This window comes from Dendrobates tinctorius, unplaced genomic scaffold, assembly GCF_039654945.1.
Source record: "Dendrobates tinctorius isolate UK_male_01 unplaced genomic scaffold, ASM3965494v1 ptg000019l, whole genome shotgun sequence".
NCBI classification, from domain to species: Eukaryota; Metazoa; Chordata; class Amphibia; order Anura; family Dendrobatidae; genus Dendrobates; species Dendrobates tinctorius.
Window position 1 is genome coordinate 56,551,432 of NW_027361687.1, and position 72,089 is coordinate 56,623,520.

Sequence of the window (72,089 nt, forward strand, 5' to 3'; positions counted from 1 at the left end):
TGCTATAACGTCACAAGTTATAGCGATATTGCTAGAGATATCGCTTAGTGTGACAGGCCCTTTAGTGATAGATTCTTGGATAACTCCTTCTGTAGCCATAAAAACACAGAGCAACCCAGAGGCAGTCAGCGCACAAGTTTGTTGTGAAACCCAAAAGGAAAAATTATATTTAGCCAAATGCCCTCAAATTTGTTAAAATCCTTTATTGCTTTTTACTCCTATATGTGCTTTCCTTGTGGAAAATCAAACGGCCAGATCACAGTCGCCATGTGTTACAGGACAAAAAACATACTGTAACAGATAATACTTGCAAAACTTTACCAAAAAATCCAAAATAAAATAATATTGATCCATTTTTTATACACATGCCCAAAATTTATTTCACCCTACCAACTTGGAAGAGAAAAAAAAACCATAAAGACAACAGTCAGATACCCGAGACATTAGTTGAATCATATGTTTATTCAATTCTTTCTATTTGATACCTATGCAGATCTTTGAAAAAGTTCTCTAGTCATTGACATTTATAGCATATTGAATTGAAATACCGTGCTCCATAGATGTGGGTCCCAATTATCTTGAGAATGGGGTACTAGTGAGTTCTTAGGAATGTACAGTAGAGGTGGCTAAGGTTGAGCCTCTGTTTAAATTCATGGAGAGGACCTGCATTTTTAATCCATGAATGCACCAGATGCAACTTCCCATTTAAGATGATGTGAACATTTTGCAGGTCAGAAGTGTCAACACTAGTAGGGTAGCTGGAAAGTGATGGGTAAAAGGTAAATGAAAGACTTACTTCTGGCAGAAAGGAGACAACATCTTAAGTGCTTGATAGGATTATCTTATCTTATGGTAACCATATACATCAACAGAAATTATGTAAAATATTGTTTGAAAATTTCAAATGTCTCTTTGGGAGTGGCAGCATGGCAAAAAAACCATAGTATGAAATTATGAAGTTGCATGTAAATATTACAGAAAAAAACTCCTATAATACTGCATAAAACTATAAAAGCATGCGGAAGCCCGCATTCACCACCACCTGTTGAGGATACACTTGACCTACACATTACTAGCCTAGAAAAAACATTAGCCACAAATGTAGCACAAATGTAATCTAATATTCATTTCAAAGGCAGCTGCTGAAATGAAGCACAGAGTTACTTACTTTACACTAGACCCTGGTGTGCCCTGTCAATCCTATTCACGTTTCGCTTTGCTTTATTAGAAAGTATGAGGGTCTGCCTAACTTCAATTGCAGCTTCTAAGTCTTAGGAGTTAATTAGAAAAATAGATAAAAACTGGAATAAAAATGTGATAAAACATACTAAAGGAAATTTTTATATTCTTAGCTTTTATTTAAAACATTAAACTAATGACAGCTTTTAGGATTTTTGTTTTTATTTTGAACATGCGTATATATGGTTTTACTCACAGCAGACCGGGATAGTAACAGAATAGCTTCCATAGATTTGGAGCGGAAGCTAGGTTTACAGAATCTGATTTATATGGCATATGGTGGATAGTAATAATTAAGCTCAGTTATCATAGGACAGACTCTCTTGAGTATACAGTAAATCATTTCCTTGGGGATTACCAATTGTCCAAGTATATTATTTGTTGGTAATTGTAAAAAATAAAATAATTTGGTCCCTAGATAGATACTGTTACGTGTTACAGAACCACTCAGCACCCAGAATATGTTGTGCAGTTATATGTATGTATAATAGGTTCCATGTGAGATGCATGTCCCTAATGCATCAGCCCACAGGCTGTGCCCCTGGGCAGAGGGGACACGATATTCTCCTTTTGTCCGCCCTCCCCCCACCTTTGTAATTCCCACAGTAAACATCGGCAGGCTCCGGCCACCTGCGGCTTTTGTAATGTATGTCTGGCCTGCCGCTTTTCTATTGGCCGGCCCTCTGTATCTGTGTGATATATTCTGTGTCCTGTGAGTAATGTGTTGTCAGACTGAAAATACATGGAGAAGCAGTGATCTTTTATATGCGCCCATGTAACCAAGGAATTCCAGCCAGCGTCATTCATTCAGACTCCAGCCAACGCAGAGCGGACCTCCGAAAACACGGGGTGGTACTGAAAGAGGTACCCCAGCTTGGTAGACCCCGTTACAGATACATAGATAGATTTTATGCAACACAGGAAAGCTAAAGAAGATGGCGGGTGCAGGGCCTCACAGGTATTACCAAACCTTTAATAGATCCAATGAAGAAAAAGGCAGCACTCTAAAAATCCTAAAAGAATTCCTGTGATTTATTGATACCAAGTCAAAATGGCAATGTTTCATTCCAAGTGTGGAACTTACTCAAGTCGTGCAATATTCATCAAGTGAATAATACATAGGAGCATGAATTACAATTACAATAATCAAAATAGTCTGTGAAGAAGGGAAAAACCAGCGCACCTGAAAGGGACGCTGGTGTCTGTTAACTCTGCTGTGTAAGCTCCTGTGACAATCCGGTATTAAGAAAGGGAACGGGTGCTGCCAGCGTACAGTACAATGTAGTGTCCAAAACAAAAAAAAGAAAAAAATGCAGCACTCACCGTTCCATTTGACTTTTTTGGCTGGAATTGAGATCGGACACCATGTCGCGTTTGGAAAGCCCGTGATGTACCAAAACAGTGGAAACCCCCCACAAATAACACCATTTTGGAAACTAGACCCCCCCAAGGAACTTATCTAGATGTGTGGTGAGATCTTTGAACCCCCAAGGGATTCATAGAAGTTTATAACGTACAGCCGTACAATTAAAAAAATCATATTTTTTCCACAAAAATGATCTTTTCACCCTCAATTTTTATTTTTCCAAGGATAACAGGACCCCAAAAGTTATTGTGCAATATTTGTCCTGAGTACCCTGATACCCCATATGTGGGGGTAAACCACTATTTGGGCGCATGGCAGAGCTCCGAAGGGAAGCAGCCCAATTTGACTTTTTTGACTGGAATTGGGATTGGACGCCATGCCGCGTTTGGAAAGCCCCTGATGTGCCTAAACAGTGGAAACTCCCCACAAATGACACCAATTTGGAGACTAGACCCCCCAAGGAACTTATTTAGATGTGTGTTGAGCACTTTGAACCCCCAAGGGCTTCACAGAAGTTTATAATGCCCGGGCGTGAAAATAAAAAAATCATATTTTTTCCACAAACATGATCATTTAGTCCCCAATTTTTTTATTTTCCCAATAATAGCAGGAGAAGTTGGACGCCAAAAGTTGTTGTCCAATTTGTCCTGAGTACGCTGATACCCTATATGTTGGAGAAAACTACTGTATGGGAACACGTCAGGGCTCGGAATGGAAGTAGTGACGTTTTGGAATGCAGACTTGGATGGAATGGTCTGCGGGTGTCATGTTGCCTTTGGAGAACCCCTAATGTACCTAAACAGTGGAAACCCCCCACAAGTGACCCCATTTTGGAAACTATACCCCCTAAGGAACTTATCTAGATGTGTGGTGAGCACTTTGAACTCCCCAGTGCTTCACAGAAGTTTACAACGCCTGTGCGTGAAAATAAAAAAATCATATTTCTTCCACAAACATGGTCTTTAGTCCCCAATTTTTTTATTTTCCCAAGGGTAAGAGGAGAAATTGGACCCCAAAAGTTGTTGTCCAATTTGTCTTGAGTATGCTGATACCCCATATGTGGGAGAAAACTACTGTATGGGCACACGTCAGGGCTCGGAAAGGGAATAGTGACGTTTTGGAGTGCAGACTTGGATGAAATGGTCTGCGGGTGTCATGTCGCGTTTGGAGAGCCTCTGATGTGCCTAAACTGTTGAAACTCCCAACCAGTGACCCCATTTTGGAAACTAGACCCCCCACGGAACTTATCTAGATGTGTGGTGAGCACTTTGAACCCCTAAGTGTTTCACAGACGTTTATAACGCCCGGGCGTGAATATACAAAAATCATATTTTTTTCCACAAAAATGATATGTGATAATGGGGGGTTTGATTTACTATTTATGGCGGGTTTTTATTTTTGGCAGCTGTCACACGCTAAAAGACGCTTTTTAATTGTAAAAATAGTTTTTGCATCACCACATTTTGAGAGCTATAATTTTTCCGTATTTTGACCCACTGAGTCATGTTAGGTCTTATTTTTTGCGGGACGAGTTGATGTTTTTATTGGTATCATTTTCAGTCACGTGACTTTTTTGATCGCTTTTTATTCCGATTTTTTGGATGCAGAATGAACAAAAACCAGCATTTCGAGAATTTCTTTTGGGAGGTGCGTTTACACCGTTCGGCGTGTGGTAAAATTGATAAGGCGGTTTTATTCTTCGGGTCAGTACGGTTAAAGCGATACCTCATTTATGTCATTTTTTTATGTTTTGGCGCTTTTATGCAATGAAAACAATTTTATATAAAAAATAATTATTTTTGCATCGCTTTATTCTGTGAGCTATAACTTTTTGATAACTTTTTGACTCTTTGATAATCAGCTGACACCTGGCCGCGATCAGCGTCGTTCACTTCGTGAGCGCCGCTGATTGCTATGACGTACTATCCCGTCCCTGGGAATTAAGTCCCAGGGCACATGGACGGGATAGTACGTCATATGGCAGAAAGGGGTAGAGACGAATCCTTATGGTATAGAAGCAAAATTTACAGCAAAGAGACATTGAAAAAACATCCATATCAATGTTCATTGATAGTTGTTAAAAAGGTCTACTTGATAAAAGTCCATTGAATGTTGAGGTGAACCTTATTATTCAAAACTAATCTGTAGAGATAAAGGCAATATAGTGAAAACAGTGAAAAAATACATAGATAAAATGGAAGTTATTTTACTATACAGCCAGTTTAAAGGGAATAATTCCAAATGGAGCTCATATAATTACCATATTTTTCAGATTATAAGATGCTCCGTATTATAAGACGTACCTCAAATTTTGAGGCGAAAAATAGGAAAAAAACTTTTTTTCTTATAATCCATCTGTCTTATTGCTTACCATGGGTGGTGGCTGCGGTGAAGCAGGGTCCCCAGGGTTGCTGCTGCAGGAGGCAGGAGTGGAGCGTAGCTGCAGGCCGCAGGCTGGGATGAAGGGGTGTTCTGATGTGCGGTGCGCAACTGCGGGTGCCCGGTGCTGCCTCTGCGCTGAGTCCGGTGCTGCTGCTGCCCTGTGTCTGGTGCTGCCAATGCCCTGTGTCCTTGCTGTCGCTGCCCTGCCCTGTGTCCGGTGGTGCTTCGGTTGAACTGCCGGGGGCTCTGGCCTTTCATAAAATGTCGGCAGAGCCCCCCGCAGCACCGCCGGACACAGGGCAGTGGCAGAACCGGACACAGGGCAGCGGCAGCTTCGGGCACAGGGCAGCGGCAGCACTGGGCACAGGGCAGTGGCAGGACCGGACACAGGGCAGTGGCAGAACCGGACACAGGGCAGAGGCAGAACCGGACACAGGGCAGCGGCAGCATCAGGCACAGAGCAGCGGCAGCACCGGGCACAGGGCAGCGGCAGCATTATAAGACGCACCCCCATTTTTACCTCCAAATTTGGGGGAAAACGTGTGTCTTATAATCCGAAAAATACGGTATATTTAAATTCCACTATGCAATTTAAAATCAATGTTAAGACCACTCGACTTTAATGAATTCAATCTTTCAAACCAAAACCAAAGACCTCTCTCTTTATGTCCAATTTCAGTAAAGTGCTTTGAAACAAGTAAATCCATTTTCTTTTTCTTAATCATATACCGATGGTGGTTGATCCTTTATTTAGCCCTTTACTACATTGGATTTTCCAGGTTCTTCTTTATTTAAGCAGTGAAAAAAAAAAAATCAAAGTTTGTAAAAAAAAAAAAAAAAGTTGCCAATTTTCAGGATCTGGGGCAGGGTAAGGGCTTATTTTATTGCACGCTGAGCTGACGTGGCTTTTAACATGTTAACAGCCGCGAGTGCATAGCAATTCCACCTGCGGCTGTTAGGGGCACATGTCTGCAGATGAACTCCGAAGACGTGCAGGAAAAGTTGCAGGCTCATCGCTGAAGCCAGTATCAAACAGGGGAAGGCAACCTATGACGTACCTATATGTCAAAGGTCGTAAAGGGGTTAAAGTTCCAGGTGGCTTCACCCACATAAAATTATTTACATGGACATTGCAAAATGTAGATAACATACTCACTATCACAGGTCATGTAAATTTTAATGTCATTATGCTTTTGAGAGATAGGAAGCTCAAAAAATTCTACTATCAGGATAAGATTACAATTTATACATCACAAGCATGGTAAACTACCAGTACGTTTCCATCCGGTCAAAGTATTAATGATTAATTAAGATATTTATAACAATACTGCACTTTAGACACAATCTAGCACATTGATATTGAATTATTAAGAATCTCTATGTATTTATGTATGAAATATTTGTGAATTGCGTATTATACAGGGTGGGCCATTTATATGGATACACCTAAATAAAATGGGAATGGTTGGTGATATCAACTTCCTGTTTGTGGCACATTAGTATATGGGAGGGAGGAAAACTTTTCAAGATGGGTGGTGACCATGGCGGCCATTTTGAAGATGGCCATTTTGGATCCAACTTTATTTTTTCCAATGGGAAGAGGGTCATGTGACACATCAAACTTATTGAGAATTTCACAAAAAAAACAATGGTGTGCTTGGTTTTAATGTAACTTTATTCTTTCATTAGTTATTTACAAGTTTCTCTTTGTTTACAGCCATTGACATGTCGCAGAGGTTAACACGTGAGGAGCGGATAGAAATTGTGTTGATGTCTGGTGAACGCAGTACCTGGGTCATTGCAGCAGATTTCAATGCAAGATACCCTACTCAAGAAAACTGTCACCATTCCCATTTTATTTAGGTGTATCCATAAATATGGCCCACCCTGTTTTTATGGTGTTTAATATGAAATTGTTGTTATTTGATTATTGTAATTGTAATGCCCCTTTTTATTATTCACTTCTTGAGTATTGCACTGCTGGAGGAAGTTCCACACTTGGAACAAAACGTTGCCATTATGACTTGGTGTAAATAAATCACAGCAATTCTTTTTGGATTTTTGTGTTGCTGCCTTTTTCTTCATTAGATGCATAATAGATAGATAGATAGATAGCTGGATGGACAGATAGATAGATAGATCGATAGATGATAGATAATAGAAGAAAAAATGGAACAGTACCGCATAAATGAATTCAGGGTGCAGGGCCCTCCAAACAAATATCCATTTGTAAAAATAAGAAAAATGGAGGCTGCACTTCAATAAATGATGAAAAAACTGGATTTCATTACCCCATTTGGAGATAGATAGATAGATAGATAGATAATTGATAGATAGCTATACAAAAAACCTGACCAGCACCTCCTAAGTGTGAATAGGTGCAAGCTGCAGTGACTGCAAGACATATATGAAAAAGGCACAGCAGCACGCTGTGAATGCCAAGACGTATGATGTCTAAGAACCTTCGCTTTTGTAAGTACATCTTGCTGAGGGACAGAGTGTTTGGAAGTAATTATTTCCATTGTCATCATATGTCTTGGCATTCACAGGGTGCTGCTGTGCCTTTTTCATACATGTTTTACAGTCACAGCAGCTTGCACCTATTCACACTTAGGAGGTGCTGGTCAGGATTTTTGTATAGCTATTTTTAGGGGGGGTGACTCCCTCTGTTCTGACACTTGCACTCCTCCCGTTAACCTGCAGTTGTTCTCAACCAGTTCTACTTGCCCATTCAAATTGTAGGCTTGCAGCCCAGGAGAGACATGTTTGTCCATTATAGTAGGTTTTTTTTAACCAGGGTGCTGCTGTGCCTTTTTCATAGATAGATAGATAGATAGATAGATAGATAGATAGAAGAGCTTCTCACTAAATAAGAATATCATTAAAAAGTTAATTGTTTCAGTTCTTCAATGCAAAAAATTAAACTCCTATATTATAGTCATTACAAACAGAGTGATCTATTTCAAGTTTTAATTTCTGTTTATATTGATGATTATGGCTTACAGTCATTATCTCAGTAAATCAGAATAATTAACCAAAAAAACCTGCAAAGGCTTCCTACTTGTCTAAAAAGGTCCCTTAGTCTGTTTCAGTAGGCTCCTCAATCACATTACTGCCCTGACTGGCGTATGGGGCCTGATGATCACAGGGGGCCCACACCGGGCCCCATCTCATCTGCTCACCGGGCCCTAGCAGCAGGATTTTGCCGGTGCAGAAACTGAACCTGCATCCAAGACACAGATTCAGTAAAACTCTATTGCCGTGCACACCTGGGTCGCCCTCCCAAGTCTGTGGGGTACTCGGTACCGGGCCAGTCTCTCAGAGGAGAATGTCACAGCAGCGGTGACCAGGTCCGTGGCCCTGGGCGCCATGTAAAAGGGAGTTGAGAGATGGGAAAAAAGTTTATTAGTGAATAATTCATGTCGCCACCTGTGGTGTTCGGCAAAGAAGGTGTTAAGCCGACGCTGCAAACAGATCCTCTGGGACAGATGGTGTGGTGCAGCAATGATGTTGTAGCCCTCCACAGGCAGGGCTGTAGTCCCAGGGCAGTGTAGAAAGGTGTTTAGGAAGAGGGCACAGAGATGTAGCAGTGCTGAAGATGTTGCAGGAAGGAGGCAAGGACACAACAGGGTGCAGTTTCTTTACCTTTACTTTGCTTGGCAAATGCAGTCCAGGGTCCAGAATACAGATGGCACAGGAGCTAATTAGCCTGGAAGCAACTCAGTAATCTCTCTAAGCAGATAGGTTGTGTAGTCTCCTTCCTAGCGCTTACTTGAGGTACATGCAGTACTGTGTTACACTGAAATTCCTCCTTGTTCTCTCTCAGTTCCACCTCGTATGGCAGACAGCTGTAGCCTTCTATCTCTTCTCTTGGCTCACTCGTTGCTGTTGTGCCTCCAAGTCATAGGTGGGAATAGAGCATTTACAGCTTCCTATTCCTCTGGTTTCTGTTGCAGGACCTTCAGTATCCATACAACCGTGGAGACCAGATTCCAGATCATGCGCTCCAGCTGGGAATGAGCTCTTAACTCTGCTCAGTCCCCCAGCTTCTCGCTCCACGTCTACACACTTCGGCCTCCTCACACTAACTGCCTAATTTCCCTTCCTGGCCCTCAGAGAGCACTCCTCCCCCAATTCAGGTTCAGAGCTCCCTCTGCTGGCCCGGAGTGGGAACTGTGTTGCATGTTATGGTTAACTGATAGAGAGACCCTTCATTGCTTCCAAGCCTGACATCACCCTCCCTGGAGGAAGGCAATGCCACTGTGGCGACCATACCCCAAGGGGCGCCACACATCCACACTGCAATAGTTAAAAGCCGCCAGCCAATCGGAGGCTGGCAGCTGACATCAACTCACACATCGCCAGCGTATGACGTCATTGTCATTCACCAGTGAGTCCACACTGAAATGCCTGGGGTGGTCGTCAGCACTGGACCGTGGCCAGGTAAGGAGAAAGTGTTTTTTTTTATTTTTATTGAAAGCAGCAAGCCTGGGGCTGAAAGGGAGACACGGGGGCAGGATGTAAAGACATAGGTTAGGTTGAAGACATGGGGCAGGATGGGAAACAAGGGGGCAGGATGGGAGACACAGGGGCATTATGTAAACACATGGAGCAGAATGAAGACAAGGACCAGAATGGAGACATGGGGCAGGATGGAGACAAGGGGCAAGATGGGAGACATGTGGGCAGGATGTAAACACATGGGACAGAATGGAGACATAAGGCAGAATGGAGACATAGAATCATAGAATCGTAGAGTTGGAAGGGACCTCCTGGGCCATCTGGTCCAACCCCCTGCTCAAAGCAGGATTCGCTAAATCATCCCAGTCAGATGTCTGTCCAGCCTCTGTTTGAAGACTTCCATTGAAGGAGAACTCACCACTTCTCGTGGCAGCCTGTTCCACTCATTGATCACTCTAACTGTCAAAAAGTTTTTTCTAATATCTAATCTGTGTCTCTTCCCATTCAGTTTCATCCCATTGCTTCTAGTCTTTCCTTTTGCAAATGAGAATAAAGTTGATCCTTCTACAATGTGACAGCCCTTTAGATATTTGTAGACAGCTATTAAGTCTCCTCTCAGTCTTCTCTTTTGCAAACTAAACATTCCCAAATCCTGCAACCTTTCCTCATAAGACAGGGTTTGCAGACCGGTCACCATTCTGGTCGCTCTTTTCTGAACTTGCTCCAGTTTGTTGATGTCTTTTTTAAAATGTGGTGCCCAAAACTGGACACAATATTCCAGATGAGGTCTGACCAAAGAGGAGTAGAGGGAAATAATGACTTCACGTGATCTAGACTGTATGCTTCTGTTAATACATCCTAGAATTGCATTTGCCTTTTTTGCTGCTGCATCACACTGTTGACTCATATTCAGTCTGTGATCTATTAGTATACCCAAGTCTTTTTCACATGTGCTGTCACTTAGCCCTATTCCTCCCATTCTATATATGCTTTTTTCATTTTTATTGCCCAGATGTAGTACTTTGCATTTCTCCCTGTTAAAAACCATTCTGTTAGTTGCTGCCCACTTCTCCAGTTTATTTAAATCTTTTTGAATCCTCTCTCTCTCTTCTCTAGTATTAGCTATCCCTCCTAGCTTTGTGTCATCAGCAAATTTAATCAGTTTACCCTCAATTCCTTCATCTAAATCGTTGATAAAGATGTTGAACAAAACAGGGCCCAGGACAGAGCCCTGTGGTACCCCACTTGAGACATTCTTCCAACTGGATGTGCAGCCATTTACGACCACTCTTTGGGTCCGATCACTAAGCCAGTTATGAATCCACCTAACAGTTGCCTTGTCCATTCCATACTTAGTCATTTTTTCAATAAGGATTGTATGAGAGACGTTGTCAAATGCTTTGCTGAAGTCAAGATATACTATATCTACAGCATTTCCTTGATCCACCCAATCAGTGATACCGTCATAGAAGGAAATTAAGTTAGTCTGACATGACTTATTAGTTAGAAACCCATGCTGACTCTGTTTAATCACTTCATTCTTATCCAGGTATTGACATACATGTTGTTTAATAATTTGTTCAAAGATCTTTCCTGGTATAGAAGTCAGACTCACCGGCCTATAGTTGCCTGGGTCCACCTTCTTCCCCTTTTTGAAGATAGGAACAACATTTGCTCTTCTCCAGTCTTCTGGCACTTCTCCTGTTCTCCAAGAATTTCCAAAGATTATGGAGAGGGGTTCAAAAATTTCTTCTGCTATCTCCTTCAGTACTCTGGGGTGTAATTCATCTGGACCTGGAGACTTGAATTCATTTAGGTTAGCTAAGTGTTTCCTCACTATCTTTCTGTTTATAGATATCCTGGATTCTTCTATTCCCTTAATAGGACAGTGAATAACAGTTGATGTTGCATTTCCTTTCTGAGAGAAAACAGATGCAAAATAGGAATTTAAAAGTTCAGCCTTCTCAACATCCTGTCTTACCATTTCATCATTTTCATCCTGTAAAAATCCTATAGCATCTTTGACTTTTCTTTTACTTTTGACATATCCCCAAAATCCTTTATTATTGCTTTTGACATCTCTTGCAAGCCTCAGTTCATTTTCAGCTTTAGCTAATCTGATTTGTGCCCTGCAGGTTCTGCAGACAGCATTATATTCTTCTTTAGATATGCCTCCCTCTTTCCATTTTATAAACATTTTTTTCTTCCTTTTTAGCATGTGCTTAAGTTCTGTGTTCATCCATCCTGGTTTCCTTAAATGCTTCCTATTCTTCCCTCTTTTCGGAATTGTTAACAACTGTGCTTTGAGAATTTCATTTTTCAAGATTTCCCATCCTTCCTGGACATTTTTGTCTTTAAGGATATCCAGCCATTGGATCCCTCCAATTCTCTTTCTGAATCCCTTAAAATCTGCCTTTCTGAAATCTAACCTTGACGTCTGAGTCTTCACAGGTCTTCCACCTCTAGTAATCCAAAATTCTAAAATAGCATGGCCGCTACCTCCTAGGGTCCCAGCCACTTTTACCTCCTCAACCATTTCCTCCCTGTTTATAAGGATTAGATCCAAGGTAGCAGTTCCCCTTGTCTTCTCCCTTACCTTTTGGAAGATAAAGTTGTCAGCAAGAGAGGATAAGAATTTCCTTGACCTGTTAGTTTTGCCTGAGAGAGATTCCCAACAAATGTCTGGATAGTTGAAATCTCCCATGACAACTATGTCATATTTTTTGGAGAACTTGGCCATCTGATGCATAAAGAGTTCATCTATATATTCGGCTTGCACAGGCGGCCTGTAGTAAATGCCTACAATGGTGTCCTTTCCATTGTTCTGTCCTTGTATTCTTACCCAAACAGTTTCCACAGAACTCCCAGTCTCTGAAGCTTCAATCTCTGTGCAGATATACGCGTTTCGAACATACAATGCGACACCCCCTCCTCGTTTTTCAAGTCTGTTTCTTGCAAATAAGTTGTATCCTTCTAGTCTTGTATTCCAATCATGTGTATTGTCCCACCAAGTTTCAGTGATTCCAATTACATCATATTTCTGTTCCTGTGTTAGTAGTTCCAATTCTCCTTGTTTGTTGCCCATGCTTTGTGCATTAGTATAGAAACATTTTAGTTTGTGATTGGTTTCTCTTTCTCCAATATTTTTATTAATTAGATTCTTTCGTCTTTGTTCTTCCTTTCCACTTCTAATAGCAGAGTTCTCAATAGCATTTGTCAGGTGTATGGCTTTTTCTGGTCTTTTGCTTCCCTTCCCATGTTGTTCTAGTTTAAAGCTCTCCTTACAAGTGTAGCAAGGCGACTTCCAAATACATGCTTTCCAGTCTTCGTAAGGTGCACCCCATCTCTAGCAAGTAGTCCATCGTATAAGTAGTTCACTCCGTGATCCAGAAATCCAAATCGTTGCTGACGGCACCATCGACGTAGCCAGTTGTTCACCTGCAGAATCTTATTCCACCTCCTTGTTCCATGGCCATCCACTGGGAGGATGGAAGAGAAGACCACCTGCGCTCCCAGTTCTTTCACTTTCTTGCCTAAGTCTTCAAAGTCTCTGCAGATGATTTCCAGGTCGTTTCTTGCGGTGTCATTTGTCCCCACATGTAGTAGCAGGAATGGGAAGTCATCTATAGGTCTGAAGAGTCCTGATATCCTGTCAGACACATCTTTAATTTTTGCACCTGGAAGACAGCACATTTCTCTTGTAGTTATATCCGGTCTGCAGATAGCGGCCTCTGTTCCTCTCAACAGGGAATCCCCCATGACCACCACTCTCCGTTTCTTCTTCACAACATTTTTCTTTCTCCATCCAGGAGGACTCTGAAGGCGTACAAGGTTGCTGTTTGTTGGCAAAGTCTTATCCTGATGTATTTCTTCATCGTTTTCCTGCGTGAGAGCCTGGTACTGGTTTCTGAGCAGTATGGGTGCTGACTGCCTCCTGATCCTCCTGCTTCTCTGGGTCACATGTCTCCATTCCTCTGTTTCTTCAGGTGTACTTCGAATTTCTTCTCTTTCTGTAACATGAAGAGATAATTCTGCTCTGTCCAAGAACTCTTCACCTTCCTTAATGATCTTCAACGTAGCTAACCTCTCTTCGAGATTTTGCAACTTTTCCTCCAACAGGGACACAAGCTTGCATTTGTGGCATGTGAAGTTTGGCTTTTCCACTGGTAAATCTGTGAACATGTAGCAAGAAATGCAGCTCACCAAATGGCTCCTGGCCTCTTCCATCTTGAGATTTCTTAAAAACGATGAAAGATGAGCCAAATTTCGCGCGCCGCCAAAACCCAGTGATCGTTGAGCTCGCGGAGACTCTTCACTTATCCCAGAAGGCACTGGGAATATGCAAATGATCTCCTCAAGACTCTTCCCCTGGTTTTCCGATTTCCTCTTTTCAGCTGCAACCGCCAAAACCCAGTGATCGTTGAGCTCGCGGAGACTCTTCACTTATCCCAGAAGGCACTGGGAATATGCAAATGATCTCCTCAAGACTCTTCCCCTGGTTTTCCGATTTCCTCTTTTCAGCTGCAACCGCCAAAACCCAGTGATCGTTGAGCTCGCGGAGACTCTTCACTTATCCCAGAAGGCACTGGGAATATGCAAATGATCTCCTCAAGACTCTTCCCCTGGTTTTCCGATTTCCTCTTTTCAGCTGCAACCGCCAAAACCCAGTGATCGTTGAGCTCGCGGAGACTCTTCACTTATCCCAGAAGGCACTGGGAATATGCAAATGATCTCCTCAAGACTCTTCCCCTGGTTTTCCGATTTCCTCTTTTCAGCTGCAACCGCCAAAACCCAGTGATCGTTGAGCTCGCGGAGACTCTTCACTTATCCCAGAAGGCACTGGGAATATGCAAATGATCTCCTCAAGACTCTTCCCCTGGTTTTCCGATTTCCTCTTTTCAGCTGCAACCGCCAAAACCCAGTGATCGTTGAGCTCGCGGAGACTCTTCACTTATCCCAGAAGGCACTGGGAATATGCAAATGATCTCCTCAAGACTCTTCCCCTGGTTTTCCGATTTCCTCTTTTCAGCTGCAACCGCCAAAACCCAGTGATCGTTGAGCTCGCGGAGACTCTTCACTTATCCCAGAAGGCACTGGGAATATGCAAATGATCTCCTCAAGACTCTTCCCCTGGTTTTCCGATTTCCTCTTTTCAGCTGCAACCGCCAAAACCCAGTGATCGTTGAGCTCGCGGAGACTCTTCACTTATCCCAGAAGGCACTGGGAATATGCAAATGATCTCCTCAAGACTCTTCCCCTGGCTTGAGGGGCCGGATGGAGACAAGGGGCAGGATGGAGACAAGGGGCAGGATGGAGACAAGGGGCAGGATGGGAGACACAGGAGCAGGACGGGAGACACAGGGGCAGGATGTAAACACATGGGACAGAATGGAGACAAGGGGTAGAATGGAGACACAGGGCAGAATGGAGACAAGGGGCAGAATGGAAACAAGGGGGAGGATGGAGACAAGGGGCAGAATGGAGACAAGGGGTAGGATGGAGACAATGGGCAAGATTGGAGACACAGGGCAGGACGGGAGACATGGGGGCAGGATGAAAACACATGGGGCAGTATGGAGACATGAGGAAGAATTGAGACACGGGGCAGGATGTGAGACATGGGGGCAGGATGGGAGACATGGGGCAGAATGGGAGACACGGGGCAGGATGGGAGACACGGTGGCATTATGTAAACACATGGGGCAGGATGGAGACAAGGGACAGAATGGAAATAAGGGGCAGAAAATGAGACAAGGGGCAGAATGGAGACATGGGGCAGAATGGAGACATGGGGCAGAATGGAAACAAGAGGCAGAATGGAGACATGGGGCAGAATAGAGCCATGGGGCAGAATCGAGACAAGGGCAGGATGGGAGACACATGGGAAGGATGTAAACACATGGGACAGAATGGAGACATGGGGCTAAATTGAGACATGAGGCCGGATGGAGACAAGGGGCAGGATGGAGACAAGGGGCAGGAGGGAGACAAGGGCAGGATGGGAGACACAGGAGCAGGACGGGAGACACAGGGGCAGGATGTAAACACATGGGACAGAATGGAGACAAGGGGTAGAATGGAGACACAGGGCAGAATGGAGACCAGGGGCAGAATGGAAACAAGGGGGAGGATGGAGACAAGGGGCAGAATGGAGACAAGGGGTAGGATGGAGACAATGGGCAAGATTGGAGACACGGGAGCAGGACGGGAGACACGGGGGCAGGATGAAAACACATGGGGCAGGATGGAGACATGAGGAAGAATTGAGACACGGGGCAGGATGTGAGACATGGGGGCAGGATGGGAGACATGGGGCAGAATGGGAGACACGGGGCAGGATGGGAGACACGGTGGCATTATGTAAACACATGGGCAGAATAGAGATAAGAGGCAGAATGGAGACATGGGGCAGAATGGAGTCAAGGGGTAGAATGGAGACAAGGAGCAGAATGGAGACAAGGGGCAGGATGGAGACAAGGGCAGGATGGGAGACACAGGAGCATGATGGGAGACATGGGGGCAGGATGTAAACACATGGGACAGAATGGAGACATGGGGAAGAATGGAGACATGGGTCAGAATGGAGACAAGGGGCAGAATGGAGCAAGGGGCAGAATTGGAGACACGGGGAGAATGAGAGACACGGGGAAGGATGGGAGACAGGGGGCAGGATCTAAACACATGGTGTAGGATGGAGACACGGGGGCAGGGTGGAGACATGGGGCAGGGTGGAGACACGGGGCAGGGTGGAGACAAATGAGGCAGGAATATGGGGCAGGATTGAGACAGATGGGGCAGGAATATGGGGCAGGATGGAGACACATGGTGCAAGATCATGGGGCAGGATGGATACATTGGAGACAAATGAAGCAGGATCATGGGGCAGGATCTTGGAAATAGATGAGTTAGGATCATGGGACAGATGGGGCAGGATCATGGGACAGATGCAGCAGGATGGAGAGATCATATGGGTCAGAATAGATACTCATGAGGGCATGATGGGAAAACATATGGTTGGAGCCAGGAATGATATACATGGGGCCAGAATGGGGGATATTATTACCATAGGAGCTAATTAAGTTATATTTTTACTGCAGTGATTTATTTATTTTATTTTTTGAGGATACTGTTTTAAATGGGGGGCGGTCCTGTTACTCTGCAGAGCAACACTATGTCGCCTTTCTTCATTTAGTGTAGTGTAGAAGTTGGGAAAAAAATTAAGTAATGTGTTCTGCAAGCTGAGCTCTAGATAACTGTGTTATTTCCTGCAGAGAAGAGCCCTGGCTGGAAGATGTGAAGGCAGTCTGTGCTGGATGAAGATAAAAAGTGAAGATGAAGGACTTCACCTAAAGACATCACTGGTGAGTCAGTGTGTTACCTGTACACTGACACTATACATTATATACAGAGGTCATGTGTACAATGTCACTGGTGATCACTTTATTACCTTTACACTGACACTATATAGAGAGCTCCTGTGTATAATGTCACCGGTGATCACTGTATTACCTGTACACAGACACTGCATAATAAGTACAGATCTCCTGTGTATAATGGCACTTATATACAGTGATAGTATTGTGTTTCTTTTATCAATGATCAGTATTGTAGCATTCAGTCACCATGTGGTGGTAATATGTGGTCTGGTCATGGTGTGATGGTATTTGTCCCTTATATGTGCTATTACTCGGTCACTGTAGTGGTAATATGTGGTTTGGACATGGTGTGGCTGTATTTGTTCCTTGTATGTGATTATATAAGTCACTATTAGAGTTGAGCGAAACGGGTCGAAAAATTTCAAAAGTCGCCGACTTTTGGCAAAGTCGGGTTTCATGAAACGAAACCCGACCCTAGGATGAGGTCGGCCACGAGGTCGGCGACTTACGCGCCAAAGTCGCGTTTCAAAAGTTTGTTTTGCGCTCTTTTTCAGCCAATCAGGATCCACGGACACTGTGGGCAACGTGATGACATAGGCACGGGTCACCACCATCTTTCAGAAGGGCATGCAAGTGATTGGCTTGCTTTGGTGGGCGTCACATGGGGTATAAAAGGGCGTGCAAGCCGACCGCCATCTTACTTCTGCCGATCTTAGCATAGGGAGAGGTTGCTGCTGATTCTGTATGGAGAGTGTTAGGCAGGGAAGAAAAAAAAAAAACTGCTTCTGCTGCTAGCGATTGTGCCTGTACAACACATCAGTCACTTTGTGTGCAGTGCAAGGGGAGGCTATATTGTGGTGTATCAGTGGTGTTGGTTGTTGGGCTGCCTTCTAAGGCTTCCTGACAGCTGCATTGCTGTTTACCCACTGCTCTGCAAACTGCTTTTTTAAAAGCAATCCCAATTTTTTTTTTTGTCCTGCTGAGGTATTGAGCTGCAAACTGCTTTTTTAAAAGCAATCCCAATTTTTTTTTTTTTGTCCTGCTGAGGTACTGAGCGTGCATGTTTTCACACCATACAGCGGTGTACGCTCCTCACACAGTACCGTGTAACGGCTGTTATCACAGCCACAGTGAAGCTATCTGTGTCACTCTGTGAGAATAAGTCGAGGACATGTTCCGTTCTTACAGACCTGCACTCTAGGGAGATTCCAATTCTACATACACCTTGTAGTTTGTGATACACTAGCCAATTTCTGCCTGTGACATAGCACTGTGATATTCAGTGGGCCTCACACAATCCAAAAGTGTCCAGTGTCCACAAGTGTCTGCAGAAATTCAAAATCTCCCTTATCCTCTAGTCACTTTGGTCACAGCTGTGCCATCGAGCCTGTGACATAGCGCTCAGATATTCAGGGGGCCTCACACAATCCAAAAGTGTCCAGTGTCCACTAGTGTGAGCAGAAATTCAAAATCTCACTTATCCTCTAGTCACTTTGGTCACAGCTGTGCCATCGAGCCTGTGACATAGCGCTCAGATATTCAGTGGGCCTCACACAATCCAAAAGTGTCCAGTGTCCACAAGTGTCTGCAGAAATTCAAAATCTCACTTATCCTCTAGTCACTTTGGTCACAGCTGTGCCATCGAGCCTGTGACATAGCGCTCAGATATTCAGTGGGCCTCACACAATCCAAAAGTGTCCAGTGTCCACAAGTGTCTGCAGAAATTCAAAATCTCACTTATCCTCTAGTCACTTTGGTCACAGCTGTGCCATCGATCCTGTGACATAGCGCTCAGATATTCAGTGGGCCTCACACAATCCAAAAGTGTCCAGTGTCCACAAGTGTCTGCAGAAATTCAAAATCTCACTTATCCTCTAGTCACTTTGGTCACAGCTGTGCCATCGAGCCTGTGACATAGCGCTCAGATATTCAGTGGGCCTCACACAATCCAAAAGTGTCCAGTGTCCACAAGTGTCTGCAGAAATTCAAAATCTCACTTATCCTCTAGTTACTTTGGTCACAGCTGTGCCATCGAGCCTGTGACTTAGCGCTCAGATATTCAGTGGGCCTCACACAATCCAAAAGTGTCCAGTGTCCACAAGTGTCTGCAGAAATTCAAAATCTCACTTATCCTCTAGTCACTTTGGTCACAGCTGTGCCATCGAGCCTGTGACATAGCGCTCAGATATTCAGTGGGCCTCACACAATCCAAAAGTGTCCAGTGTCCACAAGTGTATGCAGAAATTCAAAATCTCACTTATCCTCTAGTCACTTTGGTCACAGCTGTGCCATCGAGCCTGTGACATAGCGCTCAGATATTCAGTGGGCCTCACACAATCCAAAAGTGCCCAGTGTCCACAAGTGTCTGCAGAAATTCAAAATCTCACTTATCCTCTAGTCACTTTGGTCACAGCTGTGCCATCGAGCCTGTGACATAGCGCTCAGATATTCAGTGGGCCTCACACAATCCAAAAGTGTCCAGTGTCCACAAGTGTCTGCAGAAATTCAAAATCTCACTTATCCTCTAGTCACTTTGGTCACAGCTGTGCCATCGAGCCTGTGACATAGCGCTCAGATATTCAGTGGGCCTCACACAACCGAAAAGTGTTCAGTGTCCACTAGTGTGAGCAGAAATTCAAAATCTCCCCTGTCCTATAGACACCTTGTACCTTGTTTTACATTACTATATAGTTTGTTGGATTTTGTCTACCTTTTTACCAAAAATGAGGAAGGCTGGTGGAAGAGGCCGTGGAATTGGCCGGGGGTTGGCAGCTGGTAATGATGGTGTTGGTGGTGGATCTGATGGTAGTGGCAAGAGCAAAATAGGACCGAATGCAGGAGGTGTTGAGCCTGCGTCATCGTCTGGCTCCAAAAGGCTTCGAAGGCTTAGTTTTCTAGGAGTTGGCAAACCGCTTTTAAAGCCAGAGCATCAGGAAAAAGTTTTGTCTTACATTGCTGACTCAGCCTCCAGCTCTATCGCCTCCTCTTCTTCAGTTGTAAAAAGTAAAAACACTGAGTCGTCATTGGAGGCTCATGTTCATGAACCACACCTTTCCTTGTGTCCTTCACCCCAACCAAGATTGAAGGATGACGCAGGCCATACTACTGATTACTCCATGGAGCTGTTTTCACATACCATGCCTGGATTATCAAGTCAAATGGTGAATTACCCAGGCCAAGATGAATCTGACATGGAGTGCACTGATGCACAGCCGCGGATGGATGATTCTGCTGGTACATTCACTCAGAACACTACATTGTCCTCGCAGTGTACAGAGCCAGATTCTGACCCTGATGAGACTCAGGTGCCCCTTCCCGCACACTATACCACCATACATGGTGACACAGAGGAAGGTGCACATGACATTGAAGAGGAGGTGATGGATGACCCAGTTGTTGACCCAGATTGGCATCCATTGGGGGAAGAGGGTCCTGCTTCCAATAGCTCAGATGAGGAGCATCCACAGCAGATATCGACATCGCAACAGCTGTTATCTGGCAGGCCCGGAGCACTCCAAAGACAGGTTCCAAAAATCAAAAGAGTTGCTGGACAGCTTGTCGAGAGGGTCAAAAGATCACAGCGTGCTAGGCCGCAAAATGTCTGCCAAAGTAGGAAGAGTGCAGTGTGGCACTTTTTTGAACAAAATCCTCATGATCAGGCCAAGGTTATCTGTAAGAAGTGCGCAAAGACCTTTAGCCGAGGGAAAAATCTGAAAAATTTGAATACCAGTTGCATGCTTAGACATTTAAACACCATGCACTTGCAAGCGTGGACATAACACCAAACCTCTAGTGCCACATGTGCAACTGATCACAACGAAGGTAGTCAGCAACGCTACATTGTTTCCCCCACTGTAAGCCCACCGGTTAGCACAGCAGCAAATGTTGAGGTGTCGTTGCAAGGCCACAGCAGTCAGGGAATCCCACTGTTATATCAACGAAAGACTGATTCTAGGCCATCAGAAAGAACACCAACTCCATCACCATCATCAACCCTCTCTCAGTCCGCCCTGTCCACAGCTACTTCCACCATATGCAGCTCTCAAGTCCAGCTCACCCTCCCAGACACTATGAGTAGGTCAAGAAAGTACTCAGTCTCTCATCCGCGTACGCTGGGTTTGAACGCCCACATTGCCAAACTAATCTCGTTTGAGATGATGCCCTTTCGGTTGGTGGAAAGCGCAGCTTTCCGCGAACTCATGGCCTATGCAGTACCACGCTATGACCTACCCAGTCGCCACTTCTTCTCTCGCAAAGCCATCCCAGCCCTCCACCATCATGTGAAAGACCGCATTGTCCATGCACTCAAGCAGTCAGTGAGCGTAAAGGTGCACCTCACAACTGATGCATGGTCCAGTCGGCATGGCCAGGGCCGTTACGTGTCCATCACTGCGCACTGGGTTAATGTGGTGGATGCAGGGTCCACAGGGGACAGCGGTGGTGGGACAGTGCTGCCTAGCCCATGGTATAGGAAACAGTTGGCTGTAGGCGTTCGACCCTCCTCCTCCTCCTCCTCCAGAAGCGAAAGCTCGTCCACAGAGCGCAGTCGTACGAGCACTCCATCTGCAGCTGCCACTGTTGCACACGAGGTGTCCCCCTATCGAGCAGCTAGTGGAAAGCGTCAGCAGGCTGTGTTGCAGATGATGTGTTTGGGCGACAGACACACCGCCGAGGTGCTGGCCGAGTACTTGAAGCGACAAACTGAGTCATGGCTGGGCAGTGTACATCTTGAGGCAGGCAAGGTAGTTAGTGATAACGGCCGTAATTTTGTGGCAGCCATAGCCCTTTCAAAACTCAGCCACATACCTTGCTTGGCTCACACCTTGAACCTGGTGGTGCAGTGCTTCCTCAAAAATTATCCAGAGTTAACAGCCCTGCTCCAGAAGGTGCGAAGACTGTGCGCGCACATCCGCCGGTCGCCTGTACACTCCGTTCGTATGCAGAAGCTGCAGCGATTGCTCCATCTTCCCAACCACCGCCTCATTATCGACATTGCAACAAGGTGGAACTCCACCCTGCACATGGTAGAGCGGCTGTGCGAGCAGAGGCAGGCCATAATGCATTTGTGGGAGGATACACGGCCAGGCACTTTGAGAGCAGACATGGAGTTGACAGGTGTGCAGTGGTCGAAGCTGAAAGACCTCTGTAAAGTCCTTCAGTGTTTTGAGGAATGCACACGGCTGGTAAGCGCAGACGACGCCATCCTAAGCATGAGCATCCCACTTATGCGTCTGCTCATGCAAACTTTGACGCACCTTAAGGAGCAGGCTTCTGCAGTCAATGTTGATGAGGAGGAAGAGGAGGAGGTAATCCTTGATGACATTCAGCCATTGTCTGCTCAGGGACCTCTCCTGGACGAGGTGGAGGAAGAAGAGGAGGAGGAGGATGATGGGGATGATTACTTAGGGGAGGAGGATGCATCTCGTGGGGCAAGTGAAAATGTTGGCGTGGCAAGGTCTGGTACAGGGTTTGTGCGTGACTGGAGGGATGTGGATTTGCCAGAAAGTGCTCCTCCAACCAGCACTCGCAGTGCGTCATTGACACCGGGAACATTGGCCCACATGTCAGATTATGCCTTGCAGATCCTAAAAAGGGACCCCCGCATTGCCAAAATGATGAACGATGATGACTACTGGTTGGCCAGCATCCTGGATCCACGCTATAAAGGCAAATTACAAAACATCATGCCACAGGAGAACCTTGACCTAATATTGGCTAATAAACAAGCAACTCTGGTAAATCGGTTGCTTGAGGCATTCCCAGCACACAGCAGCAGTGATGGTTCTCACACGAGCCGTACGGGCCGGGGTCAGCTTGGCAGAGGTGTTCGTGGTGCACACAGCAGAAGTGGCGTTGGAGACGGGTTTCATGGCAATGTTGTGGACTGATTTTTCAAGTACCGCTCACACAACTGGTAATACTGCATCGATGGAAAGTGACAGGAGACAGCAGTTGTCAACTATGGTTACAAACTACTTTTCCTCCCATATCGATGTTCTCCCACACAGGTCATTCCCCTTTGACTATTGGGCCGCTAAACTGGACACCTGGCCTGAATTGGCACAATATGCCTTACAGGAGCTCGCTTGCCCAGCTGCAAGTGTGCTATCGGAAAGAGTCTTCAGTGCAGCTGGATCAATCCTGACAGAAAAAAGGACCCGTCTGTCAACCCAAAATGTGGATGATCTAACCTTCATTAAAATGAACCACGCATGGTTTTCCAAGGATTTTGTCCCACCTTCCCCTGATGACACATAGGGTGACAGAAAAATGGCTTGCTTTGGTCCACCTCTTCCTGGGACTTGACCTATTTCACCTTTTGCATCAGTTGAATGTCCAACAGGGTCCCTCATAGTGCAATCAAGTGTCTCTGACGGTGGTGGTGCACACCCGCCGTCAGACACACCACCGTACAATGAGGGGCCCAGTGCCAGTACCGATGCCCACGAGTGGGCCCCCCTTGCTTGGGCAGGGCCCCAGCATTTGCAATCTTTACCTCTCCCTGCTCCTCCGCTGTGTAGTCTGGGCCGTCAAATCCATACTGTGCCTGACACCGTTTGAGCCTGCCTCCTGATGTATAGACATATATTTTGAATGTGTACGCTATCCATACATGTTATCTGGGGATACGGTACCCTTTCTCACCTTTGTGCAATCACGTGCAATCCATACTGGGCCTAACACTGTCTGAGCCTGCCTCCTGATGTATAGACATATATTTTGAATATGTACGCTATCCATACATGTTATCTGGGGATACGGTACCCTTTCTAACCTTTGTGCAATCACGTGCAATCCATACTGGGCCTAACACCGTCTGAGCCTGCCTCCTGATGTATAGACATATATTTTGAATGTGTACGCTATCCATACATGTTATCTGGGGATACGGTACCCTTTCTAACCTTTGTGCAATCACGTGCAATCCATACTGGGCCTAACACCGTCTGAGCCTGCCTCCTGATGTATAGACATATATTTTGAATGTGTACGCTATCCATACATGTTATCTGGGGATACGTTACCCTTTCTAACCTTTGTGCAATCACGTGCAATCCATACTGGGCCTAACACCATCTGAGCCTGCCTCCTGATGTATAGACATATATTTTGAATGTGTACGCTATCCATACATGTTATCTGGGGATACGGTACCCTTTCTAACCTTTGTGCAATCACGTGCAATCCATACTGGGCCTAACACCGTCTGAGCCTGCCTCCTGATGTATAGACATATATTTTGAATGTGCACGCTATCCATACATGTTATCTGGAGATACGGTACCCTTTCTCACCTTTGTGCAATCACGTGTAATCCATACTGGGCGTGAGAACGGCTGGCGAGCTGTTAAGCAAGCTACAGCACCTGTGGTTTGCATACGTAAGTTTTTCATTTTTTCAGGAATGACGGTTAGGCCTAATTCCGGAACTGCGGTTGACCTGCACTTACTGGGAAATCATTGTTCGCGGGTAATAATTGTAATCAGTGATCCCCATCACTAACGTTGTTCAGCGGGTTATCTGCACCTGTAAGCGACAAACGCTGGCCTTTTCAGTGTAGCGCACATGCAGCCACGGACATGTAAGGGCATGACACACCAGTTATTGGCCAATCTCATGTGCCAGAGCCTCACGTGTCCCTCTAGTAAGCCAGACTCGGACCGGGGGGCATGACGGAGTCTCGTTCGTTAAAGGAATTAAGCTTGCAATGTGTGCATCTGTTCTGTAGCTGGCATGGTTGAGGTTTCCCAGGTGGAGTCGAATTTAACCGTAGGCTCCACTCCTGGTGGTGCCCTTCTGGACATTCCTTTAAGGTTCAGCTTTGCAACCATACTGCCCACGTAAAACAAACACTTTGCCTTCATGAACGCTGTTTGGAGGGTCATGACTCGTGGGAATAACGCCACCCAATCAGTTAACCTGCTAGAGAGATCGTTTGTTGCTCCCAAGCATGACATCACACTCCCTAGGAAGAAGGTAATGCTTTTGTTTTCAATGTTGGGACAGCAATTTTTGGGGAGCACTATACTCTGGAGAATGATAGATGGGGCCCACCATACACTGGAACATTCCAAAGGTGGACATCAGACACTGGAGCAGCATTTACAGGGCCCATTATACACTAGAGCATTAGAAATGGGGCCCATTATGTTTGGAGCATTATTTGGGCCCATAAGACAGTGGAGCTTCATCCATGGGGACCAACATATACTGTAGCATTATGTGGAGCTCATCATATACTGTTTCAAACATTATATGGGACCAATGATTCTGTATGGAGAAATAGATGGGCCTTGTCATGAGATGTAAAAAGTGAAGTATTTTTCATTGTACTATACCGCTATTTCTCTGCCGTATCGGAGCATGATGAGTTGTGGTATGTGTTAAAGGGGCGCTCTTTCGCCCAGGGCACATGAAAACCTGGAGCCAGCCCTCCCCCCCACAACTGTAGCCAAATAACCCCCATTTTTCAGTGCGTAACTTGTATTATGAAGTTAATTAAGGTTGACAAGCTTAAGTAAGAAGAATTGATGCTTTTGGCATTCAAATGGGCACTGTTGGTGTTTTTCCTGTCCTCCTCTCACTGCCGACTTTTATTCCCCATTGACTTACATTGGGTTTCGTGTTTCGGTACGACCCCAACTTTTCCCTATAATCGGACGATCTTGCTCGACCCGACTTTTGGAAAAGTCGGGTTTCACAAAACGAAACGCGACCCTAAAAAACCAAAAGTCGCTCAACTCTAGTCACTATGTGTTGGTGATATGGTGTCTGGTCATAGTGCGGTGGTATTTGTCACTTTGGATGTGATATTATTGGTCATTTTAAAAGTTAAAAAATAAATAAAAATATACTTAAATTGTATTGCATATTTTAACAAATTTTAAATATGTAAGAGTAGAGTGGCAGATTGAAAAAATCTTTCAGCCAAAATAAGAGCTACTGGCTATATGTGTGATCTTGTGATGGGATCTGTGTACCACCTCTGCACAGTGGACCCCGGGCTGCGAACACACCTACTATTATTTTATAATTTGGTGCATTCCGCCAGCCCTAACATTATCCTAGCGCCAGGGTCTGGCTTGTAATGGCGGACGAACAGCGACTGCTGCAGTACATCCGGCAGCTGCAGGGTAGGTTGGCGGCTCTCGAGCGTCCAGCCTCAGCTGCGGATGTTACTGTGGTCGCTGTTCAGGCAGCCACAGATGCTGTCTCCCGTGTGACCACTGCCATCCCTGCCCCGACTTTGTCCCGCCTCCCACTGCTTGAGAAGTTCTCGGGTGATAGTGCCTCTTGTAGGTGTTTCGTGAGCCAGTGCTCGATACAGCTGGAGCTGCTGGCAGCATGATTCCCCTCTGAGCGGGCCAAAGTGGGATTTATTATTTCCCTCTTGTCGGGCAGGGCTTTGGAATGGGCCACACCACTGTGGCAGCGTGGTGATCATGTGGTGCAGAGTGCCTCTCGGTTCCTGGACACTCTTACTGGGACCGCAAGTCACCCATGACACCGCGCTCTGGCTGCTGGCATTGTCACAGGGTTCATCCATGGTCAGCCACTTTGCCATCCAGTTCCGGACGCTGGCCTCGGAGTTAGAGTGGCCAGATAAGGTCCTCATTCTGGCATTCTGGAGAGGTTTGGCTGGCCATGTGAAGGACGCTCTGGCCATGAGGGAGATTCCTGCTACACTGGAGGAGCTTATCACCGTCTCCACCCATATAGACCTTCGCTTTGCCTAGCGAAGGTTGGAGCGGACCCAGTGTAGGCAGAGGTTTAGGTTGGCACCCAGTTTTGCTAAACCTATGGAATCTCCCGATCGGGCGTCTGAGCATCAGGGGGCTTCCCGTGAGGGATCCAGGCCACGGCCCGCTCGAGCCCCTGTGATCTGTCATGGTTGCCGGCAGTACTGTCACTTTGCCAACCAGTGCCAACAGTGGCTGGGGAGACGCTCGCCCCTAGTGGCCGTAGGAGGTGGCTCACTAGAATCTGAGGCATTTTCCTCCAAGTTGTCCTTTAAGGGGACACTTGGGTTTGGTTCTTCCACTCTGGCGGTGGAGGTTTGCGTGGATTCCGGAGTGGAAGGCAATTTTATGTCATCTGCCTTCGCTCAACGGCACGCTATACCCCAGGTTATGATGTCAACACCAGTCACCGTCAGGGTAGTGAATGGCGCGACTCTGCCCTCACAGATTACCCACCAAACCACTCCACTGTTACTCTTGGTGTCTCCATCTCATCAGGAGACGATATCCCTCCTCATCATGCCTGAGGGTATTGACCAGGTCCTTCTAGGGGTCCCCTGGTTGCGTTATCACTCTCCCCATATAGAGTGGTCCTCGGGGAGAAGTCTTGGTTGGAGTAAGTCATGTGAGGGTGGATGTCTGAGGGAATGCATCCAGGTTGCCTCCACCAAGGTCCCCGCAGATCTTTCCTCGCTTCCCAAACACTATCGACAGTATGCGGACGTGTTCTCCAAAAAAGCGGCGGAGACACTTCCACCGCATCGCCCCTATGACTGTCCTATTGACCTCTTGCTTGGTGCTGAGCCTCCTCGGGGTCGAGTCTATCCCCTATCTCTCCTGGAGACAGAGGCCATGTCTCAATACATCAGGGAGAATCTGGCAAGAGGATTCATTAGGAAGTCTGTGTCACCAGCGGGGGCGGGATTCTTCTTCGTCCAGAAGAGGAGTGTGGAACTACGCCCTTGCATTGATTACAGGGGTCTTAACGCCATCACCATTAAGAATAAGCATCCTCTACCCCTGATATCGGAGCTGTTTGATAGGCTGCGGGGAGCGAGAGTGTTTACCAAACTTGATCTGCGGGGGGCTTACAACCTGATTCGCATCCGTGATGGGGATGAATGGAAGACGGCATTTAACACCAGAGACGGGCACTATGAATATCTGGTGATGCCCTTCGGGCTCTGTAATGCCCCAGCCATCTTCCAAGACTTTGTGAACGATATCTTCCGGGATATGCTTACCACCTTGGTAGTAGTCTATCTGGATGATATTCTCATCTACTCTCCAGATATTGACTCCCACCGGAGAGATGTTTGCAAACTTTTCGACCTCCTGCGGGCAAACTCCATCTATGCGAAGTTGGAGAAGTGTGTTTGAGCAGGAGTCCTTGCCTTTCTTGGGCTATATCATCTCAGCCCAGGGTTTGGCCATGGATCCTGCCAAGCTACAGGCGGTGATGGATTGGCAGGAACCCCATTCTCTCAAAGCAGTGCAGCACTTTATGGGGTTCATAAATTACTATCGCCAATTCATTCCCCACTTCTCAAATTTAGTAGCGCCCTTGGTAGCCCTCACCAAGAAGGGTGCAAGCCCCAAGTTGTGGTCAGAACCTGTCTCCAAGGTCTTCGACTCTATTAAATCCCATTTCGCTAGCGCTCCTATTTTACATCGTCCCGATGTGGATAAACCCTTCATTCTGGAGGTGGATGCCTCTTCCGTCGGTGCTGGAGCGGTCCTGTTCCAGAAGGACTCGCAAGGCCGGAAGCACCCATGCTTCTTCTTCTCCAAGACCTCCACACCGGCGGAGAGAAATTATTCCATCGGGGACCGGGAGTTGCTAGCAATGAAGTTGGCCTTTTCAGAGTGGAGACACCTCCTGGAGGGGGCCCGCCACCCTTTCCAGGTGTTCACCGAGCACAAGAATTTGGTTTATTTACAAACAACCCAGCGGCTAAATTCTCGCCAGGCCAGATGGTCCTTGTTCTTCTCCCGTTTCCACTTCACCCTGCATTTTCTCTCCGGGGAAAAGAACGTCCAGGCCGATGCTCTCTCCAGCTCCGTGGTGTCATCGGAGGAGGAGGAGCCTCGGCTGATAGTCCCGTCTGAGAGCCTGAGGACCGTGGCTCCGGTCGCCCTTGAGTCAGTACCTCCGGGCAAGACTTTTGTCCCTGCCCATCTGCGACCAGAGTTACTCTCTTGGGCTCATTCATCCAGGCTGGGTGGACATTTTAGGACCAAACGGACCTCTAAGCTTCTGGCGAGGACGTACTGGTGGCTGCATATGGCCCGTGACGTCAGGGACTATATACGGGCGTGCGTCTCTTGCGCCCAGAATCGGCCCTCTTGGCAGCGGCCCGCTGGGTTACTCTACCCTCTGCCAGTTGCTGACAGGCCCTGGGAGATGGTCGGTATGACTTTGTGGTGGGTCTGCCCAAGTCCAGTGGCAGCACCGTCATTTGGGTGGTTACCGATCATTTCTCCAAGATGGTGCATCTGGTACCACTCTCTACCTCGGCTACCTTCGGCACGGGGCTGGGCAGCGTTGTTTATTAAACATGTTTTCCGCCTGCATGGCATGCCGGATAAGATTGTCAGCGACCGGGGTCCTCAGTTTGCGTCTCGGTTCTGGAGAGAGCTCTGTTCTCTGCTCAGCATAGAGCTAAATCTCTCCTCGGCCTATCATCCCGAGATGAATGGGTTGGTTGAGAGAGCCAACCAAACCCTGGTGACATATCTGCGACATTTTGTCTCGGCCAGGCAGGATGATTGGGCACCCTTGCTGCCGTGGGCGGAGTTCGCCTTGAACAACACTGTGGCCGACTCCACCGGTCAGACCCCTTTCCTCTTAAATTATGGCCAGCATCCGCGCGTCCCCGTGCCCATGCCCGTGTCATCCACCGACTCTAGGGTAGCAGACTGGGCGGTGGAGGCACGTGACATTTGGGATCGCACGCAGGATGCTATCCGGGCCTCCAAGGAGAGAATGAGGTCCTCCACTGACATTCGCCGGCACCCGGCTCTGACCTTCGCTCCTGGCGACTTAGTGTGGCTTTCCGCTCGAAACAACAGGCTGCGGGTGGAATCCGCTAAGTTTGCACCGCGCTATATTGGCCCTTTCAAGGTCCTCGAGCAGATCAACCCTGTGGTCTACCGCCTGGCTCTTCCATCACACTTGGCTATCTCAGACACATTTCATGTGTCTCTTCTTAAGCCGGTGCACATGTCCCGGTTTTCTGAGCCATCTGCCGGGACATCAGACCTGACATCAGACAAGTTTGAGGTCAATGCCATCGTGGGATGCAAGATGATGTGGGGCAAAAAGTTTTACTTGGTGGATTGGAAGGGTCATGGTCCAGAGGCTCGGACCTGGGAGCCGGTGGAGAACATCCACGCTCCTCTTCTCATTTCGGAATTTGAGCGGAGTGAGGCTCAGAGGGGGGGACCCTAGGAGGGGGGGGTAATGTTAGGCATCGGATTTCTGTCATTGCACAGCAAGAATCCCGAGCCTTGCTTCCAGCGGTCTCTCATTCCTCTCCAGCCACAGAGGAGGTTGCTCAGCAAACTCGTCGGTCCAGGAACTCTGCCCAGACCAGCTCCGTGGGTTTGCTTGCTGCTGCCACCTCTGGCACATCTACGGCAATACATGCTGCTCAGCAACGAGATTCTCCAGGGACTAAGTCCCCATGTCAGGCCACTGATCATTCCCGTGGAGTGATCTCCCATTGGAGATCGAAGGTCACATGCTCAGGTCCTGCTCGTGTTCGGATTGGCCCATCCGAGAAGCCAGGAAAGTCCTGGATGTTCACGGCTATGAAAGGTTCGCATGGCCACTCGGCCATGCGCTAGGATAGACTGTATTTACAGACTATGTGGAGTGAGTGATGTATGCACGTATGAATGTCTCTTGTGATTGACTCATTAAGAAACCCCTACCCTTGGTACGCATGTGTTGTGCAGCCTAGCCTGCTAGCACCCAAGCTTAGGTGTAGGTAGGACAGAGGTTGAGTCAGGCATCAGTCCTCACCAGGGACTCAGCACGCCTCAGTGCACGTGCTCCACTTCATAGCCAGTGTCTATAGCGGCGCTCGTGGCAGCGACGCTGCACGCTCAGTGGGCCTAGAGGGACTCTAACCCAGTGTCCTTGGGGTAGAGTTCTGTGGCCGTACACTGTGCGCTCTTTTGGCCGGGCTCTGTGAGCTAAACAGGCTCCGGCAATTACATTCAGCGGTTGTGCATTATCAGAGTTCGCACCTGTTCACATTGGGTGACGTAACCCACGTGTGACTGTTTTTACGCCGCTCTATTCTTCCGCCATTACTTAGCAGCTGTGTACCACCTCGGCATGGTGGACCCTGGGCTGCGATCGCACCTACTATTATTTTATAATCTGGTGCGTTCCGCCAGCCCTAACAGAGTGGACTACTGCTAGAGTCATTGCTACACAGAGACGTATCCAGGACATGGGCTGCAAGTGTCGCATTTCTTGTGTCAAGCCACCCATGACCAATAGCCAACGCCAGAAGCATCTTACCTGGGCCAAGTAGAAAAAGAACTGGACTGTTGCTCAGTGATCCAAGGTGTTGTTTTCAGATTAAAGTTAATTTTGCATTTCATTTGGAAATCAAGGTCCTAGAGTATGGAGGAAAAGTAAAGATGCACACAATCCAAGCTGCTGGAGGCCTAGTTTGAAATTTCCACAATCTGTGATCGTTTGTGGAGCCATGTCATCTGATGGTGTAGGCCCACTGTGTTTTATCAAGACCAAAGTCAGTGCAGCCATCTACCAGAGAATTTTAGAGCACTTCATGTTTCCCTCTGCCGACAAGCTTTTTGGAGATGGAAATTTCATTCTCCTACATGACTTGGCACCTGTCCACACTGCCAAAAGTACCAACACCTGGCTTAAAAAGAACAGCATCACTGTGCTTGATTGGCCAGCAAACTCGCCATACCTTAATTCCATAGAGAATCTATGGGGTATTGTAAAGAGGAAGGTGAGAGACACCAGACCCAATAATGCATAACATCTCAGAAATGCCACAGCCTGATTGCCTCCATGCCACACCGCGTCGTTGATGCAGTAATTGATGTAAAAGGAGCCCCTACCAAGTACTGAGTGTATTTACTGAAAAAACATTTCAGTAGGCCAACATTTTGGATTTTAAAATCATTTTTCAAGCTGGTGTTATAAAGTATTCTAATTTAAAGAGATAATGACTTTTTTGTTTTCATTGGCTGTAAGCCATAATCATCAACATTAACAGAAATAAACACTTGAAATAGATCACTCTGTAATGACTCTATAAAATGTATGAGATTCACTTTTTGTATTGAAGAACTGAAATAAATTAATGTTTGATGATATTCTAATTTAGTGAGAAGCACTTGTAGATAGATAGATAGATAGATAGATAGATAGATAGATAGATAGATAGATAGATAGATAGATAGAGTAGGGAAAATAAGTATGATGATAAGTGGGATGATTTAGCGAATCCTGCTTTGAGCAGGGGGTTGGACCAGATGGCCCAGGAGGTCCCTTCCAACTCTACGATTCTATGATTCTATGAGTCTATACACTGACGATTTTGCAAGTTTTCCCACCTACAAAGAATGGAGAGGTCTGTAATTCTAATCATAGGAACGCATCAATTGTGAGAGACAGAATCTAAAAATTAAAAACAGAAAATCACATTGTATAATACATAATTAATTTGGGAGCCCTCATGTTCTTTGTGAGGGAGCTGAAACCATATTTGTCTGGTGGCTAGTGTTGAGCATTACGATAATACTGCAATATCGGGTATCGGTCGATATTCCCGGTATCGGAATTCCGATACTGAGTTCCGATACTTTTAGTATATCGAATACCGGAATCAGAAGTTCCCATAATGCAATGAGCCAGTTTGATTTTATTCAGCCAAGGAGGATACTAAGAAGTGTGGGGACATCCTGTTAGAGCATGTTAGGCATGTAACTACTGGCTTGGCTGTGATTGGCTGCTGAAATGATGTCATGATGCACTATAAAAGCTGCTGCCGCCATTTTGGGTTCACTCTGCTGTGAATTCAGTTAGGGATAGGACGCTGCTGTTCTGAGGGACAGCGTGACCTAGCGATTTCTCTATTTTTTTCTTTACCCAGGCTACTTTATCAACAGCTGTAGCTTTCTTTTGCCTTGCAGCGCTGTTCACGGCTGTCTGCGAGGTCTCTGTGTGTGAGTGCAGCTCATGCTGTAGTGTATTCTGCAGCCACCTCCGGTTGTAGTCCGCTCAGCATGCGTCACTGCCTCATACATTGTCCTTTTTTGCATTTGTGCAGCTCATTTTTCCTGATTTCTCCTATTAGTGTGGTTCCATCCGTATGCAGCTAGATTGCTTGAAAACACTATATAGTAGTAGATAGAGGAGCTTTTCTGCAGCCTTGCAGCGCTGTTCACGGCTGTCTGTGAGGTCTCTGTGTGTGAGTGCAGCTCACGCTGTAGTGTGTCCTGCAGTCACCTCCAGTTATAGTCCGCTCAGCGTGTGTCACTGCCTCATACATTGTCCTTTTTTGCATTAGTGCTGCTCATTTTTACAGATTTCTCATATTAGTGTGGTTCCAACCGTATCCAGCTAGAATATTTGCAAACACTATATAGGAGTAGATAGAGGAGCCTTTCTGCTGGCTTGTGCCCTGCAGCCCAAGCCAGATTAGTATTAGCCTATTTTTTGGAGCCTCATCTATTGCATTGTAGGTTACCTTCCTGCATTGTAATAGCTACAAAAAGTTTGTGATACTATCGGTTTTACATCTTTGGGCACATCCAGTGTCTTTTTGTGAAAAAAAAAAGTTAATAAAGTTCACCAAGCACTCCACTTTACAGTTGTGTAGGCCACATTAGCTCATATTAAAGTCTAGTCCACACTTTTTAAAATTAGTGTTTCTTATACCTGTTAGCAGCTGTTCAGGAATAAGCACACTAAGCCCTTAGTACTTTTCTGCCTATCTTTATCAGTCTACCAAGATGAAGAAGGCAGGGAGTAAGGCACGTGGTCGTGTGCGTGGAGTTTCTGCAGGGAGAGGACGTGGGGATTCTGTGCCTGCTGCAGGCACCAGTGACTCAGCATCCCCCAGTTTTACCAGGGAACAGTCCTTTATGCGCAGCTTTGTAGAAGCTCGCCGTACCCCACTGCTGCGGGACGAACAAATTGAAGCTGTTGTCGGATGGATGGCAGCTAACGCATCAACTTCAATTAGTTCCAGATCCTCTCAGGTCCAGAGCACTGAAGAGCACCCATCTGTCTCTTCACCACCTGCCAAATTGCCCAGGCAGTTAGAGAGCCCTGGACAGGAGCCATCTCTACTTCTGTTCTCTGAATCTGTTGGCTTGGAAAGAGGGGGCCAGCCAAGCAGCATTCGAGAATTTGAAGAAGAGGTAGTATGCAGTGATGCGCAACAGCTTTGTCTCTCTGAATCTGAAGAGGCGGGTGGGCCAGTGCCTATGGTCAGCACACCTCAGTACGCATCTGATGATGAGACTCAGGTGCCATTTTCTGGTGTGTACTGTGCTTCGAGACTACCCAGGAGAAGCAGTCATTTGAAGAGGTTAGTGTAGATGATGAGGTTCTTGACCCATCATGGCGTGAGGTACAGGAAGGTGGTGGGAGCAGCTCTGAGGAAGAGATTCCCCGAAAGGCCAAAAAAGGAGGGAGAGGGAGGGGGCAGACTCGGTTGCCTGTAGCCTCCACTTCGGCACCCATTAGGACATGTCTCATCCAAAACCCAAAATGGGCGCTCCCAAGACTTGCAGTGCCTGGTCCTTTTTTGACACAGTTGAAGATGACATTTGCTTTGTCAAATGCAAGCTGTGTAATCAGAAAGTGAAAAGAGGGAAAAGTGTCAGCAACCTCAATACTACAAATATGTGGAAACATGTGCGGCCCAAGCACGTGGTGGAGTTACAAAGACACACTGAAGACCTAGGCCAACCTCCAGCGCCACCTGCCACCTCTTCAGCTCGTGTTGTAGCCTCTTCCTCCAGCTCACACACAGCTGGTTTGGCTTCCTCACAGGATCGCCATGGAAAAACCTATGGCACTGTTGTACAGAGACACAGTGTCACTCCACCCACAGCACCATGTTCACTGCCATCCTCACACTCCCAGGCCAGTCTACAGCCATCGGTAGCACAGGCATGGGAGAAAAGGCGGCCATACTCGGCAAACCACCCCCGAGCACAGGCTCTGAATGCTGGCATTGCAAAACTACTGTCCCTTGAAATGCTCTCATTCAGGCTGGTGGAGACTGACACCTTCCATAACTTCATGGCATTGGCAGTCCCACAATACATCATGCCCATCCGCTTTTATTTCAGCAGGCCCCTGCCCTGCAAAAGCATGTGGAGGGAAAAATTAAACATGCGCTACTAAACGCCATCAGTAGCAAGGTCCACCTGACCACCGATGCGTGGAACAGTAACCATGGACAGGGACGATATCTTTCCCTCACTGCCCACTGGGTAAATTTTGTGAAGCCGGGTACAGATCTTGAGAGTGGCACTGTACGTGTTCTGCTAACTCCAAGGATTGCAGGAATCCAGTCTGTACACATTGACTCCTCCTCATACACCAGTTCCTCTGAATCAGCGCTGCAGAAGCCATCACAGTCTACCTCCACATGGACCCGTGAACGCTTAACTGTTACGACCGATATGAACACAGCCGTGCCAAACGTCAACAGGCCATATTGAAATTAATTTCTTTGGGGAATCAAAGCCACTCAGTGCAGGAGCTCTGGAATGCCATCAAGCAGGAATGCGATGTGTGGTTTGTGCCAGCGAATCTCCAGCCAGGCATGGTAGTGTGTGACAATGGCCGAAATCTGGTGGCAGCTCTGGGCCTAGGCAACCTCACTCACATCCCATGTGTGGCACATGTGTTCAACTTGGTCGTGCAGAGTATTTTGAGGGACTATCCGAATCTTGATGCACTGCTGCACAAGGTGCGCATAGAGTGCGCTCACTTGCGGCGTTCCAGCATGGCAAGATCGCGCATTGCAGCTCTGCAGCGCCGATTCCGCCTTCCGGAATATCACATCATATGTGACCTACCCACCAGGTGGAATTCAAAGTTACATTTGTTGCAGAGGTTGTGTGAACAGCAGGCAGCAGTAATGGAGTACCAGCTGCATCAGGCACAAACAAGTCGCACTGCGCGCCGTTCACACTTCACCACCATTGAGTGGGCCTCTATGAAGGACATCTGCCACGTTTTGCGAGCCTTCGATGATTCCACGTGGATGGCGAGTGCAGATGATGCACTAGTCAGCCTGACTATCCCCCTTATCTGCCTGCTTGAAAAAACACTGCAAGCACTAAGGGAGGAGGTTGTGGAAGAGGTGGAGGATGAGGAGTCACAAATGTCATCTGCTTCTGGACAGTCTGCGCAACATGGATCCTCACAAAGGCCTAGGCAGGGGACACTTTTTGAGGAGGATGACATCTGATCTGTCCAGAGGAGGGAGGTACACAATGCTCTAGTAGTCAGTATGTAGAGCGAGGGTGGGGTGATGCAGAGCAGGCAGAGATGACTCCTCAAGCAGGGGACAAAGTTTCTTGGCCAGTTGGCAGTCTGCAGCACATGGTTGATTTCATGCTGCAGTGCCTGAGAAACGACAGCCGCATCGCCCACATTCTCAACATGGCTGATTTTTGGGTGTGCAGCCTCCTAGATCCTCACTACCGGGACAACTTACAAAGCCTCACACCGTTGAACAGGGAGCGTAAAATGCGGTACCAAGACACACTGGTGCATTCCATCATGTTCTCCATTCCACCTGAGAGCAGTGCTGCAAGTGCTTTGCAAAGCAGCTCAGTGCGTCGAGGCAGTGGAGGAAGCTCTGCACAAAGAGGGAGCAGAAGCAGCACCTCAGCACAAGGCAAGACCAGTATGGCTCAAATGTGGCAAAGTTTTGTGCCCCCGCCACAAAGGAGGCAATGTTTCCGTCAGATGGTGACAGACTACATGTCTTGCCCTCTCAGTGTTCTCCCACACGGCTCTTCCCCCTTCAAGTTTTGGGTCTCTAAACTGGATACATGGCCAGAGCTTAGCCAGTATGCTTTGGAGGTGCTGACTTGCCCTGCTGCTAGTGTATTATCGGAAAGCGTCTTTAGTGCCGCAGGTGGTGTACTAACAGACCGTCGCATGCGACTATCCTCCAATAATGTTGGCCGGCTTACTTTTCTGAAAATGAACAAGGCCTGGATCTCACAGGAATTTGCCAGTCCTCTTGCAGATTAAATAAACGGTTGGCAACAGTATCCAGGTCTCCTGTTGTGTTCATGTTTCTACAACCTGAACTGTAATCCCTGGGCTCCAACACCGCCAGTTGGTGCTCATAAGTGCCGTCTGCACAGTCAACACATGCTCCAGTGTTATTGGGGTTCAGTAACGTCAGCTGATCCCCTGCTGTGTGTCCGGCAATTTCTCCTGCTCTGTCCACATTCACACTACTACAGATATTAAACTTGCTCCAATTAGGCATCTGGCTGCACTCTGTTTCTACTGTAATCCCTGGGCTCCAACACCGCCAGTTGCTGCTCAGAAGTGTCTTTGGCATGGGTACTCCCTCCTGCCCAGCCTGGTTCCAGCACGCCAGCTATTTCCGAGTAGTGTCAACGTCACTTTGCCTCCAATACATTGTACTGTCGTGTTGCCGTCGGGTTAGCCGACTCTATGGTGCCTGCAGTTTAGGTGCTTCCTATGTGGGCTGCGGGATCTGGCAATGAAGGCTGGTTCCGTAGTGTCAATAGGACAAGCTCCCCCTGTAGGACTGTGGGTTTCGGTAACTCCGGCTGGCTCGCTGCCTTGCAACTTTTTTTTTCATGTGTACCTTCTGCTGCCTATCTGAGTTCCAGTTCCATTAACTGGTTCTTTGGAAGTCAATCATGAATATGTCCCCCTGGGTTCCAGTAACGTCAGCTGGTTCCAGGCAGAGCCTTTGGCTTAGGTGCCTCCTTCTCGGTATCCGAGTTCCACCAACGTCTGCTGGTCCTTGGTAGTGCTCTCTGCTTAGTAACCGGGTTCCAGTACCATCAGCTGGTCCTCGGTAGTTCTATTGGCTCGTGTACCTTCAGCTACCCATCCAGGTTCCAGTATCGTCGGCTGGTTCTCAGCAGTTCTTCAGCCTTCTTGTACCTTCGGCAACATTTCCAAGTTCAAGCTTTTTGAAATGGCTTTTTGTAATCACTCTTGATCTCCCTGACGACGACCGTAAAGACAACGACCCTGAAGACCACCCCGAAGAAGACGACGACCCCGAAAATGACGACCCTGGAGACAACGACCCTGAAGACCACCCCAAAGAAGATCAAGAAGATGACCCTGAAGAGGATGATGAAGGAGAAAGTGTGGGAGAAGTAAAAAAGAAAGTGAAGAGCATGGAAATAGTGAAACATAAATATCTGACAAAATATAAAAAAGCTTAACATAGTCAATATCTTTGTAACTCCGAAACGTCTTAAAAAAAAATTAATTCCTGCTATTCCATTTGATTGGGCTAAACCTCTATGCCTTTAATGTCTCCTCCACCTCCCCCCAATACATTCTACATTATTCTTAGTTGTTTTCCTTCATGTAGAATTAACCTACAAGGAAAGTAAGGGTTTATTTTCATTTCGATATTTGTGTCCCATTAACTTGCATTGATTTCCGATATCGGAATCAGCGATATCCGATATTTTTGGGGTATCGGTCCGATCCAATCCGATCCGATATTTCCCGATATCGGAAGGTATCGCTCAACACTACTGGTGGCGGTTATTTCCAGGAGTACAAAAGGATTTGTGGTCTGAAATTGAGCATGCCAGATCTTTAACTTTCCAAACATCCAATTGTCCAGGGCCTCCATACACATAGACTGTTGGCCGAACCTGTCAATATCAGTAGATTCGGTCTTAATTATTCTAATGTATATGGAGGGCTTTAGATTTATACACAGAAAAGTCACCAATTGGATTTCACTTCTTTCTCCCAGTTTATTAATGAAGAATAACTACAAAAAATAAGATAAAAATTATAATTTTAACACCTCCATGATGCAAGATTTGTATAGTCCTTTACAGGTTTCCCACAATTGCTTGTCTTTTTTCTAGGATATTATAATACATATATGGTGCTAAGAGCCTTATATAATTGCATAGAAAGTAAGCTAATTGCATGGAAAGTCCCAACATGGGAATAATACATGCACAGAATGGAAAAGAATATGTGGTATCTAACAAATGACATAAACGCTAACAACATAAAAAGACGACTCCACCAGTCCAGCTGAGGAAGACGTTTACACAACATTTTCTGATCTGATGACTTAGGGCAAGAGAGACCTAAGATGGATACAAAAATCATGCAGTAAAATACATACATAGCTTGATTTAAGGGCTGTTGAACCAACCCACCAGTGAATGATACCAAGAGTAGGAATTGTTTTTGATTTTACTCTCGCAAATTTAAAGGCCAAGTAAAATCTTCCACCATCTGAGACTGGCTTCATATATCCTCAGTTTACAGACTGTGTGTAAACTATGATGTCCAGGCCAGCTATCCACACCAAAAAGCCCGCGCCCCCCCCCCCCCCCCCCCCGTACAAACAGAAGGACAATTTAGCTAATCGTTTGGTCAGCAGCTTTTTTACTTAACCCGCCATACACAGGAATGCTCAGTCTCTATGTCAAAGGAGAACAAAAAGATTGTCATTTCGAAATCTGACATATCAGATCCTTCTTTTCTCCACATTTGTCTGTGAAGAAAAAGTGGGGGTGCTCTCAGACACATTAGACCAGTGTTTCTCAACTCCAGTCCTCAAGACCCACCAACAGGTCAAGTTTTCAGGACATCCTTAGTATTGCATAAGTGATAATTTCATCACCTGCTCAAACATTAATTCCATCACCTATGTAATACTATGGAAATCCTGAAAACATGACCTGTTGGTAGGTCTTGAGGACTGGAGATGAGAAACACTGCATTAGACCTGCCAGATAAGCCCACTGATACTGGCAAGTTTGTCCAACATTATTCTATTAAAGGGATCCTGTCAGCAGGATTTCGCACAGAAACCTCCAGGCAGTGTCAGGATGGTGCCATTATACTGATTAAAATGATACCTGGGTTGATGAAATCCGTCTTGTGATTATTCTTTAATCTTTATTTTCAGTTTTTAGTTAATGACATGCTCATGCCCCGGGGCGGACCTGAAGAGAGGGTTCTTTATGCGGTGCTCTGATTAGGTATTTTTTTTCTTCTCCAGTAAGATGGCGCCCCCGGCACATGTGCAGTAGTAGCTATCAGACCACAGCTATATACACCGGTAGCTGCTACTGCGCAGGCGCATTGGGCGCCATTTTCAATTTTTTTTTTTTCTAACTGAATAACATCAAGAACATGTATTATTAGGACATGAAACATGCGATTATGCTGCAGCACAGGTACCACGGCTGTCACTTGCCTGCAGAAGATTTTTTTTTCTTCCGTATGTAGAGATATTCATTACGGAAACTAAAGGGCAGTCAGTGAGGGGATCAGTGACCTGTCAGCAGACTGCATTATGAACACCTAATCAGAGCAGCACATAAACATAGTAACATAGTAACATAGTTATTAAGGTTTAAGGAAGACTTTAAGTCCATCTAGTTCAACCCATATCCTATCCTAACTTGCCTTAACATGTTGATCCAGAGGAAGGCAAAAAAAAACCCATGTGGGAAACAGTAAGCTTCACATTGGGGAAAAAAATTCCTTCCCGACTCCACATACGGCAATCAGACTAGCTCCCTGTATCAACGCAATATTAAGGAAACTAGTGTATATACCCTGTAATATTATACTTTTCAAGAAAGGCATCCAGTCCATTCTTAAATTTTAGTAGGGAATCACTCATTACAACATCATATGGCAGAAAGTTCCATAGTCTCACTGCTCTTAGGCTGTGTTCACACACAGCGGTTTTTTTCGCGTTTTTCCCGCGGATTTACCAAAAAATCAGCTAAAAAAATGCTCAAAAGAAGCTTCCTATTCATTTTGATGCACTTTGCACTTTTTGTGCATATTGATGCATTTTTAATTTCGCGGTAAATTCCAATTTCTGGCTATTTTCTCTGTGTCCGGGGACATGCGGATAAAATCGCGGCAAAAACGCGCAAAAATCATGGCAAAAACACGCAAAAATCGCAGCAAAAACGCGCCTTTTTTCTGGGAAGGAGTCTTGTTTTTATGCAGAAATTTTCTGCATACGTGTGCACATAACCTTACAGTAAAGAATCCGCGTCTGGGAGTATGCTTAAACCTTCTTTCCTCCAGACGTAGAGGATGCCCCCTTGTCCCTGTCACAGGTCTAAGAGTAAAAAGATCATTAGAAAGGTCTTTGTATTGTCCCCGCATATATTTATACATTGTAATAAGACCCCCCACAGGCCGCCCCGGAGCACGAGCATATCATTAACTCAAAACTGAAAATAAAGATTAAACTACAAGATGGATTTCATCACCAGGTATCCTTGTAATCAGTATAACGGCGCTGACCTGAAACTGTCTTAATGTTACTGTGCAGGTTCCCTTTAACCTGTTGAATTCACTAATTAGACATGAAGCCAGCCTTTGACAGATGATATTCAATTTGGTAATGTACCGTCTCTCAAGATTGTGGCTGTCAAATGGGCTCTTTCAATTAGATCAAACTGTGGATTAAGTACCTCAATTTTACAAGCATAGCCTATATAACAGTAGCACAGTACAAAATGTATGTAATGAACGTATTTTTGTAAAACACTTAAAAAATGGCACAAACCAGTAAACAGCATTTATGAAATCACATTAGTCATTACAACATGTAAAATACAATATTAACAAAACATGTTTTTTTCTGCATTTAAGCCATAAAAAAGCTAAACCAAAAACAATGTGCGCATACTGTATGTACATTGCAAAATGGCACCAGAAAAGGAAAACCTACAGCTTGTCACAGTTGTATTGGCTGATCACTTCTCCAACCTGCCCAAGGCTGTTTTTACTGGAGCTGGGTTCTACTTAACCATTTAAATTTGTAAACCTTAGCTTCAGAGAAGTATGTCAATATAGGTTCCCATCAATAGACGTCCCATTGTATGTTACTGGCAGATGGGCTCTAACAATTTCATCAACTACCCTTTCACCCCAATAAAAATGTTATTTACCATAAAATGGATTAGTAAATGAAATTGAATACTTCCACTCCTTGGCAACTTTTCCTTTTCAATGCATAGTTAATGAGCAGGTATTGTAACAAACAGTTACATTGTTTTTTTGTGTGTGTATATATATATATATATATATATAACATTATTTTTTAAAACCATATTAAGAACTTTAATAGAACCAAATAGGGATTATTTTTTACACATTCTAGGATCCAATGTTCATTGTGTCTGAATTCTGTGGATCAGTCAGACCCAGTTGTGTCATTATTGGTGGTTTGTTAGCAACAATAATAATCTGTTTTGGTTGCTGGTTTAGTGTACAGATATTATATGTGAATATCAGCACTATGAATTTTATATTTTGGTTTGAAATGATCTCTTTTAGGAGAATCTGTTACAGATTTGGCAAAAATTATGAGTCAAGATCTCCAGGTCTTCAGGTCATGTCCGAAGAGGCACCAAACGTGGGACAGAGAAAGGATGTTACACTATTTAAACCCTCTGTTTTTCAATATTTATCTGTCATAATTTTAAGATCTCATAAAAATAAATCTATTCGTAAGACATCTTGGATTAGATTCTTTATTACGGTGTTTTTGACATCCTTATTTCTCACACTGTAGATGATGGGGTTTAGCATGGGCGTCACAGCTGAATAGAGGATGGCAACAGACTTGTCCATGTTTGGAGAAGAAAGGGAACGTGGCCGTAAATACAGAATCATAATGGTCCCATAGTAGAAAGTCACCACAATAATGTGAGAGACACATGTGGAGAATGTTTTATAGCTCCGATCAGAAGAATTGATCTTCGAGATTGTGGACACGATTTGGACATACGAAACCAGAATCAAGAGAAAGGTCAAGCTTGCTATGATCCCTGCTGTAATAAACATTATTACTTCATGGAGCCAAGTATCACTGCAAGCTATTTTAAAGAATGGAGGAATCTCACAAAAGAAGTGGTTGAGATGATTGGAATGGCAGAAAGACAACTGGAAGGTGTACGTAACTTCTAATATAGAGTGGATGAAACTTGAGATCAATGTCGCAGCAGCCATACTGATACACATCTTCTTGCTCATGATGGTGGTATAGTGCAATGGTCTACAGATGGCAGCAAATCTATCATAAGACATGATGGCAAGTAAAAAACACTCTGAGGAGCCAAAACCCAAATGAAAATGCATCTGGATTGCACATTCTAGTAGAGAGATGCTCCTGTCCTTTGATAATGTGTTCTTTAGAATTTTAGGCACTACAGTGGTAGCGAAGCAAATGTCAATGAAAGAAAGATTAGTAAGAAAAAAGTACATGGGAGTGTGGAGCTTTGGATTAATTCTCACTGCAATAATCAGTAGAAAGTTTGCCAATAATGTTATCACATAGATCACCAAGAATGCGAGGAAGGCAATGACCTTCAAGTAAGGAACATCGGACAAACCAAGGAGAATAAATCTGATCTCAGAGGATTGGTTGAATAGTTCAATATCTTGTAATTGAGAACCTGAAGATAAAATGTAACAAATAGAAGTTTAATTACATTTTTTACTTCACTCTACCTTCTAAATCTGACAACAGTATTGTGTGATCTTATCATAATCTATTGTTGCTTTAGAAATATTTCCAAAAACATGGGACAAGTTTTCTGAACATATATTTTTTCATGGAATCTGATAAAGTACGGTGTTTTAGAATAATTAAGATAAATTAGCTTCACATGTAAGAAAATATTAAAGAATATGCACTCCTGTGGGTAAGATCATTTTTTTAAATTAGATATACATGTGCATCTCACAAAACTAGAATATCATCAAAAAGTTAATTTATTTCAGTTCTTCAATATAAAAAGTGAAACTCATATATTATATTATATAGAGTCATTACACACAGAGTGATCTATTTCATGTGTTTATTTCTGGTAATGTTGATGATTATGGCTTACAGCCAATGAAAACCCAAAAGTCATTATCTCAGTAAATTAGAATACTTTATAACACCAGCTTGAAAAATGGATTTTAAAATCCGAAATGTTGGCCTACTGAAATGTACTCAATACTTGTTTGTGGCTCCTTTGGCATCAATTACTTCATTACTGCGTCGTGGCATGAAGATGATCAGCCTGTGGCACTGCTGAGGTGTTATGGAAGCCTAGGTTGCTTTGATAGCAGCTTTCAGCTTATCTGCATTGTTGGGTCTGGTGTCTCCCATCTACCTCTTGACAATAGAGGATCTATGGGGTTAAGGTCAGACGAGTTTGCTGGCCAATCAAGCACAGTGATACTGTTGTTTGTAAACCAGGCATTGATACTTTTGGCAATGTGGACAGGTGCCAAGTCCTGCTGGAGAATGAAATTTCCATCTCCAAAAAGCTTGTCGGCAGAGGGAAGTATGAAGTGCTCTAAAATTTCCTGGTAGACGGCTGTGCTGACTTTGGTCTTGATAAAACACAGTGGACCTAAACCAGCAGATGACATGACTCCCAAACAATCATTGATTGTGGTTACTTCGCACTAGACCTTGTAAATCAAGGTCCCAGAATCTGGAGGAAGAGTGGAGAAGCACACAATCCAAGCTGCTTGAGGTCTAGTGTGAAGTTTCCACAATCAGTGATAGTTTTGGGAGCCATGTCATCTGCTGGTGTAGGTCCACTGTGTTTTATCAAGATGAAAGTCAGCACAGCCATCTACCAGGAAATTTTAGAGCACTTCATGCTTCTCTCTGCCGACAAGCTTATTGGAGATGGAAATTTAATTCTCCAGCAGGACTTGGCACCTGTCCACACTGCCAAAAGTACCAATACCTGGTTTAAAAACAGCAGTATCACTGTTCTTGATTAGCCAAAAAACTCGCCTGACCTTAACCACATAGAGAATCTATGATTTATTGTAAATAGTAAGATGAGAGACACCAGACCCAACAATGAAGACAAGCTGAAAGCTGCTATCAAAGCAATCTGGGCTTCCATAACACCTCAGCAGTGCCACAGGCTGATCACCTCCATGTTACGCCACACTAATGCAGTAATTGATGCAAAAGTATTGAGTGCATTTACTGAACATACATTTCAGTAGGCTAACATTTCGGATTTTAAAGTCATTTTTCAAGCTGGTGTTATAAAGTATTCTAATTTACTGAGATAATGACTTTTGGGTTTTCATTGGCTATAAGCCAGAATCATCAACATTAACAGAAATAAACACTTGAAATAGATCTCTCTGTAATGACACTATATAATATGAGTGTCACTTTTTGCATTGAAGAACTGAAATAAATTAAGTTTTTGATGATATTCTAATTTTGTTTTTTTTATAAAAATCATTTTTGAATCATGATTTATCGAAATTTTTTTCAAATAGGAGAAGCTCTAAGTTTCGCTCTACATTTCTAGCTGCAGAAAGAGATAACCAAGGTCCTGTTGTCAGTAAGTTTGGACTGATAGACGAGTTCACAAGCGTTTTGTCTTTTTCTAAGCTCCTCTCAGCTGATTTATGACCACATCAACGTACAGCTCAACATTGATATGGTCTGTGATCATAGATTATCATAGAGGAATTCAATATAAGACAGATAAAAAGTTAAGTCTTTGGTAGAGGGAATTCTCTGTTGAAGCAAACTCACCCATGGGTTCTCAGATAGTTCATTCTGCTACCAACTATAGAATGTGCAACAAGGAAGCTATACAATGCAAATGGTGCAAAAGTTTTCCCAACTTGAAAAATTATTTTTAGATAATAGTCTAAAAATCAACCAAAATAACATTGTACCAACATTATTTCTACATCTGTTTAAAATAGGAGATATAACCTGAAACTTCATTATGATTGTAGACTGTTTTGCCTTGAGCGAGATGTAGTTGAGATATTTTTTTCATCTTCAATGGTGAATTCAGGTAGCAGCAGGATGGGGGAGAAGTAACTCATAAGTGGAGAATGAAGCAGTTTCTATGATAACATGATATGCGTAGAGAACTGGGGAGCAAACACAAGCGCAATAGGGTCTTAACTGGTAAAAACAGTGAGAAACCAATGGAGTGCTAACTCACCTGATGGGGTTGCAAAATAGCAACATGGGTAACAAAATAAATCATCTGTAGCAATACACGGGAGTGATTCAACCAGTGTCAACCCTGTGCTGCTGAAGGATCCAGGATGTCGGCTTCATTCTTTAAAACTTTTATTCTGAACAGGTTTAACAGTCAACGCATTTCAAGGCCACACAGAACCCCTTCTTGAGGACAAAAACCTTATGTGTCTCAAGTCAGATGAGTGCTGTTTAAATAGCCAATAAAACCTTCACGCCAGCCATGGCATGACAGTTCAGCCCTGCTCTAGTGCGCAATGCTGTAGCGCTCCTATGATCACGTCCTCGGCGTATGTGATCTGTGCCCATATAAATCTCTTATGGAATAAAGTTCTTGGACTTATATGCGCTGCTAGACAGAATATCAAATCCAGATCACGTAGATAGATTAACCTTTTATTTTCCAACGCGTTTCGAAGTCCATAACACTTCTTCCTCAGGGGATGACATAGATGAGTAGATAGAGCTGTCTCTAGTTTTATACATCCACAGTTTGAAAATTGGCGCCATTGATAACATGTGATACAGCGCAAAAGTCAAAGTTCAAACAGATCAAATGTCGTGAGAATATCATAATAATTTATCTTTAGTTGATAAAATCAATTGTTCCTTTATTTATTTCACAGAAAAAGGTATTAAAAAGCAGAAAAAAGAAAAAAATGATAAAAATATAAAAAGCGAACTCACGCCGCAGAAAAAGCAAGGAGAAGGACCCACAGTCCAACACCCATACCGTCACACCAGACAAGAATATGTCCTGGAGGTCACTGTGTGGACCGTTGGATGTGCAGCAGGCTGACAACTGACCTTACATGCTCAGCTCTCTCCTGGAAAGGGTGAGTATATCTCTTTATTCTCTTTCAAAAGTCACCCGGATAAGACCCTATTGCGCTTTCTTTTCCTATAGTTTAAATAATCTGTGCCCATATATAATTCCTGTAACTCTCCCATAATACACCTCCTTTTTGCCTTCTGCCCTCTTTCCCACACCTCATTCACTGAACACTCCGCAATTCTTTCAGCAACAGCACTCACTCTTTTGTTAAATTCTCACATTTCCTTGCAATCACGTACCATTCGGTGTCGTCTCTCACTAATTCAATGTTGTCTTCCCTACTTTCACTTATTGAGCATAGGGTCTGGACATGGAGCACAATAAATTAAAAGACACATTGTAATTTTTAAAAATAATTTTAATGGTCAATATTTTAACTTTTATTCAGTCTTATAATTACCATTTCATCATCAAACTTGCATTTCATTTTTATGATACTTCACTTTGTACCTTTGCCATAATTATTCACTTGATTCTAAGTTAATTTGATCGAACGTTAACCTGCCATGTGGCCTGTTTGTTGTTTTTTTTATTCAAAAACACGCCCTTTTAAACAGCACTCATCTGACTTGACAAACATAAGGTTTTTAGTCCTGAAGAAGGTGTCCGGTGTGACCTTGAAAAGCGTTACCTGTTAAGAATAAATGTTTTAAAGGATTAAGACGACATCCTGGATCCGTCAGCAGCACAGGTGTGACTTGCATTTTCCTTTCACTGGTTGAATTTAAAATATGACAAAGATGGAATACAATCAATTTTGAGTTAAAATTTAGTATTCTTAGTTTTAAATCTGTGTATGCACAATTTTACTCACAGCAGTCCATGATAGTAACAGAACAGCCTCCATAGAGATGGAGCAAATGCTAGAGTTGCAAAATGTGGCTTATAAAGCATCTGGCAGACAATATTAATAGGGCCTTGCAATCATAACACGACTGATAGAGTCTCTTGGGTTGTTTGAAGAAAATTTCCATGGGAATTAACAATTGTCTGTCTCCTGATATTAATTGTTGTTTATTATACAAAAAATAATAATTTGGCCCCAAGATAGATATGGACATACACATATAAAATAAAAAATGTTGAATTTGCAAATGTTATAAAATTTATTTGAATATTGATTCACTCCACAGTATTAAAATTTCACATTACTTAAAAAGTAAGAGCAGAAATATTACATTGCCATGATAAAGATTTAGCAAACGATACCTTAACTCAGATAGTACAGGCCTGTGATACACTCCTCAAGAATGAAATTGCAACACCAAGGAGGAAAAATCATGGAATCATGGAAATCACAGGATGGACACATGTTACTGATAAGCAAATTAGTAAAAAATAGAAACAACACTTTCAAAACCTCTCCATTTATTCAATATTGAGTATGAGTGCCACACAAAAAAATCCCCACACTAACAGCCTTGGTTAGAATCTATGAGGTTATTAATGGGTGCCTGAAGAAGCACTCTGAAAGCACTTGGGCAAATCATCACGATCACCTGCTGACAGCTTTTCGATCAATGATATCCCTGACTTTCTCAATGTTAGGGTACCGTTACACCCAGCGATGCACCAGCGATCCCGACCAGCGATATGACGCGGTCAGGATCGCTGGTGCATCGTTAGGTGGTCGCTAGTGAGCTGCCACACAGGCAGATCTCACCAGCGACATCGCTGGGGACGGGGGTCGTTACTTACCTGTCAGACGCGGCAATCCTGTGTCCTCCCACCCAGCTCCTCGCTCGTCGCTCGTCGTCACAGCAGGAAGCGCCACAGGAAGTGGCCGACGAGGAATGGTCCAGGAGCTTCTCGCGCGATCAGCGATAACCAGCGGGGGAGCCGGTCGGAGGTAAGTATCACATGCAGCGATATTGCTAGCAATATCGCTGCAACGTCACAAAATAGGTGACTTTACAGCGATATTGCAGTGTGTAACGGGGGCTTTAGACAAGTCCGGGGATTCTGCAGTCCATGGTAGCATGTTTAGGCCACTCAACTGCTCCCAGTAAAACAAGCAAGTTATGACTTATAATTGTCATGCTGAAAAAGAGCTAATAGAACACTTTGGAGAATAGCTGTGTGATGGTGTGTTATGATGTGTGGGGTATCATTCTGTCTATGTTCATATTTTTACTGATTTTAGGAGTGTTGTCTTGTTGCTCTGTATCATTCTTTGTATTCCATGTCTTTTCTAGATTCTAAATTACTTTACAAAAGGTCCAATAATTGAATTAGCTCAGCTACCATCTGAGTGTATCAATGCCTCTTGATGAATCACTGCTGACATTTTCTGACTGTTCATTCATGCTGTCCTTATTAGTGATGAGCGAGCACTAAAATGCTCGGGTGCTTATTGCTTGGGTTGAGCAAATTGGAATACTCGGGTACTCGGTCAGAACAACGAGCCCAATGTAAGTCTATGGGAGCCCCGAGCATTTTTACCGTGATCCCCCCGGGGGTCCTTTTAAGGTCTAAAAACATCTGAAAATGATGGAAACACTGCTCAAATGACATGGGGACATCATGGGGATCGCCCCTGGAAGCATTCCTGATTCCTAGTTCACAGCTTTAAACAATGTTGTCAGAGTTTCACAGCATTTTTACCGGTGCACCAGAAAACATATCAAAACGAAACCAAAGAGGATTTTGCAGGGAAATATGTTAAGGTACATCCTTTCCAGGGTATTGACTTGTATAGAAGGCAAAATAATTAACCCCAGACCAAATGTTCCTCCACCACTTGGGCTATGCTCAGACGTAGCATTTTTGAAGCGTTTTTCAACTTTAACGTTGCTTTCAACCAATACAAGGGCATTCACTGGGAAATGTCATTGTAACATTTAACAACCCTAGTTGGCCATGTGGTGTGTGACACATAAGCAGACACATCTTGATTCATTTATGAAGGAGGGACTCTTAAAGTCACAGAGCCTATTTTTACTAGGGCATCAGGCGGCATTAATCTTCTTAAAGGGCCATTATTAAACAGTGGGTCTCTTAAACTGCTATTGCCTATGCAGTGAGTGGATGGGCTGCCAAGAATTACGACGCATCCCAATACCCTTTCACGAGAGGTCCAGGAGGGCTTACAGAAAAAATGTTGCATTGAATGCAAGGCCTGACTTGCCCCAAATTTACATGCACCCCAATAAGTTTTTCAAGCCACGTACTGGATGGCCACCGGAAAATCCACTTCACATTATTCATTTCGTAATCCCAAACTCTTTTCTTAAGCATTGACTGCAAGGCCTGCCCTGCTCCCAAGTCATATGCACCCCAATAAGCCTTTGAACACACATACTGGATGGGCCCAGGAACATCCACTTAACACTATTCATTTTGTACTCCCATTCTGTTTTCTTATGCATTGACTGCAAGGCCTGCCCTGCTACCAAGTCATATGCACCCCAATAACCCCAATTCCCCCTTGCAAGAAGCATGGAGGAGGGCATCTTAACAAAAAATGTCCCATTAAAAAGGAGCAGGTCTCCTAGACTTGTAATGCCCATGCACTAAGTGTATTGGTCTGACAAACATTTTCCACTGTGGGGTACACCTCCACCTTTTCCATAACAAGTATTTTACGCCCAGCAAAACCACCCACACTTGTTCGAAATTCGGCACTGGCTGTAGCAGCACGGAACACGTTAACCCTGTTGATCTAGTGGCGGTGGAAGATGAGACGTTGACGTTGACGTTGATTGAAAACTATGCCCAATTTAATGGAGCGGGGCTCCTAGACTTGGAATGCCCAAACACTAAGTGTGTTGGCTGTCAAACATTTTCCATAACAAGTATTTAACACCCAGCAAAAATCCCCACCTGTTGTGAACTCTCTTGATCTGACTTCTAAGTCGGGGCTCTCTCTGATGGTTGCTGCAGGTAGTGGAGCTGGCCGTGTTGACAGAAGTCTATCATCTGAAGACGATGATTGGAAGTCAGGGGTTACAGACTGGGAGGATTTAAATGAGCAAGTTTCCTTCAGTTGCTGCTGGTGATTTGGTTTCTCTTCCTGTGCATTGTGAAGTCTGCTTTTTCCCCTCCTTGGTCTTGCATCATTCAGATAAGTTATTTGTTTGCTGGAATCTTTTGTATTTGACATAGTTTTTGCCTTTCTCTGCTTTCTGCTTTGCTGTGCGGGTTCAGCATTATTCCCTGCTGGGATTTTTGCTGGACCCCATTCATATGTTACAGCTTATGTCATTCTTTCCAGTATTACTAATTCCCTGTTATATTAGTATCTTTTGTATCTTTGCTTTGCTTCCAGTTCACATCAGAATGCTGATCTAATTGGGAAGAGGTCGTGTGGCCTCAGTGTTTTTGTATATCAGACATGTTGGATTTTTTAGGGTTTTTGCGTGATTGCAGACAGTATCTTTTCTGTCCTGTCCTATCTAGACAGTTTGGGCCCCATCATTTGCTCACTTTATTTTCTGCCTGAAATTGTGCCTCATCTTGTCTCACCAACAATATATGTTTGGGGGCTATCTGTTCCTTTGGGGTTCTATTCCGGGGCAGTTTAGCTTTCCCCTTTCTTGCTTTAGGCTTAGTTAACTCTTTGGCTGTGCTGAGGCGTCTGGTGCATCATAGGCACGTCCCACGGCTAATGCTAGTTGTGTTGTTAGGTTTAGGGGTCTGAAATCCGCTAAGTTGCCAACCTTTCTGGTTTCCTGGTTGCTTAGCTAATTCCCCGGTAATCCTCCTCGGTGACTGAATCATAACACCCACCCTTGTTAGGATTTCAACACTTGCTGTAGCAGCACAGAACACGTTAACGCTGGTGATCTAGTGGCATCGGATTATGAGTCGTGGAGGAAAGCCTGATTAAAAACTATGCCCAATTTAAAGGAGGGGGTCTCCTAGACTTGGAATGCCCATACACTAAGTGTTTTGGCTTTCAAACATTTTCCCCTGTGGGGCACACCTCAACCTTTTCCATAACAATTATTTTACTCCCAGCAAAAAGACCTACAGTTGTGGCCAAAAGTTTTGACACCCCTGCAATTCTGTCAGATAATACTCAGTTTCTTCCTGAAAATGATTGCAAACACAAATTCTTTGATATTATTGTCTTCATTTAATTTGTCTTAAATGAAAAAACACAAAAAGAATTGTCCTAAAGCCAAATTGGATATAATTCCACGCCAAACATAAAAAAGAGGGTGGACAAAAGTATTGGCACTGTTCGAAAAATCACGTGATGCTTCTCTAATTTGTGTAATTAACAGCACCTGTAACTTACCTGTGGCACCTAACAGGTGTTGGCAATAACTAAATCACACTTGCAGCCAGTTGACATGGATTAAAGTTGACTCAACCTCTGTCCTGTGTCCTTGTGTGTACCACATTGAGCATGGAGAAAAGAAAGAAGACCAAAGAACTGTGAGGACTTGAGAAACCAAATTGTGAGGAAGCATGAGCAATCTCAAGGCTACAAGTCCATCTCCAAAGACCTGAATGTTCCTGTGTCTACCGTGCGCAGTGTCATCAAGAAGTTTAAAGCCCATGGCACTGTGACTAACCTCCCTAGATGTGGACGGAAAAGAAAAATTGACAAGAGATTTCAACACAAGATTGTGCGGATGTTGGATAAAGAACCTCGACTAACATCCAAACAAGTTCAAGCTGCCCTGCAGTCCGAGGGTACAACAGTGTCAACCCGTACTATCCGTCGGCGTCTGAATGAAAAGGGACTGTATGGTAGGAGACCCAGGAAGACCCCACTTCTTACCCCGAGACATAAAAAAGCCAGGCTGGAGTTTGCCAAAACTTACCTGAAAAAGCCTAAAACGTTTTGGAAGAATGTTCTCTGGCCAGATGAGACAAAAGTAGAGCTTTTTGGGCAAAGGCATCAACATAGAGTTTACAGGAGAAAAAAGAGGCATTCAAAGAAAAGAACACGGTCCCTACAGTTAAACATGGCGGAGGTTCCCTGATGTTTTGGGGTTGCTTTGCTGCCTCTGGCACTGGACTGCTTGATTGTGTGCATGGCATTAAGAAGTCAGAAGACTACCAACAAATTTTGCAGCATAATGTAGGGCCCAGTGTGAGAAAGCTGGGTCTCCCTCAGAGGTCATGGGTCTTCCAGCAGGACAATGACCCAAAACACACTTCAAAAAGCACTAGAAAATGGTTTGAGAGAAAGCACTGGAGACTTCTAAGGTGGCCAGCAATGAGTCCAGACCTGAATCCCATAGAACACCTGTGGAGAGATCTAAAAATGGCAGTTTGGAGAAGGCACCCTTCAAATATCAGGGACCTGGAGCAGTTTGCCAAAGAAGAATGGTCTAAAATTCCAGCAGAGCATTGTAAGAAACTCATTGATGGTTACCGGAAGCGGTTGGTCGCAGTTATTTTGGTTAAAGATTGTGCAACCAAGTATTAGGCTGAGGGTGTCAATACTTTTGTCTGGCCCATGTTTGGAGTTTTGTGTGAAATGATCAATGTTTTGCTTTTTGCTTCATTCTCTTTTGTGTTTTTTCATTTAAGACAAATTAAATGAAGATAATAATACCAAAGAATTTGTGATTGCAATCATTTTCAGGAAGAAACTGAGTATTAACTGACTGAATTGCAGGGGTGTCAATACTTTTGGCCACAACTGTACCTTTGTTTGGAATTCGACACTGGCTGTAGCAGCATGGAACACGCTAACGCTGGTGATCTAGTGGCGTTGGATGATGAGATGCAGAGCAAAGCCTGATTAAAAACTATTCCAAATTTAAAGGAGCAGGTCTCCTAGACTTGGAATGCCCATACACTAAGTGTGTTGGCTTTCAAATATTTTCCCCTGTGGGGTACACCTCAACCTTTTCCATAACAAGTATTTAATGCCCAGAAACCCCCCCACCCTTGTTAGGATTTCAACACTGGCTGTAGCAGCACGGAACACGTTAACGCTGGTGATCTAGTGGCGTCGGATGATGAGACATGGAGGAAAGCCTGATTAAAAACTATTCCACATTTAAAGGAGCGGGTCTCCTAGACTTGGAATGCCCATACACTAAGTGTGTTGGCTGTCAAACATTTTCCCCTGTGGGGTACACCTAAATCTTTTCCATAACAATTATTTTACGCCCAGCAAAAACACCCACCCTTGTTTGGAATTTGACACTGGCTGTAGCAGCACGGCACATGTTAACGCTGGTGATCTAATGGCGGCGGATGATGAGACGTGGAGGAAAGCCTGATTCAAAACTATGCCCAATTTAAAGGAGCGGGACTTCTATACTTGGAATGCCCATACACTAAGTGTATGGGCTGTCAAACATTTCCCCCTGGGGGTAGATATCAGCATAGTGTGACCTTTTAGACCGTGTTGAGAAATATAGAAGAACGGTACCAAGAACAGTCTACGCACTTGGTGGAGGTGATGACTTCTGAATTCTGGACACATAGGTGGTTTCAATTCGGTTAATTTTGTGCTTGCAAGAAACCACATGTAGTAGCTGACCAATATCCAAAGGAAAACAGATGCAGCACTCTTCAATTCCGTTAAAAAACCAAAGTCCTTTATTTAATTTCTGGACAAGGTTAACATCAGGCTAGGTACATGAAAAACATGCAGTGAAAAAAAGCAGGACTACGGCCGTTTCGCATTATACACGCTTCAACGGGTCCATATGCATTAATTACACCGTCATTTCCATTTATAAAGCATGTCTCAAGGAATTACCATAAAGGTAATGTTAGGCATCGGATTCCTGCAGCTGCACAGCAGGAATCCAGAGCCATACATCCAGCAGTCTCCCATTCCTTTCTGACCGCTCAGGGACCAGCACAGCATTCTCGGCGATCCAGGCGCCCTGCTCGGACCAGCTCTCTGGTATGGATGTTGCTGCTGCCACCTCTGGATCAGCAATGGTAGTGCAACCTCCATTGCAGGAAACCACTCCAGAGGCTAAGTCCTCTCGCCGCGCTACTGGGCATGCCCACGAGATGATCTCCCAGTGGAGATCGGGAGTCACGTGCTCAGGTCCTTGTCCTGATCTGATTGGCCCATCTCAGAGGTCTGGAAGGTCCCGGAAGCGCATGGCTATAAAAGGCCAGCATGGCCGCTCGGCCATGCGCTAGTATAGGCTATACTTGCTATGTGTGAATGGTGACGGATGTATGATTCTGGTGACTGACTCATTTGAAACCCCTTCCCTCTGATATTATGCATGTGGTTAGGGAATTAGTTTAGTAGTCAGCGCCAGTCAGTGGCAAGCCATACGCCACAGTGCATACCTCGCCGCTACACTAGCGTCCGATAGTGTGATGCCTCACGGCACTGTTGTACAGTGGCAGTAGTTACCGCCGCGCTGCAGGTAGCAGCACTTACTGGCATCCGCGGTAGCGACGTCGCACGCACGGTAGGTCAAGTCGGACACCGACCTCTGCCTTGGGCCGTGTCCTGTGACCGTATACCGTGTGTGCACGCCAGCTGAAACCTGTGAAGCTAACAGGCTCGGCGTTTAGGCTTTATTTATTCTAAAGCGCCTCTGTGAGTTTAAGAGAGTCCACTCTGCACACCTCGGGTGACGTTTAACCCGAGCGCAGTGTACCGCCATATAGCGAGTCTGCCATTACTCAGCAACGGTTGTTATATCTACTGCATGGAGGACCCCGGGCGGCGAACGCACTTCCTATTATTTATATTTAGTGCGTTCCGCCGTCCCTAACAGGTAATTTGCATAGCAAATTAAAAACAACGTTTTTTACATAATTAAATAAGACAGACATTATTATTATTTATTTACAGTGGGGAAAAAAAGTATTTAGTCAGTCAGCAATAGTGCAAGTTCCACCACTTAAAAAGATGAGAGGCGTCTGTAATTTACATCATAGGTAGACCTCAACTATGGGAGACAAACTGAGAAAAAAAAATCCAGAAAATCACATTGTCTGTTTTTTTTTCATTTTATTTGCATATTATGGTGGAAAATAAGTATTTGGTCAGAAACAAGCAATCAAGATTTCTGACTCTCACAGACCTGTAACTTCTTCTTTAAGAGTCTCCTATTTCCTCCACTTATTACCTGTAGTAATGGCACCTGTTTAAACTTGTTATCAGTATAAAAAGACACCTGTGCACACCCTCAAACAGTCTGACTCCAAACTCCACTATGGTGAAGACCAAAGAGCTGTCAAAGGACACCAGAAACAAAATTGTAGCCCTGCACCAGGCTGGGAAGACTGAATCTGCAATAGCCAACCAGCTTGGAGTGAAGAAATCAACTGTGGGAGCAATAATTAGAAAATGGAAGACATACAAGACCACTGATAATCTCCCTCGATCTGGTGCTCCACGCAAAATCCCACCCCGTGGGGTCAGAATGATCACAAGAACGGTGAGCAAAAATCCCAGAACCACGCGGGGGGACCTAGTGAATGAACTGCAGAGAGCTGGGACCAATGTAACAAGGCCTACCATAAGTAACACACTACGCCACCATGGACTCAGATCCTGCAGTGCCAGACGTGTCCCACTGCTTAAGCCTGTACATGTCCGGGCCCGTCTGAAGTTTGCTAGAGAGCATTTGGATGATCCAGAGGAGTTTTGGGAGAATGTCCTATGGTCTGATGAAACCAAACTGGAACTGTTTGGTAGAAACACAACTTGTCGTGTTTGGAGGAAAAAGAATACTGAGTTGCATCCATCAAACACCATACCTACTGTAAAGCCTTATCAGCCATCCAAGACAGTATCTGCTCTTGTTCTTCTGGCTTCCAGACCCGTTTACATTCCAGACTAGGAAATTTTGCCAGGAACCTATATGAATCAAGCTTCTTCAGTCTCCCAGACTCTGTGCCTTGTTGGGCACCAATGACAACCCCACGTCCATGTTCACGTCCATGTCCCTGTGCCTTCACAACAGCCTTTTTAGGAATTTTGGATTTTTCTGCCATAGTTGCAGATGTTCAGATGCAGATATTGGGGAACAAGGAGCATTTAGTGCTTTGTGGAAGGTAACACTACAGCCTAGTACTACTTTGTGTTTTAAAAACAGCACCGCAACGACACAAAAATATTGCCCTGAGATTTAAGGTGAGATTACGCACCCCAGTCACCACACAAGACAGTGGTGCAGTCACTAAAAAAATGTCCTGAGGTTTAAGGTGAGATTACGCATCCCAGTCACCACACAAGACAGTGGTGCAGTCACTAAAAAAAGTCCTGAGGTTTAAGGTGAGATTACGCACCCCTGTCACCACACAAGACAGCGGTGTTGCCACTAAAAATTGGCCCTGAGGTTTAAGGTGAGATTGCGCACCCCAGTCACCACACAAGACAGCTGTGCTGCCACAACAAATTGCCCTGAGGTTTAAGGGAAGATTACGCACACCAGTCATCACACAAGACAGCGGTGCTGCCAAACAAAAATTGCCCTGAGTTTTAAGGTGAGATTACGCACCCCAGTCACCACACAAGACAGCGGTGCTGCCACTAAAAAATTACCCTGAAGTTTAAGGTGAGATTACGTGCCCCAGTCAACACACAAGACAGCGGTGCTGCCACAAAAAATATTGCCCTGAGGTTTAAGGCCAGATTACGCACCCCAATCATCACACAAGACAGCGGTGCTGCCAAACAAAAATTGCCCTGAGTTTTAAGGTGAGATTACGCACCCCAGTCACCACACAAGACAGCGGTGCTGCCACTAAAAAATTGCCCTGAGTTTTAAGGCAAGATTATGCACCCCAGTCACTACACATAGGCTATGACTCATGCATGATGCTCTGTGGCCAGCTAATCATAGTACTGCTGCCCACAACCAAGAAGGCTGTGGCATTACTGTGATTGGCATATGCTGGGTGGGAGATCCAAATATTGCGAGGCGAGTAGTGAAATTCTCGCTATGTTCCAAGGACTGCGAGTAGTTCATTACTCTCCGAGTCCGAATACTCGCGATTATACTCGCTCATCCCTAATCAAGATAAGACTTTACCCACAAAGAACAACCTTGTAAACCCTCAGAGTCCTCCTGGATGGAGAAAGAATAATTGTTGTGAAAAAGAAATGGAGAGTTGTGGTCATGGCGAATTCCCTGTTGAGATGAACAGAGGCCGCTATCTGCAGACCGGATATAACCTCAAGAGAAATGTGCTGCCTTTCAGTTGCAAAAATTAAAGATGTGGCTGACAGGATATCAGGACTCTTCAGACCTACAGACGACCACCCATTCCTGCTAATACATATGGGGACAAATGACACCGCAAGAAAGGACCTGGAAACCATCTGCAGTAACTTTGAAAATAGGTAAGAAAGTGAAAGAACTCGGAGCGCAGGTGGTCTTCTCTTCCATCCTTACAGTGGATGTCCATGGATCAAGGAGGTGGAATAAGATTCTGCAGGTGAATAACTGGCTACGTCGATGGTGCCGTCAGCAAGGATTTGGATTTCTGGATCACGGAGTGAATTACCTATACGATGGACTACTTGCTAGAGATGGGGTGGACCTTACAAAGACTGGAAAACATGTATTTTGAAGTCGCCTTGCTACACTCATCAGGAGAGCTTTAAACTAGAACAAAGTGGGAAGGGAAGCAAAAGGACAGAAAAAGCTATACACCTGACAAATACCTTTTGAGAACTCTGCTATTAGAAGTGGAAAGGGAGAGCAAAGACAAAAAAATCTAATTAAAAAAATTGGAGGAAGAGAAACCAATCACAAACTAAAATGTTTCTATTCAAATGCACAAAGCATGGGCAACAAACAAGGAGAATTGGAACTACTAATGCAAGAAAAGAAATATGATGTCATTGGAATCACTGAAACTTGGTGGGACAATACACATGATTGGAATACAAGGCTAGAAGGATACAACTTATTTGCAAGAAACAGACTTGATAAACGAGGAGGAGGTGTCACATAGTATGTTAGAAAAGTGTATATCTGCACAGAGATTGAAGCTTCAGAGACTACAAGTTCTGTGGAAACTGTTTGGGTAACAATACAAGGAGGCAACAATGGAAAGGACACCATTGTAGCATTTACTACAGGCCTTCTGTGCAAACTGAAGATATGGATGAACTCTTTATGCATCAAATGACAAAGTTCTTAAAAAAATATGACATAGTGGTCATGGAAGATTTCAACTATCCAGATATTTGTTGGTAATCTCTCTCAGGCAAAACTAACAGGTCAAGCAAATTCTTATTCTCTCTTGCTGACAACTTTATCTTCCAAAAGGTAAGGGAGAAAACAAGGGGATCTGCTACCTTGGATCTAATTCTAATAAACAGGGGGGAAATGGTTGAGGAGGTAAGAGAGGCTGGGACCCAAGGAGGTAGTGACCATGCTATTTTAGAATATGAAGACTCAGAATTCAAGGTTAGATTTCAGAAAGGCAGATTTTAAGGGATTCAGAAAGCGAAGGGATCCAATGGTTGGATATCCTTAAGGACAAAAATGTCAAGGAAGGATGGGAAATCTTGAAAAATGAGATTCTCAAAGCACAATCGTTAACAATTCCGAAAAGTGTGAAGTGTACGAAGCATTTAATGAAACCAGGATGGATGAACACAGAACTTAAACACATGCTAAAAAAACCCAAATGTTTATCAAATGGAAAAAGGGAGGCATATCTAAAGAAGAATATAATGCTTTCTGCAGAACCTGCAGGGCACGAATCAGATTATCTAAAACTGAAAATGAATTAAGGCTTGCAAGAGACGCCAACAGCAATAAAAAAGGATTTTGGGGATATGTCAAAAGTAAAAGAAAAGTCAAAGATGCATTTGGATTTTTACCGGATGAAAATGATGAAATGGTAATATAGGATTTTGAGAAGGCCAAACTTTTAAATTCCTATTTTGCATCTGTTTTCTCTCTGAAAGGAAATGTAACATCAACTGATCTTCACTGTCCTATTAAAGGAATAGAAGAATCCAGGATATCTATAAACACAAAGATAGTGAGGAAACACTTAGATAACGTAAATGAATTCAAGTCTCCATGTCCAGATAAATTACACCACAGAGTACTGAAGGAGATAGCAGAAGAAATTTTTTAACCACTCTCCATAATCTTTCAAAATTCTTGGAGAACAGAAGTCCCAGAAGACTAGAGAAGAGCAAATGTTGTTCCTATTTTCAGAACGGGGAAGAAGGTGGACCCAGGGAGCTATAAGCCAGTGAGTCTTACTTCTATACCAGGAAAGATCTTTGAACAAATTATTAAACAATATGTATGTAAGTACTTAGATAAGAATGAAGTGATTCATCAGAGTCAGCATGGGTTTGTAACTAATAAGTTGTAATGGTTATGTGTGACTGGACACACCGCCTCCAGCAGGGCGAATTTATAGGACACACGCGACCCTTGATAAACCGCCTCCAGTAAGGCGAATTTAAATAATAAGACGTGCAGCCGGATACACAGCCTCCAGCAGGCGAATTTCAGAAATACACGTAAAACCGGATACACCGCCTCCAGCAGGGTGAATTTAAATAATAAGGGGAAATACCTGGGAAACAATTACAATGGTGGGCCCTGCGATAGGGAACGGGGATGTGGAGACCTCCTGCACTCCTACCGATCCCTAGGCCGGTTCCGCAGCGGGCGCCGCTCAGGATACCTTTTAACCCTAGCTCACCCTGCACCTACCCCTTTCTAGTGAAATGGCCGGTGCAGAGACTAATCCCACCACTGCACTGAAACACACATAAAGGAAAGGCACAAACAGGGAAACACCACTTAGCTTTACTCTGTTGCCCTTGCTCCTGGCAACAGAGCCACCACCAGAATGCAGCTCTCCTGCTGAAACGCTGCCACCAAGCTCTGTCAGAGCTTCAAGGAAATCCCCTCTGACTCCTTCCACACCAGGGCTCTGACCATGCTGCAAGGAGCTCTCTCCAGCTCCTTCCTCCACCAGGGATGGTTGGTCCTGGGACCTGTATTGTTCAACATCTTTATCAACTATTTAGATGAAGGAATTGAGGGTAAACTGATTAAATTTGCTGATGAAATAAAGCTAGGAGGGATAGCTAATTCTAGAGAAGAGAGATAGAGGATTCAAAAATCAAAAAAATATAAATAAACTGGAGCAGTGGGCAGCAACTAACAGAATGGTTTTTAACAGGGAAAATGCAAAGTACTACATCTGGGCAATAAAAATGAAAAAAGCATATACAGAATGGGAGGGAAAGGGCTAAGCAACAGCACATGTGAAAAAGACATGGCTATACTAATAGATCATAATCTGAATATGAGTCAACAGTGTGATGCGGCAGCAAAAAAGGCAAATGCAATTCTAGGATGTATCAACAGAAGCATACAGTCTAGATCACGTGAAGTCATTATTTCCCTCTACTCCTCTTTGGTCAGACCTCATCTGGAATATTGTGTCCAGTTTTGGGCACCACATTTTAAAAAAGACATCAACAAACTGGAGCAAGTTCAGAGAAGAGCGACCAGAACAGTGACCGGTCTGCAAACCCTGTCTGAGGAACAGTTACAGGATTTGGGAATGTTTAGCTTGCAAAAAAGAAGACTGAGAGGAGACTTAATAACTGTGTACAAATATCTCAAGGGCTGTCACATTGTAGAAGGATCATCTTTATTCTCTTTTTCACAAGGAAATACTAGAAGCTATGGGAAGAAACTGAATGGGAGGAGACACAGATTAGATATCAGAAAAAACTTTTTGACAGTGAGGGTGATGAATGAGTGGAACAGGCTGCCACGAGAAGTGGTGAGTTCTCCTTCAATAGAAGTCTTCAAACAGAGGCTGGACAGACATCTGTCTGGGATGATTTAGTGAATTCTGCTTTGAGCAAAGGGTGTAACCATATGACCAAGAACGTCCCTTCCAACTCTACCATTTTCTGATTCTATGATTCTATCTTCCCACCCTGTGAAGTTAGAATGGTTCAAGACCCAGGAGGTTCCTCGTCATGTTCTGGGGATCTCTGAAATATAACCGGTGTGTGGCATAGACATACAATAATCCCATATTCTCCTTATGAAATCCTAGCTGACTTAACAAAGCAATTTTGACTGTATGGTCTGCAAGCCTTTTGTTCTGCTCTGAGCTGGGCAAGGTGTCTATTCTGTCACTCACAGCCCTTTGACTTTCCACCCCCTGCTGCTGGTTGGTGTTTGGGTACAGCTACACACTGAAGGGGTTTTTATAATCCCATACCAAATGGGATACAAGTGATTGACATGGATTTATATCTCCAATATTCTTCACAATCCCCCAAAGGAATACCATGGCAGTCAGGGGCTTGTTGAAGGAACTTGTTACTGTTATCTTAGTACTTCTGCAAAGCTTAGCCACAGGAAGAGGTTCATGAGTGACTGAAATTTTCACTTCATACTGCAATACTGTGAATTGTTGTATATTGTATAAGTGATAGGATGATCAAAGGTTCAAGTTCCCTAATGTGACTAGGAAATAATGTGAAACATTACAAAAATCAAAAAATTTGAATCAAGTACTGTGCTATCAAAATATAAAATTAAAGAGCGCAAATGGTAAGGTAAAAGTTGGAGCAAGAAGAAAAATCAATACAGTATCAATACAGTACAATTTATGTTTTTTGGTCACCTCATTAATTCTTCTCTAAAAAATGCAATTATACGTGATAAATTATCATTTAAAACCTAAACTGGTATCAATATAACCTTCTGTTTGCCACTCTAAAAAAATTCACCCAGCATACAGAAAAATACAAATGCTATCATTCTCAAATAGTGACACAAAACCAATTTTTCTATTTTACAAATTTCTGAAATTTTTCAATACTTAAATTAAAAAAAAAATATGCATGCTTAGTATTGCTGCAAATCTAACTGACTTGGATAATCATATTTATGGGTAATTTTTATCATAGAATGAATGCCATAGAAACAAAAAAATATATAAAAAGAAATTGCATTTTTCTTTACAGTTTCACTGAACTTGAATTTTTTTTCTTGTCTTCCAGTTCATTGAATCTTAAAATAAATAGTTTAATTCAAAACTAGATCTTGTCCCACAAAAAATAAGCCCTCATATGGTTATGTCAACAGAAATATAAAAAATAAGGCTTTGTGGGGGAAAAAGAGCAAAAAAAATCATATGTATAATAAATAGAAGTTGTAGAGATTCCTATTCCTAATAAAGTGCAGAAAATAACATTATCATAATACCTTGACACAGATAGCAAAGTGACATAGTGACACAAAAAAGTGTTATTCTACACCTACTGTGACTTTGGTCAATGGTGTAACATTAGTTTTCTTTATCAAGTGACAAGGTAACAAGATGTTGCGTTGTGTGTTATGCTACGTAACCTGTGCTAAATCTCAAATGTTTTAGGGTGTGTGCACACGCTGCGGATTCTGCTGCGGTTCCGCAGCGGTTTTTTGCCGCTGCGGGTCCGCAGCAGTTTCTGCTGCGGTGTACAGTACCATTATTCCCTATGGGAATAAAAAACCGCAGTGCAGACGGTGCAGATTTTTCTGCGCGGTTTTCCTGTGGTTTTGAAACCGCAGAAAGAATTGACATGTCAATTCTTTCTGCGGATTCCGCTGCGGTTTGCCATCTCCTCCATTGTGGAGATGAAAAACCGCAGGGCAGAACAGCAGGCCAATCTGCAGGTAAAACCGCAGGTCTTTTGACCTGCAGATTTACCTGCGGATTTTACAAAATCCGCGCAGCCAAATCCGCACCCCAATCCGCAGCGTGTGCACGTACCCTTAAGCTTGGACTAGTAGGAATGTAAAAAAAGGAATATTGATAAAATATTGGAGAATATTGATCATTTTGACAGCAACACTCATCTCCTGCTTGTCCATTGTGTTCTGTAGCTCCTCTGTACTGCTGCTTTGAATCCTCTCCTTTATAGGCTAAATTGACCTGAAACTGCTCCCAAAACAGAAATATTTTTTGCATGGCTACCTAAAAAGTGATTGCTTCTTCATTTCCCAAACAAAAAACCTTTTCCTGATCCCATAAAAAGGGATAATTTTTGGACAACTTGTTAAAAAGCCATTACTTTTTCTTTTTCTCAAGTAGCAAACCTGTTGCTCATCAAAACATAGGGATAACATTAAGAAAGTTTGTGAAAAAAAAAGCTATTGCTTCTTCTCTTTCCAAACAGCCAACCTCTTAATTATCACATAACAGGATAATTTTTTGGAAGGTTTGTAAAAAAAAATATCTTATTGATCTAACAAACAGCAAACCTGTTGCTACTCCCCAAACAGGGATAATTTTTACCACCGTTTATCAGAAAACCATGGGTTCTTCCTTGTTCACCACTTATGTATAAATACAGGCACTGTAGTTATCTGTCCCCAAAAAGGTATAATTTTAAAACTGTTTTTCATTTTAAAAATCATAACAACCAGTTACCATCTGTTTACCTATAGCTATTTATTGTATATTGAGGTTACTTTGACATCTCTTAGGATATGCTTGCGTTAAAGAACCTGAAGGGCGTTTCCCTTTGAAAGTACAGTCAATGATGAGGAGTTGTAGCAAACAAAAATACATAGCCTATTTAAAAATGCATTTTCTCATTGAAAGTGTCAAAAAAATTACTTGAAATTTTTTATTTTATCAAACTTTCAGATGAGGTCTAGAAGAATTTCAGATTTTTTTATTGTGACTGTTTTTTGTAGATCGGTCAATCCCATTGGAACGTACATTAGTTAGAGTCAGAACTTGGCATGGGTTGCTGAATGAAACGAAAGAGGATTTATGTGGATTGCAGTACTATTAATTTCATGCTTTGGTCAGAAATGATCTATTCTGTGATAATTTGTTACAAATTTGGCATCACTGAAGATTTAAGAGCTCCAGGTCAAGTACAAATTGGCACTGAGCTTGGTGTAGAGAAGGGACAAGGAGGTTTTACTCTGCAAAAATCCAATGCTTTTCTATGTTTACCTGCAATATCATTATGCTTTTAATAAAAATAAATTTAAACGAAGAACATCTTGGATTGGATTTTTTCTTAAAGTGTCTTTCACATCTTTATTTCTAACACTGTAAATGATGGGGTTTAGCATGGGCGTCACAGCTGAGTAGACGATAGAGACAGACTTGTCAATGTTTACAGAACGGGAAGGTGGCCGTAAATATAGAAGCATAATGGTCCCATAGAAGAAAGTCACCACCATAATGTGGGAGACACATGTAGACAGAGCTTTATACCTCCCATCAGATGAATTGATCTTCAAGATTGTGGACACAATATGGATATAAGAAATTAGGATCAAGAGAAAAGATAAACTAACTATGATCCCTGCCGAAATATACATTGCTAACTCGTGGAAAAAAGTGTCACTGCAAGACATTTGTAAAAATGGAGGAACCTCGCAAAAGAAGTGGTTGACATGATTGGAACGGCAGAAGGACATCTGAAAGGTGTAGATCACTTCCATAAATGAGTGGATGAAGTTTGAGGTCCATGATGCAGCGGCCAGACAGATACATATCTTCCTGCTCATGATGATGTTGTAATGCAGAGGTTTACAGATAGCAACAAATCTATCATAAGCCATTACAGCAAGTATGAAACACTCTGTAGACCCAAAAGCCAAATGAAAATGCATCTGGATGGCACATTCCAGTAGAGAGACGCTCTTGTCTGCAGATAATGTGTTCTTTATTATTTTAGGCACCACAGTGGTAGAGAAGCAAATGTCAATGAAGGAAAGATTCATTAGAAAAAAGTACATGGGAGTGTGCAGCTTTGGATTAATAGTTACCACTATGATCAGTAGAAAGTTTGCTAGCAATGTTATCAAATAAATCACCAAGAATGAAAGGACACCAATAACCTTCAAGTGCGGAACATCAGACAAACCGAGGAGAATAAATCTGGTTGCAGAGGATTGGTTGAATGGGTCCATAACACATAAATGGGCACCTGGCATGAATAAGAAATTAAAATAGAAGCTTACCAGCTTTAAACATCTCTGCCAAATCTAAGCATAACAATATCTGAATATTGTATTGTCTTGTCTTAATCATTACATCACTAGAAATAGTCTAAAAAATATTTTAAATGTTTTCGGGACTTTCATTTTTCCCATTAGATTTTTCATGAAACTTGCAGATGAAATATACCAATAAAGGGTTGTTTTTGGTTTAAATGAGAAACCTGTGCAAAGCAAAATATTACACTACACTATAGTATAAAACCTTGTACCATCTGTGAAAAACAGTGGTAGCATCATCGTTCTGCCCATTCTGTGCAGCAACATATTTTAAGTGCTGTTCCAGCTATGGCCATTAGGTGTCATAGTTACCCTTCTTTTTCTTATTCATGTGTTTGGAATCTTCTGTTTCACTAAATGCTTAACTGTTCAGAACCACCCTTCTTCCTTCCCGGGTTGGCAGCATGTAACCATTTCTTCCAGACTTCTGACGAGCTTACACGTGCTTAGCTCCCTGCAAAACCACTGCTTATAGCAAGCAGATTCCGGTAAGGTTTAATACAATTATTTGCTATGCATCTGTGTTAGCAGCCATAATGCAGCCCCCCCCATGATATTTGTAATGCATGTTCAGCTCCTGTAATGTTATTTCACTGCATGTTTGTTATATGCATCCTCAGGTCAGTGAATGCAAAGCTGGCAGTCATGAGTTGTTTTAGATATCTCTTTCTCTTTTACTGCTGTGTATGTTGCTCAGCTTCTATAAAATTCATGCTACCGATATAACAGCACTCTGTATCATTGCTACTGTTGTGATAGCACCCTATATTGCTGTGATATTGTCTTCCAGTACTGACATGCTGCATTATCTGTTTCTTATAGTTTTTACCAGAAACATCCACAACTTTGTACAACAATCTGAATCATCCATAACTGTGTTCAACAACCTCTGATATCATCTACTACTGTGTTCTACTATAGCATCTGTTATCATCTCCCATTGTTGTCCATATCATCCCAATAAATAATAGACTTAAGCACCCATACAGTCTTCTTACTGGGAGTGGATGAAGGGTTTAGCCGTATGCTGGAATCCACAAAGCGTCATACGTGGAAGAAGGCAGAACAATCATGTTTTGGGCCTGTTTTGATGCATATGAGCCAGAATGGCTGCCATCATTCATAGAAAAAAATAATTCTGAATTATACCAGGAAATTCTAAAGGAAAAATGTCTGGACATCTTCTATGGAATCTCAAGAGACCATGGGTCATGCAGCCAGACAGAAACTCAATTTGTTCTACAAAATAAAGGTTAATGAAAAATAGTTGTAAAAGTTGCAATGACAAAGTCAAAGTCCTGAACTTAAAGAAGGTTGTCCACTACTCAGCCAACCCCTTCTCAATCTCTGTTTCCCCTTTGTAAAATAGTAACACCTACGTATATTTACCTTTGGTGTTGGGGTCAATCCAGTCATGTCAACATTGGCCCTCTCGGGGATCACGTGACATTGTTATATTATTGTCTATGCAACTTGGTCTTTATAATTCTTCTGGTGTAATTATGTTTCAGTAGTTATGTTTATGTATGTATATTATGTTAATTCATTTATTTGTAGATATTTTTAGGGTGTGAGCATGGTCTGTGGCCTTTCTATTTGTGCAGAATTAATGATGCACCCTTTTCAAATAAATCTCACATTTATTGATTTGAGTGTCGAGGTATTCTATTTGTGTTATTGTTACAGTATATGTCAAGTGATCCCTGCATCTATTCAATGCTGGTCTCACTCTCCCTTCCTTCTGACAAATCATATACTTCCAGAGGAAGTAAGAGCTGAGGGCAGGGAGAGTGAAAAGCAGGCTGATAATTGGCCACAGGGATGGCTTGACATAACAATGTTATGCAAATCCCAGGTGAGAGGTGAGTGTATGTGTTATTATTTTACAAGGGGCAACATAGAGATTGAGAAAGGGTTGTCTGAGTAGTGGACAAACTTCTTTCATGTTATAAAATGTTGTGGAAGGAAACAAGCAGTTCATGGTTATGGTAGAAAATGCATCAACATAAAAGAGGTGAAGCTGTTTTGTAGGTGAGGAATGGACTAAAATTCTACCAAGTCGATATGCAAGACTAATAAACAATTACTGGAAACTGTTAGATGTAGTTATTGCTGTGCGATGTGGTCACATTTGGTACTGAAAGCAGATGTTCGCATACTTTTGACACACACAGCTGTAATATTGTATTATTTTTCTCAATTAAAAAATAATCACAGTCAAATGATTTTTGCTAATTTGTTGGGTATCTACTTTTACAACTTGTGTAACAATCTGATGTAGTTTTACACTGAGAAGCAAAAGTGTAACAATGTTTTGAACTTTTGAATTTCAGGCTCCATATCTCATTATATACTACTGCTTTGAATGTGAGCTAACCATCATTTTATAGACAATCATCTTGGCTATCTCATACATAAATTTAACTTGCAACTATTTAACATATGATTAGTTATGCAGGTTCTTGTCAGGTCACTGCACTGTTACTATTTTGCTCCTGGTGATGGAAAAATGTTTTTCTTCCTACAAATTATAACCTGCTCTCACAAAGAATAATAATAGCTGTTAATTCCCAAGCAAAAGGTCATTGGTTTGATTCGAGAAGCAGCCATGAAAAAGATTTCCCAAGAAAAGGGAAACCGCATCATACAGCTCATTGATAGTGATCTGTCAGCCAAGAAAATTGGCAAACTGCATCATGTGAGTGTCATTAAAGTTGGAAGAATATGAAATGAAGATTGTCCATCCATTCAAAAGACAAGAGGTGGACTTCCAGGCAAATTATCGGAGTCAAAAAGTCAACTCATCACAAGGTGTATCTGTGACTCGCATTAGTGAGAACACAGACAAGCACAGTGTGACGCACATTACACAAGTCTGGAATTGTGGCTCAAAATAAGGTGAGGAATCTTTGAATTCAATATCATCGACGGAAAAGCTTGCTCAAGTTTGCAATAACGTTCAAAAAGTGGACAGTAGAAGACTGGAAATGATTGATTTGGAGCAATGAGATGAAAGTCAATAGACTAGGCTCTGATGTGTGCTGATGGGTCTGGATGAAACAAGTATAAAGGGCCTAACGGATCGAGAAATTGAAGGAACTGTCATATTCGGTGGAAGAAGCATGATGATATGAGGATGTTTCACAGTCGGAGGTGTTGGATACTTGACCAGGATTGATGGTGTCCTCAATGCTGAGCTATATGTGATTATCCTACAAGATGAGTAACTTTGTACACTTGAGTACTATGGGTATGAAGAGTATGACATAGTGTTCCAGCAGGACAACAACCAAAAGCATATGTCGAGATTGGTGAACAAATGATTCAATAACAAGAAGAGGTGCTGGATTGGCCCCACATTCTCCAGATCTCAACCCAATTGAACACTTGTGGAGTTGGATTTAAAACTGTATACATACCCAAGTGAGTAGACCAGTATGCATCAACTTTGGGAACATGTAGATAAGACCTGTGACCCGATTTTGGTTGAAACATGTTTGAATTTGATCACGATCATGTCCAGAAGGATTCTGGCAGTGTTGAAAGTCAAAGGTGGATTTACAAAATAATTAAAAAAATTAAATTTAGATTTTTAGAAACAAAACAGTAACAATATAGTGATTTGACAATAATCTGAATAACTAATCATATGCTAAATAGATGCAAGTCAAATTTATGTATGAGATAGCCAAGATGATTGTCTATAAATTAATAGTAGTCTCACATTCAGAGCAGTAGTGGATGGTGAGATAAGGAGCCTGAAAGTCAAAAGTTCAAAACATTGTTATTGTTACTCAATTCAAAGAAAGCCCAGATGAACGGCCCCAAGGCTCTAATCCACCAGCAACAAATCGAGGATCAATCACAGGCACACAGTGTGTAAAACACTGCTGGGAATAGCGGTGCTCAGCATCAGAAAAAACATGCTAAATTTGTAAAAGAAGAAAAAAGATGCGGCACTCACCCAGATTTGCAGTGCAGTGTTTCTTTATTCAACCATTAAAAGGTCACACAATAAAGGACGGGCAGATAACATGAAGCATGCGGGGAAAAAAACGGACCATCTTTTTCCCCGCATGCCTCATATTGTTATTGTTACCCTTTTACGTTTCAGTGTAAAACTACATCAGATTTTACACAAGTTCTAAAAGTATATAAAGTGAACCAAAACATTTGACTATCGTTTTTTTAAAATGAGAAAAATGTTCCAATATTACATCTGTGGATGTCAAAAGTATGTGAACCTCAGCTTTCAGTACCAAATGTACCAAATGTGACCACATTGTGCAGCAATAACTACATTTAACAGTTTCCAGTAATTGTTTTAGCCCTGCATTTTGACTTGGAGGTATTTTAGTTCATTCCTTCCTACAAAGCAGTTTCAACTCTTTTATGTTGATACAAAACTAATCATATGTTAAATAGTTGCAAGTCATATTTATGTATGAGATAGCCAAGGTGATTGTCTATAAAATAATAGTAGTCTCACATTCAAAGCTGTAGTGAATGGTCAGATATAGAACTTGCAAGTCAAAAGTTCAAAACATTGTTACCTGTTAGGATTGGCAGAACACACCAAATAAGAAATATTAATAAGATGTGTTCGCAACCCAGGGTTTACCATGAGGTGGTGGAGAAACCACAGCTAGCACAATGACGGAGAAAGGCTGCGAGAAAACACTTAACGTACACTGAGTTAAATGTCACTCAGTGTGCACAGAGCACAAAGTAACAAGCTCTGTTACACCACAGAGCGGTACTATGAAGGAGCGCATAAGGACTATACCCTGTTAGACTGCACAGACGTATAGAAAAATACTAATTGGGGTTCCTATAACTTAACTCCCCAGGGAAGACTAAGCTGGTGGTTGACCCTGCTCTGACACATGGTGTGCTTTAGCATGTGTGCCTGAGGATGCCCGGTGCAGATGCTAAGCTCAAGCGGGAGTTCCCACCCTACACTGCCTGTCTAGACCAACACTCACAGTGCTATTAGCGGCACATGTGCACACAAGGTGGTAAAGTAGCCACCAACACACCAAACACACATGACACTAGTGCACAGGTGTGTGCCATTGAGAGCTTTGTATGCCTTGCTCAAGTCCAGACAGACAGGACCTTGTCTGTGGATCAATCTGAAGCTGCCACATCACCAGAGCACCTGACGTCCGAGCACCAATGGGAAGGCACCACATCATGGACATGCTCAGTAGGGTGAAATCTGGTCTTAGGCTCCAGAGCACAGCGCTGCATGTGTTAACTAGCAGTCACCATAGGCTTAGCTGGAGGGCCAGCAGTAACCACACATGCAGCATGAGCCTGGGCAAGGCTCTGGGACCGAAGTCTGTTCTGAGCAGTCATCCCAGTGACCCAGCCTGAATGGGAGACCACAGCACCAGCCAAGGCTTGTGATCTATCCCGTACAGCGGGAGAGTCCCAGTGCCTAACAGTTACCCTTTTGCTTGTTACTGTAGATTATATTTATGCAGAACTATGGAAATTCTGAATGGTTCACCAGCTTTCAAGTACGACACTAATAAAACAATATCATACCAATGTTTTCACATGCCTGCCCAAGAGGAATTCCACCCTACTGACTGGGAAGAGAAAAAAAAATAAGTCAAATACAGTGTTGTAAATAAGCATTTGATACTCTGCTGATTTTTTGAGTTTCCCCACCTATAAAGAATGGAGAGGTCTGTTGTTTTTATCATAGGTACACATCAACTGTGTATTTGATCACAAACCAACCTGCAAGAATCCTTGATCTCAAAAACCTGTTAGTTTTTCTTTAAGAAGCTTTCCTACCCTACACTAAATACCTGTATTAATTGCACCTGTTTGAACTCGATACCTGTTTAAAAGACACCTGTTGACAATCACAATCAATCACACACCATCCTCTCCACCATGGCCAAGACCAAAGACCTGTCAAAGGACATCAAGTACAAAATTGTGGACCTGCACAAGGCTGTGATGGGCTACAGGACAATAGGCAAGCATCTTGGTGAGAAGGCAACAACTGTTGGAACAATTATTAGAAAATGGAAAAAACACAAGATGGCTGTCAATCTCCCTTGGACTGGGGCTCGATGCAAGGTCTTGCCTTGTAGGGTAAGGATGATTCTGAGAAAGGTCAGGAATCAGCCCATGATTACATGGGAGGACTTGGACAATGACCTGAAGAGAGCTGGGACCACAGTCTCAAACACAAACATTACTATTACTAACACACTATGCCATCATGGATTATAATCATGAAAGGAACACAAGGCGCCAATGCTCATTCTGCACATGTGCCCATTTAAAGTTCACCAAAGACCATCTGGATGATCCAGAAGAGGAGGTAATGAGTTCAGATGAGAGTATCTACTCCACTCACCATGTTTGGAGGAAGAAGAAGAATGAGTACAACCCCAAGAACACCATCCCAACTGTGAAGCATGGTAGGGGATACATTATACTTTGGGTGTGC

The 72,089-nt window shown here is 43.7% G+C and overlaps 2 protein-coding genes across 2 annotated transcripts; both read right to left on the minus strand.

Annotated features, from left to right (window-relative positions):
* Window positions 1-42,315: 42,315 nt before the first annotated feature.
* LOC141082651 (olfactory receptor 5AR1-like) lies at window positions 42,316-47,121 on the minus strand. Its single transcript, XM_073566601.1, has 3 exons — window positions 47,095-47,121; window positions 46,914-46,998; window positions 42,316-43,283 (listed from the first exon to the last, which is right to left on the minus strand). Exons 1-3 carry the CDS (start codon window positions 47,119-47,121, stop codon window positions 42,316-42,318), a joined length of 1,080 nt encoding a protein of 359 aa, XP_073422702.1.
* Window positions 47,122-64,570: 17,449 nt separating this feature from the next.
* LOC141082715 (olfactory receptor 5M11-like) lies at window positions 64,571-65,551 on the minus strand. The gene has a single exon (XM_073566647.1). The coding sequence runs from the start codon at window positions 65,549-65,551 to the stop codon at window positions 64,571-64,573; it is 981 nt and encodes a 326-aa protein (XP_073422748.1).
* Window positions 65,552-72,089: the final 6,538 nt, after the last annotated feature.

Excerpts from the sequence above, each read along its gene's own strand:
- LOC141082651 (XM_073566601.1), bottom strand. The coding sequence starts at position 47,121 with ATGAAATGCAAGTTTGATGATGAAATG. Across the intron at positions 46,999-47,094 it reads GCAAGTTTGATGATGAAATG|ACCCTATGCTCAATAAGTGA; the intron begins GTAATTATAAGA and ends CTCCATGTCCAG. Across the intron at positions 43,284-46,913 it reads GTACGTGATTGCAAGGAAAT|GTTCTCAATTACAAGATATT; the intron begins GTGAGAATTTAA and ends TTTTATCTTCAG.
- LOC141082715 (XM_073566647.1), bottom strand. The coding sequence starts at position 65,551 with ATGCCAGGTGCCCATTTATGTGTTATGGACCCATTCAACCAATCCTCT.